Genomic DNA, 71,564 nt, shown 5'->3' on the forward strand with positions numbered 1-71,564 from the left:
CACATGGTCGCTTTGGGCCCGTGCACGTGCTGGGGAGGTGCCAGGGACAGTTTGGCGAGCCGCTGGGACCTCACCTGAAGTCGATGGAGCCCGTACGCGTGCTTGGGACGTGCCAGGGACCAATTGTGACCAATTGCTGTGCCCTGTGCGCGCGTTGCTTAGGAGCCAGGGGCAATTTGGCGAGCCGCTGGGACCCCGCACTTGGTCGCTGGGGCACGTGCGCGTGCTGGTGTGGTGCCGGGGACCAATTGTTGAACAGCTGGGTCCCCGTGCGGGTTCGCTGGGGCCCGTGCGCGCGCTGGGGAGGCATCAAGGATGGTTTGGCGAGCAGCTGGGACCCCGCATTGGGTCGCTGGTGCCTGTGCGCGCGCTGCGGAGTTGCCAGGGACCATTTGGCAAGCTGCTGGGACCCCGCGCAAGGTCGCTGGGTTCAGTGCGCGCGCTGGGGAGGTGCCAGGGACCAATTGTCGAGCAGCTGGGTCCCCGTGCGGGATCGCTGGGGCTCGTGTGTGCGCTGGGGAGGCGCCATGGATGGTTTGGCGAGCCGCTGGGACCCCGCATTGGGTCGCTGGTGCATGTGCGTGCGCTGGGGAGTTGCCAGGGACCATTTGGCGAGCCGCTGGGACCCCGCGCGGGGTCTCTGGGGCCCGTGCGTGTGCTGGGACGGTGGCAGGGGTTGTTTGGCGAGCCACTGGGACCCCGCGAGTGGTAGCTCTGGACAGTGTGCTTGCTGGGAAGGTGCTAGGTGTCGTTTGGCGAGCCACTTTGACCTTGCGCGGCATCGCTGGGGCTCGTGAGCGTGCTGGGAAGGTGCCAGCTGTCATTTGCCGAGCTGCTGGGACCCCACGCGGGGTAACTGGGGCCCGTGCTCGTGCTGGGAAGGTGCCAGGTGTCGTTTGTGACGTTAAATTGAGTGACACATTTTAATTAAACATATTTAAAGAATTATTTAAGGCTACTACTTCTCCACACATCTATGCAAATATTTAAATACACTTGTTTACAACCAAGCTTTAAAAACTATGAAAATATATATTTTTTACACTAGAAAAATGTCATAACACCTCTGCTCATAATATGACGGGCCAAATTTCATGCTCTCACTGATTTTGAAATGTAAAATAAAATTCAACTTTTGCTGCTAAAAGAGTAGAAAATAATGTGAATATTCATAATTAAACTAAGTATTTTGGTATTATGTGATTATTTGCCATTTTAATCTGAATTTAATTACTATAAATAGCCAGCATTTGCCACCGCATTGTAGAATGACCCTCACGTGACCCTGCCCACACTCTTGCAGCCCCGGGGGGACGAGCAAATATTTTTCCCCAGCTCATGGAACCCTCGCCCGGCCGTCTGACACTCGTGCAGCCCTGGGCAATGTTAGTGGTCGTCCCCCGCTGCTGAGGCACTAATTTATCCGACTGCCTGGAACGCTAAGCCGTCTTGGATCGGTCAGTGGGGATCGCGGGGAGTTAGCCGTTAATGGAGCCTCGTAGTGCCGTCCCGCCCACCTTGAAAATAGCCGAGCATTAAGCTCCTACCGACTGAGATCCCTGTAGCCTTCCGCAACTTAAAGATAAACGTGACTCTGGTCCGTTTACATGACCAGAGTCACGTTCGTTTTTAAGTTGCGGAAGGCTACAGGGATCTCGCTCGGTCAGAGTTTAATACTCGGCTGTTTTCGCCGAACTCCAGAGCTGTTTCTAATGGGTCTCTGCAGCCGGGGGACGAGCATATATTTCCCCCCAGCTCATGGAACCCTCGCCCGGCCGTCTGACACTCGTGCACTACGGGGGAACGAACATGTATTTTCCCCGAGCTCATGGATCATTCTACAAATGCGGTGGCTTTTGGATCTGAAAATTTATTGGAAATGAAACTCACCATTCATTAAGAAAAAGTTGTGTTAATGCATTTGTGAACATCTTCTCTTTCTTATATGACTAATTTCAGAGCTTAATGAATTTCAGTTATTTTAATACTTTTAATCAAATTGTGGTTAAGCAGCTCTTTTGTCAGTGGTGTTACTCATACCTAAAATGCAAATATTGGTTAACCACAATTGTATTTGTTTTTTTTTTTTTTGCTCAACATGTTTAGGAAAGGAATGTCTTCTAAGAATTCTAAAATAAGATTTTTATAATTATTTCTTTGTAAAAAAAAGTAAGTGTAAAATTGCATTGCATGGTAATTATCGATTTAAACTGGCCCATTTTTCCTCAAAATTAAACAATAATTGAATATGTGTCATCAAACCTGCATAACTATGTCCTTTACATGTTGTCTTTCAATTCATGTTACAAGCAGGCATGTTGAAATGATGAATATTTAGGTTGTGGGATTCTTCTTACCAGAACATCAATCCACCGTGCAGTAACACCACTGACACAAAGTAACACCAGTGACATTGACACATTGTTATATCGACAAACTTTATTAATTTATGAACTGTTAAGAAATGTATCGCATTTTGAAAGCTGACATTAGTTTAAAATACATTGAAAATGATCAATTAAAATGTTTTATTGCTACAATTTAATCGTTTAAAATATTTTGAATACATTTTCTAAAGGAACAACTGTGCTAAAACGTGTAAACATTACTAATCTAACCCTTGTCTTAAAACTTGTAAATAATATACAATTGAACAATATAACTAACTGTATGTTCCTAAAACATGTACAGAAAACACATTTTCACAATATAAACACAACCTTATTTAACAAGTAAAATCCTACAGTCCAGTAACTAATACTTCAATTCATCCCTTCAATTCACCCCAAAGCATTACAAAGCATAACAGTAGTGTAGTTAAAAATTGATGAAGCCTGAAATACAATATCAGTGATCGTCAAAAATATGTTTATTGGTGTAATACAAGAATAGAACTATTTGAAGAAAGCAGAGACAAATGCTCTGGGTCACAGCGGATGGAATCTGTGCCTCAGACAATGGCTGCAATCACTTTTTAATAACATAGAACACTCCCCTATAATTACATCATTTGAGACCCTCCCCATGTAAACCTGTGTACGTGGCCAGTCGCCAAGCCTCTGTTATCTCTGAGATTCTCCCATCTCCCATGCAACCAAAACAGAGCAGAGCTGTAAAACAGGGGACCTTTTTCAGAAATGCCCTTAAATGGTCATATTTGCTGACCCTGCAATGTATTGAGACACACTCTGCATTCCAAAATACCCCACCTAAACTCTGTGCTCAGTATCTCTCCATTGAATGTACCATACATCCCAAATATTAATATAGACTATCAAATTTCCTTACAATCCTCCCTTAGATTCTATAAATATAATATATGAGAGTATCTCACCATCATACACAGTACATAATAGTTCATATCCAATTACATAACAGTGATACAAAAGAATACAAACTTTATCAAAAGCAGTGATTTATAAGGAATTGATTTAAGATTGAATTTAATTCCAACGACAAGCTTCTGTCTTAGGTTGTCTAGATGCACTCTAGATCTTACCCATCTTCGAATACCTGTCATCGATATGGTTATTAAATCAAAAATTCCTATAATCAACAACTCCCTGAGATAAGTTTCTTTGTGCAAATTCAAATAGTAAAAACATGTCTTTGTAGTTGCAAAGTAAAGGTTAGGTACAGCCATTTCACATAAAGTCATATCTTTAGACAATTGCTGTATTTTGTCACAACCATTGCTCCAAGCATCACGTAACACTGACTCTGGCATTACATGTCTAGGAAATTTTGCTTCCAAGAGATCACTCACCACATTGGACACTGTACTTGCCATATGCTGTCCTATCATATCACATGCTTGCTTAGCTGAACTTTGTTCGATGTAATTCATCAGCGTTGTCACAATTAATTCACTAGCATTTATCATATGGATCTGTTGTTTAATCACATTTCTAATGAAACTATCTTGATCTTTCTTTCCTATTCCCAATCTCTCTTTTAATTACCAGGTATCTTTTAACTTCTTCAATCTGAAATGTTTATACAAAGAATTTCCCGACCCAAACATTCCCATAATGTCACTTAGTAGTTCTCTCTTCTTTCTTTGACCTTGATGTTGCTCCTTGACAAACATGCCTTGGGTTCAAGTATTATATTCTTTTAACTGTCTCTGAATCAAGTCATTGTATACACCTGTATCAACAAAAAACTTTCACACAGTTTCTGATATCCAATGTTCCATAAGTGAAGTCCAACACCACTGGAATTCGAATCCATAATACTTGATCAATCAGTGGTCTGGGATCATCTGAGCTGAAGACCAAACCATTCTCCGGTCCCAGAGATTCAATAGGACAACTTCCAATCGCATTTCCCAGGAAACAAAGTAGTATCCACATTCTCGTTTACCTGCGAAGAGAAATGCAGTATCAATTCTTTGTTAACATCTTTCACCCCTATACCTTTCCTCTGCACCTGATGTCTGCCCACATAATGCAGTCTGTGCGAGAGAAGAAATGTTTGCTTCTTTTTTCAATGATCTGTTCATCATAATAATTATGATTATTAATTTGCAAGATCTCTATTGAGACATACAAAGTGCAAATCATCCCTTTGTCTCAACACAAACAAATATCTTCTTGTAATTAGAACATCATCCATTGAAAAATTAAAACTACAATTGGCAATGCTTTTCCTAACTTATTTCATTGCAGTTCCAAGAATCACCAGCGAGTGTCAGTGTATAACATCACACAGTACTTTTATTTCACAGGCCTGTTCCAATTCAAATGTCTTATTTAAAAAAAATATTCAGCAAAAAAAGGCACTTTACAGAGCGTTTAAAAGGGACCAAAAACAAAGTACACAGAAAGAGTACTTGGAACTGCAAACACAAGTCAAAATGAAGTTAGAAAGGACAAGAGAGAGATAGAAATCAATTTATTTCTATATAATATTTATAATACTTTTAAAAGTCAAAACACATATTACTTGATAACTCTTTTTCTACTTATCGTATTGGCACCTCTGACATAAGAGTTTAAACAGAAAGCAAAGAGTAATTTTTCCACCACAGGCTATCTCTGCAAAACCCTCTATGAACTCCCTACAGAAGCCCACTAGCCCCAGAAATGATCTTAGTGGTAACTGATACTGGTACTGGTAACCTGCGTATTATCTCTATTTTATGAGGATCAGGTGTTCGACCCCCCTCACCAATCTTGATTCCCAGAAAAGTGACCTCCTTCTTCATAAACTGAGCTTTCTTAGGGTTTAACTTAAGTCCTGCTTTTTCCAACAACAACAACAACAACAGCAACTCCTCCAATAGTTGTGACTGTTCCTCCTCAGTTTCAGTTTGCAATAATAGATCATCTACATACTGCAACAAACACTGTGGTTTCGAAAATGCAGACAATATTGACACCAGAGCCTGATGAAAGTGTGTTGGTGAATTTGCATATCCCTGAGGCATAAATGCCCAACAATATTGCTGACCGCCAACCATGAAAGCAAATTTGTACTGGCCATCAGGATGCACAGGTATGGACCCAAATCCATTAGATATGTCCAATGCTGTGTAAACCTTCGCCATGGAAGATAATGCAGCCATTACATCAGGTGCTGAGGCAACTATCAGTACACAGATGGTACTGTATTTGTTCAATACCCTGTAATCAATAGTTAATCTCCATGAACCATCTGGTTTCCAGACTGGCCATATAGGAGCATTAACAGGAGATGAACAAGGTTTGATCACACCTTGATGGAGAAGTAAGTCAATGGTAGTTTGTATGTGTGAGATCGCCTTTCTTGGGTAATTATGCTGGCGCTGTGGAGGTGGATCCTTGCCCTGCACTAAATCTGTATGTTGCAAGAGCCCATGTTTCCACAATCGTGTTTGTGTGTTGCAAAAACTGCTTTTCTTTGCTGCAGTATAATGGAAAGATTTAAATTGTCACTCTGTAACAATGTGTCTAAGTCATATCCCTCCACCTGCTTAATTGCGAACACTGTGTGTGCATTTGATACATATGCTGTTTTCCCTGTGGTCCCATTAGTATCCTGCCATATATACCTGTTACAATAATCAATTATATAATTACGTTTCCCAATTATGTCAGAACTCAATATGTTCCTGCCATCCCCTGTGGGACTCATCCCTATTTTCTCTTTAAATTTATCATTGCCAATTTGAAACGATAACAACTAGGTTTTTGTTGCCAAAGATACTTTGCCATTGAACCTCTCAAGTGTAGTATCTCTCACGTGTTATGCTGAATAGTGAGGGAGGCTCCAGTGTCTACTAACCATGTGTTACAGTGGCCTCCTACTGTAACTTTGACAACTGGACGGCCCCAGTCATCCCTACTCAATGGCACCACTGGCTTGATTGAGGCCAAACATCCCTATGCAGAGGCAACCCCTTTGGGTGTCCCTTTTGTTTCCAACTTCAACATCTGCTTACGTTAACTTCCCCACCATTATGCCAATTCCACTCCTCCTCTACGAGGCTGGGCTCATCCCCATTCTCCTCGCCCTGATCTGAGTCGTGATCTGTGTCATCATCCATCATACCCTGTGGTAGAGGAACACCCACAGCTGCAATGTGTCCCTCAATCAAACACATTTGTTGTTTAAGTTTATCAATCACGGTACTATTCGATCTGCTCTGAGAAGAAGGTGTATTAACACACTTTCTCACTAAACAATCATAAGCACTTTCTGCAACTGCTCTTTCAAATCCCTATTTTCCATCTTAATCACTTGCAATTGCTCTCCAATAACTCCTTTCTCCTTACGCATTTGAAGCTGAAAGTCAGCGGCCAGCGCCCCTTGCGACTCCAGACGCGCAACACTACTCGCCATACTTTTCATTTGCTCTTTCTCAAACTCATTTCAATTTTTTAACCTACGTGCATTGTCCTGACATAGTCATTTTTTCTGTAGTACTTTCACCATACCTCGTTGTCCTGATAAAACAGTAGCCAATCTGCCTTTTCACTAGTTTCAAACTGTTCTTTGCCCTATGTAATAGGGTCTTCCTGCTTTTCTATACCTTCAAACGGGTCTTCTCTCAGCCCATGCTTTGCAATGAACTGCTCCACAAGTTCATCCATTTTACACACTCTTACTACAGCATTCACCCAGTAGTTCACAGTAGTGCTTGTGTTACTGCGATTCCCTAGACTAATAGCTGCTTAAAAAAATAGAGAAACAAGAGCCCTACCTTACCCAATTATGTTAGGGATTTACAGGAAATAAACAAGTTCTAAAAGAAAAACAATACTGCCAGAATACCCAACTTCGTCTGGGGTTACAGTACATAAGAAGAACATAAGAGTTTACAAACGAGAGGAGGCCATTCAGCCCATCTTGCTCGTTTGGTTGTTAGTAGCTTATTGATCCAAGAATCTCATCAAGCAGTTTCTTGAAGGATCCCAGGGTGTCAGCTTCAACAACATTACTGGGGAGTTGGTTCCAGACCCTCACAATTCTCTGTGTAAAAAAGTGCCTCCTATTTTCTGTTCTGAATGCCCCTTTATCTAATCTCCATTTGTGACCCCTGGTCCTTGTTTCTTTTTTCACGTCAAAAAGTCCCCTGGGTCGACATTGTCTATACCTTTTAGGATTTTGAATGTTTGAATCAGATTGCCGCATAGTCTTCTTTGTTCAAGACTGAATAGATTCCATTCTTTTAGCCTGTCTGCATACAACATGCCTTTTAAACCCGGGATAATTCTGGTTGCTCTTCTTTGCACTCTTTCTAGAGCAGCAATATCCTTTTTGTAACAAGGTGACCAGAACTGTAAATTAAACCAACAGCATTTACATAGTCTAGTTACATCAAAAAGAAAAACATACCGCCAGAATACTCAACATACGTCTTGAGGTTACAGCAAATTAAAAATCATGTTTCCAGACGGTACTTCTCGATTAAAAAATAAGAGGAAAATAAAATAAAATGCGAGATCCGTAACAGATAACTACAATCCATCCCACTCAATGTATACTGCAAGTCAAGAGTATTATCAATTTCCAATAATCTACTCAATTAGGCATAAATGAAGTGATCACTTTCAAAATATCCTGGTCAGTTTTTATCAATTTTTACCTATTTTTGTTTATGTTCTTTTAGACGAGAAGAATCTGTCTAACTTTCCCTTGTATTACGTCTTACGATCGACGTAAACATGTGCACTTGTTTGCTTAATACGGGACCATCCCGATTTCTCTCCCTTTGTAAGCCAGTTCCATCAAAACATTACACACAAAAGACAACATTCCTCCGCCCAGGAGAGCAACCACCAAGAAAAGGTGTTAAAACCAATCCTCGCCCAGGACAACTGGAAGCTGCTAGAGACTGTAATATGCTGGCAGATGTTGGTCAACGGCCTATTTTTCCACCTGAGATTGCCACCACTAACCTTCGACCAGATATTGTCTTTTGGTCTGGATCAGCACGCCTTGTTCACCTGGTAGAGTTAACAGTGCCATGGGAGGATGCTGTAGATGAGGCGTATGAGAGGAAGAAACTGCGGTATGCTCAACTAGCCACTGAAGCGGAACAGCGAGGATGGAGAGTTCGGGTTTACCCAGTGGAAGTGGGTTGTCGAGGATTTGTGGCACACTCTACAACCCGGTTTCTCAGAGACGTCGGATTCAGTGGCCAAGAGTTGCGTCGCACAGTGAAGAACTTATCTGAAGCAGCAGAGAGGAGCAGCAACTGGCTGTGGTTGAGACGGAAAGATTCTGGCTGGGGACAGGTAAGTAAGCTGGGCTGAGTTGAGTGGGGGACGGAGGGGGATGATGCTGGGACGCCAGAATCACCGTCGAGCCCTCTTGAGGTGTCGTGGGCTAGTCGACGAAACACTGAGGATGGAAGGTGCCCACTTGAAAACCCCAGAGATGTACCCTACTTAGCTCAGTCCAGACGGTTGTCATGCTGATGCGCTGGGGAGGCCGCACTTTGGTTGATCCCCGGAGCCAGCATCGCAGCCGTTGTGTGTGCTGATGCGCCAGGGAGGCAAAATAAGCTGATCCCTGGAGCCAGCATTACACTTCAGCCATTAACACTAGACAGAAGGATATCTACATCATCATATGGAAGGAAACGTAAATGGATGGAGACGCATATGGATCACATTAGTTTACTGTAAAGCTACGTCTTAGTTGGTGCTTATCTTGGCGAGAGCCGAGTTCAAATCAGCATGAAGTTTTAACATCTACTCTCGTGTAATGGAAATCAGAAAAACACTCTTAAACACTCACCATTAATAGTATTTTTCACAAGTAGAAAACAATTGGACCTGATAGAATCTCTCCCGACCATGTGACACTCCACAACACCCCCTCTCTCATCAGATAAGGAATCTCGAGTCTGCAAGCAGATTTCTGTTTCGTTCTCGATATCCCGGACGAGCCCCCAATTGTAAGGAAAAATTGATGAAACCTGAAAAATAATATCAGTGCAGCCAAAAATATATTTATTGGTGTAATGCTCTGCGTCACAACGGATGGAATCTGTGCCACAGTCAATGGCTGCAATCACTTTTTAATAACACTCCCCTATAATGGCATCATTTGAGACCCTCCCCACCTAAACCTGTGTACGTGGCCAGTCCCCAAGCCTCACAAACATTCCTCTGTCTCTGTTATCTCTGAGATTCTCCCATCACCCTATGCAACCAAAACAGAGCAGAACAGAGACCCTTTCCACAAATGCCCATAAATGGTCATATTTGCTGAACCTGCATTCCAAAATACCCCACCTAAACTCTGTGCTCAATATCTCTCCATTGAATGTACCATACATCCCAAATATTAATATGGACTATCAAATTGCCTTACAGAGGTATATTTGGTGGCAAACTGTCACAGTGGCACTCATCGATGCATGGAACCTCTATAGGAGACAGCAGAAGAAATTAGTGCCCCAGAAGAAACCCATGGCCCTGTGAAGGTTTCCGGCTTTTGTTGCTGCCTCTCTGACAAGTGCTGGTAAAGGCAAAAAGAATCATGTCAGACCAGCAGCCTGCCCAGAAGCACCACCACCCCGCTACAAGGGCTACACCTAACATGCCTCCGGATGTGAGAAATTACGGCTGTGCCAACATGGGGAAGCAGACAGATACTTTCTAGGTTCCTCTATGTGTTTCTTTTTGCTCCTCAGCATGTTCCTTTGTTGCAGGCTTTTTAAGCTGTGCCAGTGTGGCCAATTTGTATTAGTTTCAAGTTGGGGATAATCAGTTGCAGGGCATTAAAAAACAAAAATCCAAACTATCAAAATGTTATCACACAAAAAATCTAATAAAGTAGAAGGTGAATAAATAAAAAAAGGCTTTACATCATGCACATAATAATAAACACAATTATAAAAAAAAACCTTAATGCAAATAAATAGGGCATTTTCTTATAAGCTATATTTACTTGGTATTATTTGCTATGAGAAATTAAGTTCTGCAAAACACATATGTTATTAAAAGGAAGTGTGCTGGATGTGGTGACTTCACAAAGATGTATTGTAATTGAGAAACCACCAAGTCTATTTTGATGTATGGCAAAGTCCAAGGGAAATGGTGTGCTGAGCAAGTGTAGTTTGTGAGGGGCCAGTAAAAAGTGTTGAAAATGTAGCACAAAGAATTTCTAATAGGGTTTGAAGGGTATACAGCAGGTGGTGGCGGGACTCTCTTCACTCCCAGCTGGTGTAAAACACCAATATTCCAGAATGGTACTCGGGATACTGTGCTGCTGGAAACATTTCCTTTTGTATGAGACGTTAAAATGGATACTGGGATACTGATAACTGCTCATTAAAGATCCATTCATTATCTGTAACCACTTAATCCCATAGAGTGTTGAGGTGAGCCGGAGCCTTACCCTGTAGACATAGGGCGCAAGATAAGGACTACACCCTGGACGGGATGCCAGTCCATCGCAGGGCAACTAAGGGGCAATATAAAAAGGCCAATCCACTTAGCCAGCATGTCTTTGGATTGTGGGAGGAAACCAGAGTACCTGACAAATACTCACACGAACATCATTAAAGATTTCTTGGTGCTAATTAAATGATTAGGCAGTAGGAATGCTAACCCTGGTATCCTGACTAAATTCAAATTTAGCCACTTTGGCCTTTTTAAATGACCCACAGAGTTGAATTGGCTAAGCGAGTCTTCACTTCTCATCTGAACTGCTGTGTCAGTGTGCTGGGCATAATAGCTGCAGTGTGGATGAAGGGAGTCCCTTTCTTCCTGTAAAGAGATTTGGGGTCCGATGGCATGAAAGAAACTATATACATCTGGCAATTGTGAGTTCAAAGTGTAGGGACCCGGGTCAGTCACCCTCAAAAGGGTGAGAAATGTTACCCTGTCTGGTCTGGTAGAAGGGATTCCGCCCAGGCTCTTCAAATTCTATACGACAGCATGCGCAGAGCTAAATAGCATGTTTTTCTCCAACTCAGCTGTGGGTGAACACAAAAAGCAAGACAGTATGTTTGTAATGTCAGACCTCCCACCTATGGACTAATACAAGTGTGTACTGCAATAAAGTAACAGCCTAGGCAGTTATTAAATGGCAGGTTGAAACACTGTAGCATTCTATCAATACCAAGACTGCATATGACTGAATTATCAACTGTACCAAACTATCAATCTAGGCATTAAGGAAGTCACACAGGTTGGTAAAATTAGTTTCATTCTATCCATCCCACTTGCAGTTAACCCTATAGCCAGTGTAAATGTTTTTAAGTAGGGCAGCAGTGTGGAGTAGTGGTTAGGGCTCTGGACTCTTGACCAGAGGGTTGTGGGTTCAATCCCAGGTGGGGGACACTGCTACTTTACCTAGATTGCTCCAGTAAAAACCCAACTGTACAAATGGGTAATTGTATGTAATAATATTATTATTATTTATTTCTTAGCAGACGCACTTATCTAGGGCGACTTATAATCATAAACAAAAATAAATTTCAAGAATCACAGTACAAGTATTAATACAATTAAGAGCAAGATAAAATACAATGACTTCTGTTCTAGCAAGTACAAGTATATGACAAAATACGATTCAATAACGGAGCAAATGGATCCATGCAGACTGACTACATATTATTATTATTTTCTCTATTTTCTAAAACCACGTGCAGGAATGAAGGTCAAAGTTTGCACATGTGCAGTACGCTATCAGAATAAGTTTTCAGAAAAGTGCGTTTACATGATATACATTTGGTTCGTTTTCGGAATTGAATCGGAAATTTCTAGGTGCTGTTTTCCGAAAACTGATCTAAGGAATATACATGGCTTGATATCAGAATTAGTTTTCCGAAAAATATCGGAATTCTTATGCTCATGTAAACGCACTGTATGATACCCCTTGATTTTAAATCCCTGAGGTTGAGGGCTGAATAGTGCATTTTCAATGACAATAGGGCAGAAGAGCACAGCATACAAGACAGGATTACAAGTCCATCTGAAAAGACAGAGTTCTGTGAATCAAGAGTACCGTGGTTTTCATTTTCTTTGGATCGCAGTGCTGTTATTGTCGGTAAGATTAAGAAATAAAGATTTCACTCCCCAGCTTTGTTTTTGTGCTGATCTCCCTTGCCTCTAAATACTTTCAATTTTTTATTGGTATTTAGTAGGGTGAACAGTAAGGAGAGAAAGTCGGTAGTCTGGTTCACCCAAGGTAGTGTATGGTTTGTTTTCTTTTGTTGTTAAATTATTTAGACAGTTTACTTGGTTTTAATAAATAAACGAGTGTACAATAGTTAGTGCATTGCTTTATTAGCAACCTATCAGAATTTTGTCCGGTTTGAGATCATGCGTATGTTTGTTTCTCTTTTTATAGGAGACGTGTTGGCCACTGTTTTGTTTCTGTTGAATTGTTTCAATTTGATTTTGCTTTCGTTGAGTTTTGTTATTCTGTTTTCATTATCGCTCCTGTGCTTTGTTATTTATTTGTTTGGTTTGCTTTCATACATGCACTTACCTTGCATGTTGGCATTAAAACTGAAGACTCAAATAAACACTACAGTGCATAGGTTCAATATATTGCAAGCCAACAAACCTGAGTGTAACCCTTTGGGGTAGAAACAAGAACTTTAACTACTTAAAGAATTGTGTTTCTAAAGAAAATCTGAGCAAAAGCGTTGGGAGTCTGTCTTCAGCCTCCCCCAGATCACAATGCCCATAAATATTGCCCTGCCTATTTTGGGTAAGGTTTTTAAGATATGCATGTTTAATTGTATTATTATTCTTTCATTTAATTGGAAGGAACTCAAGTGGGGATCACAATATAAGAGAGACCTTGTAATTCATAGCTCCCCTTACTCCTGGAATAATTAAGGGGTGGCGTAGTCAAGTCAATAGCCCTGTAGAGAGGGCGCTACAGTACGAAGGACTATAAATGGTTATGGAACATTTTTACTTTTATTGTATTTTTCTAATGTCTGTGATTTCTTCCTAAATGTAATCATTATTAATTTACAATGTATTTAACAATTTGATCTGTAGCTGCAGATTATTATATGTTCTTAAAGAGCAGTGGTCTAAACCCATGTCAGGTTCCTAAAGTGATGGCACTGTGTGCGGCACCTCAAACATTTAAAAAATTATATATAAAAACACTGAATGATGGGGTGTACATGCATTCGAAAATTGCCTCCACATTAAGGATTTAGCACATGCATATCACTTGCATTCCTCTTGCTAAAGTAGAAGCATGGTGTTTAGATAGTGTGATTTAAATTCACATGCTTAAAATAGCTTAAAAATACCTATGTGGCAGGATGGCTTGCAGTGGTGAGGTGTGGTGACGTCACGGACCAGGAAGTAACAGAACCAAAACAGTGGATGGGCGGGTGAAAGCTGAAACGCTACGACGTTCAGCTGCTTTTATTAAATCATAATACAAAAAGGATTTAAACAAATAACAAAACACAAAACAAAAAGGCACGTTGGCCAAACAAATAGAAACAAATAAGCGTTCTGCTTTTAACCCAGCACGATACGTAGCAGTTGTTTTATTTTCTCCTCGCTCTCTCCGCTCCCCGTACTCTCCTCTGTAAACTCCACCCCGCAGCACGGACAGCTGCAGGTTCTTATACTCTGACCGAGGGGTTAACTAGCTGTTCATTATCTTATTACCCCTCGGCCACAGTCTGCACGAGTTTAGTAAGGATGCGTGACTGTCAGCTAGTTAAATAATCAGTAGCTGATCAGCCACGTATCCTCACGGGGAAAATACAAATAATAATAAATAAATATATAGGGGCGGGACACTCCGCCACAACCATGTAAGGGCTCCCGAATGGCGCATCCAGTAAAGGCGCTCCGTGTGGAGTGCAGGATGTGCCCTATCTGGACATCGCGAGTTCGAGTTCAGGCTATTCCTTTGCCGACCGAGGATTGGAGCTTCTTGGGTGGCTGCATGGTGAGTCCGCAGTGTGAAAAAATGCGGTTGGCTGACGGCACACGCTTTGGAGGACAGCGTGTGTTCGTCTTCGCCCTCCCGAGTCAGCGCAGGGGTGGTCGTGGTGAGCTGAGCCTAAAAATAACTGGCCATTCTAAATTGGGGAGAAAATAATAAAAAAATAATTAGCAACGACTAAATTATTTATAAAAAAAAATACCATGTAAACAGAAGTCATGCTTTAGATTCCAGCATTCAAGATCCTGTTTACCTGTCATAACTTCATGCTGCTTCCCAGTATAAGCCATACATAAGAAATAATAATATTATAACAAAAACGCAAAAAGATGCCGTCCCGGTTGAAAGAGAACATTGAAACCTCATCATTTATTATTAGTACCATACGTTTGTTTTTAATTAATGTTGTTAAGTTTTGGTGAACTCTTTTTCTTATTTAAATGAAGACTATAAATTGTAACGATGGATATCTACTCTGAATTTGTGTAAGTTTTTATAGCTTGAGCCATTGTATAATAGGAATAATGCACTTCAAGTTGAGCGTCGTGTTGGGATAACATCACTTCCTGGGTGTTGGATGCACTTGGTCTGTAGTTTGTGGAGAAAGTGTGGTTTGTAGGGTTAAGACTAATATTTAAACTTATAATCATACTGTATATTCTAGATTTTTTTTAGTTAGTATTTATTTGTTAAAAAAAAGTATAAAATGAAGTTCTGCAAACCACAGATGTTATTAAAAGGAAGTGTGCTGAGGTGGTGATCTCAGAATGTAATGTTAAGATGTAATTGAGAAACCACAGAGGCTATTTTGATGGATGACAGTCAGAGAGAAATGGTATGCAGAGTAAATGCTTTTATGTGACAGAAGAAAGGTTCAAAAGAAGAGGTTTGAAAAAGAAGGATCACATGAATTATTGCATGAGCAGACTGAATTATAACTAAATAATATACCAACACAATGTACAACATAATCAATTCTAGCATAGAAAGAGTGGAATGGCCATGTTAAAGTAACCAATCATAAAGGGATGACAATCTAAACCTTTCCATCTTAGGGAACTAAGTTAAGATATAAGAAAGTAACACTTGAAGTTCAGCAAGACATCAGGACCTGAATCTGCTGCAGTCCAGAAAAGCCTGGTAGAAGATACTCCATCCTGACCTGAAAGAGGACTCAACCTGCAGAATGTAAGCTGGCCTTTCCTTGTTCTCATATTTCTAATGTTATTATGTTTTAATGCAGGGACATGTTTTAGCAGCCGCTAAAGTCGCAGTATCTTAAGAGCAAGTTTAAACAAAACCTTTTTTATTTATTTTTTTTACAGGATGCTCATCTTCCTAACCTTCAGTTTTCTCTGTGCAAATTCTGTCATAGGAGTTCAAAGTAAGTACCATTTTTTTTCCACAATGATGTAATCTCACAAGAAATGTGAAATTGTATTAGGTAGTGATAATTTAGCAAAGGCTTCTCTTAAAGAAATTAGTTGTAAAATGAGAAACTCATCTCCACTTGCTGGTGTTTACTGTATTCTGGAAAGAGAAAAGCAGCACCAAAATGGCTGCAATTTGGAGGTCTGCTCGGTCCTGAATTTTAAGCCAGACTCAAAACCGACCCGATCCTGAGCAAGCACACCTTTTTTTGGACTCGACCCGACTCAACAGTTAAGCTCTTGCAACTAAAGCATGTGTCAGAACACACAAAAAAAATGTATCAGAAATTTCACTTTTGAACGCACCCTAAAAACTATAGCGTACTATAGTTGGAAAGAAAGCGTAGGTAGCCTACATCACATGTGAACTGATCGCATGCATTCCCCTTCAGTTCGTGTCATTAGGTTTTGTTACTGCAACATTTGAATAGTGAAAAAAGTATTGCATATATGGTACCAAGGTGGGATTTTTTTTGTTTTTTGGATTTTCACTGCTCCTTAATTTAAGGAAGTTTTGTTGGGCGTTTTCTCAGTAAATCATGCATGGTCAATTTATTACTGATGTAAGTAGTCTCAAATAATTTGTAGTGCCTGCATTTTATTTATTTAAAATGGACTCGCAGAAATGGAAATTCGTTTTTGAATTACATGTCATTACTCTGATGGTGACGGCACAAGTGACACATTTCGAAGTGCTCCGGCACAATAAAATTTAGGCTTTAAAACTGATAATACTATGTTTGGATAGACTTCCCTCAAACAGCAAAGTAAACAGCCTCCATACTTCATAATGTAGAGAATCTCTTTTGGCTGTATCGACAATACATATGAGATGCAGCATAAACGAACAGCCTGGATCCTCCAGCCATGAAGTCATGCGTGCGCAGCTTTTAATTGACGTCATCATTATACTGCCGAAGGCAAGCTCATTCATCTGAACACCCCAATCACATGATCACAGCGTACCTTATCGGAATACAGCCGATGGAAACTTCATAAGACCCCCATCAAACAATTACTATTAACAATAACAATAAACGTAACAAAGCAAAAATGTCAATTTGACATAACCTATGTATTTTTGTTTTATAAATTCAAATTTGAAAGAAAAGCAAAACAGTAATCTCCCTAATACCAACACACTCTTTGTATGCTGGACATTTTGAAAGAGTGTTGATGAAGATTTATTATTTAAATACAGATGACTGTAGTACGCGATTGCAATAGGAATGTCAGATGATATGGTAATATGCATATCACTGTGTGCATTATTACATATTATTATAGTTATCCATATCACACTGTATGACATTTCCCCAATAATAATGCATCTCAGTAGCTGATAAAAGAAGCATATGAGGAATATTTCTATGTAACTGGGTTCAGAAAATAATGATGAAGATTATTTAAATCAATGTGTGGGAGCTCCCCAGGAGCAGATCTTGAAATGTATTTATTTGAAAAAAACACTAATTATGCCTTGATTTGATTAAACCATCATTATTTAATAGATTGTTTAAAAACATTATAACAGACATTTACCAGATGAATAATGACGTCTATTACAACCTGCGCACGCATTACATGGCTGGAGCTGCATGACGAGAGCTGCATGGCTATATTTATAAGGTGGGGAGAATTGTGGGTTAACCCAGATGAGTGAAGTACAAGTGATCCAGGGAATGGGAAAGTACAGGAACCCTCTGCTTTCCCAGGACAAGACAAACACTCCTGGAAGAAGGAAACTTTTCACAATCCGTGTCATTGTTTATAACATGATTATGGTAATTAATGAGAAACTTTACTAATGTTTGGGACGTCGTGCATCATGGAACTCGATATAATTGGCCATTCTTAATTGAGAAGAAATGGGGTAAAATAATTTGTCACTGAAAAAAAGGATTCTTACTAACTGACTGAATTTTTGAGTGTGTCAATCTTCTTTTATGAAATGAAAAGAGGGATCTTTGAACTGTGCTTCTGATGCAGCTGAATACCGGTTTCCAAAGGCTCTGCTAACCGATGCCAAGATCACCATTGATAACATCCATCTGCAGAATAATGACCAACAATGCAAAGCACAAGATGCAGGAAACTGGGTGGTGGTGAGGGTACTATTCAGCGCGTGTGGAACTGCGTCTCGGGTAAGGCTGTTCCTTCATATTATAATGGGAAATTAAATAAATAGTTTTAGTATGTATTTCACTTGTACAGTACCATAGGTTATATGTATGTCAATAGAAAACAGGTTTGCTTTCAAGTGACACCAAATACTGGTTAGTTGTATAATGAATTTGCATTGCAGTAAGGTTTTGGTCATTACAAATTTAGCAATTTGTACAATTGTAAACTGATAATTACTAAAATACTTAGAATACTTAAATACCTAGCTCATGTTGGGTAAATGTTTTATGCAAATGCAATGCAATTGACATTAGTAATATTCTGCACTCACAATGGTATCCTGCAGAACACACAGGATGGACTCTACAAGCATCTGCATCAATAAAATGGTCTCTGTACTGACCTGTACTTAGATCCAGGGCTCAAGCCTTTGAATTACTACTGTACTCTAATGTTGTGAAACCTTTGATCTGCAGCATATTATGAAGAGTGCAGTACTGTATATGGTACTATTGACTGTGTTGTGCTTTGCACCAGCATCAAAATGTGTTACTTAACCTTTTAATTGGGATAAATCATTTGTAATTTGTAAGACGTTTGTAACAATTTAATTTGTAAGAAGTTTCACATTTTCTCATCAGAGATTTAAAAAAAAAAAAAAAAAAAAAAATCCCTGTCATAGCATAGGCTTCTTCTCGTATGACACTGTGCAGTCAGTTATGTGCTTCTGCCCTAGTGGTACCATTGTTAAAGTTTGGTTTCAGGTAAATGTTTTTAACATATCATTAATAAAATGTATCTTGTAAAACTAAAATGGCCGTGGCTAGTGGGTGCTGAGCACATGCTAATTGTTTTCGGTGGGTGCTTGAGCCCCGGAGCACCCATGGAGCACCCAGTGCCTATTACCCCGTTTACACTACCACACCCGAGCCGAGCTGGGTCTGGAGCTGGAGCTGGCTTGCATGGTTCGCATTTACATTAAAGAAAGGCGAGCCGAGCGACTGACGTACACATAATGAACGTACTGAGTAGCAAGTTGATGATGCAATATGTATGCAATCCATACACATAAGCAAAACATTTGATTTGTCAGTTTCTAGCGAGTAAATATTTTTGCCAAATGTGTAAAACAGGGATGTATGCGGAAATATATTTATAATTTAAAAAATAAACCAAAAAGGTGTGGAGCCCTCATGGTACGGGTGTGCTAGTGTAAACGGGGTATTTGTGTCATAGCATTCAGCATATCTAAAAGAATCTAGAACACCATCAAACCCTTCTTTTAACGTTATCACATTGCTTTTTCAGGTGGAAGGAAACAAGATAGTTTATTCCAACACGGTTTATGGCACTGTTACAGACACCCCAATACCTGTACGTCGTCTTGAGATCCCTTTAACATGCGAGATGACGGCTAATGAGACCTTCAGTTTTCAGTTCAACCCTATGGTTGAGGGTATGGCTGAATCAGGGTAAATACAAGGTCTCTCTACACTTATTCAAAACTAAAGCCTTTAATGATCCAGTCACGGAATTTCCCTATGAAGTGGATCTGAGTGGGAGGCTCTACATTGAATTTGTTGTGGATTCTAAGGATACAAGCCTCCAGGTATCTGCAGATTCCTGCTACTCCTCACCCACAGACACCAAGGGAAAGGACACCTACACCATCATTAAAAACAGGTACGTCTGGTGCTAAACACAAACTTCTTTTACCCAGACCTCATTGAATTTCTAAAATCTGGGGATCCCCGAGTGTCTCTTCTGGTAAAAGCACAGGGTGAGACAGCACAGGTTTGTCTCTTGGCAGTGTTAGGAAGGCTAAGATGGAAGGCATTGCTTTTCCTCATCACTTTTATAATGGATCCTGACAGCCAGGCACATGATTTATTAACAGAGACTGTTATCCAGGGCAACTTACAATACATATATATACAGTACTGTGCAAAAGTTTTAGGCAGGTGTGACAAAATGCTGTAAAGTAAGAATGCTTTCAAAAATAGACATGTTAATAGTTTATATTTAACAATTAACAAAATGCAAAGTGAGTGAACAAAAGAAAAATCTACATCTAATCAATATTTGGTGTGACCACCCTTTGCCTTCAAAACAGCATCAATTCTTCTAGGTACACTTGCACACAGTTTTTGAAGGAAATCGGCAGGAAGGTTGGCCCAAAAATCTTGGAGAACTAACCACAGTTCTTCTGTGGATTTAGGCAGCCTCAGTTGCTTCTCTCTCTTCATGTAATCCCAGACAGACTCGATGATGTTGAGATCAGGGCTCTGTGGGGGCCATACCATCACTTCCAGGACTCCTTGTTCTTCTTTACGCTGAAGATAGTTCTTAATGACTTTCGCTGTATGTTTGGGGTCGTTGTCATGCTGCAGAATAAATTTGGGGCCAATCAGATGCATCCCTGATGGTATTGCATGATGGATAAGTATCTGCCTGTACTTCTCAGCATTGAGGAGACCATTAATTCTGACCAAATCCCCAACTCCATTTGCAGAAATGCAGCCCCAAACTTGCAAGGAACCTCCGGCATGCTTCACTGTTGCCTGCAGACACTCATTCGTGTACCACTCTCCAGCCCTTCGCGAACAAACTGCCTTCTGCTATAGCCAAATATTTCAAATTTTGACTCATCAGTCCAGAGCACCTGCTGCCATTTTTCTGCACCCCAGTTCCTGTGTTTTCGTGCATAGTTGAGTCACTTGGCCTTGTTTCCACACCGGACAGTAGATGGGTGTACCAGGGTCCCACTGTTTTCTGCCAATTCTGAGCTGATGGCACTGCTGGACATCTTCCGATTGCGAAGGGAAGTAAGCATGATGTGTCTTTCATCTGCTGCAGTAAGATTCCTTGGCTGACCACTGCGTCTACGGTCCTCAACGTTGCCTGTTTCTTTGTGCTTCTTCAAAAGAGCTTGGACAGCACATCTGGAAACCCCTGTCTGCCTTGAAATTTCTGCCTGGGAGAGACCTTGCTGATGCAGTATAACTACCTTGTGTCTTGTTACTGTGCTCAGTCTTGCCATGGTGTATGACTTTTGACAGTAAACTGTCTTCAGCAACCTCACCTTGTTAGCTGAGTTTGGCTGTTCCTCACCCAGTTTTATTCCTCCTACACAGCTGTTTCTGTTTCAGTTAATGATTGTGTTTCAACCTACATATTGAATTGATGATCATTAGCACCTGTTTGGTATAATTGTTTAATCATACACCTGACTATATGCCTACAAAATCCCTGACTTTGTGCAAGTGTACCTAGAAGAATTGATGCTGTTTTGAAGGCAAAGGGTGGTCACACCAAATATGGATTTGATTTAGATTTTTCTTCTGTTCACTCACTTTGCATTTAGTTAATTGATAAATATAATCTATTAACATGTCTATTTTTGAAAGCATTCTTACTTTACAGCATTTTTTCACACCTGCCTAAAACTTTTGCACAGTACTGTATATATATTTAAAATACATATATATATATATATATATATATATATATATATATATATATATATATATATATATATATATATATATATACACAGTGGCTCTCAAAAGTATTCACCTTCCTTGGACTTTTCCACATTTTATTGTGTTACAACATGGAATCAAAATGGATTTATTTAGGAGTTTTTGCCACTGATCAACACAAAAAAAGTCGATAATGTCAAAGTGAAAAATAAAATCTACAAATTGTTCTAAATGAATTACAAATATAAAACAGAAAATAATTGATTGCATAAGTATTCACCCCCTTGAGTCAATATTTGGTAGAGGCACCTTTGGCAGCAATTACAGCCATGTCTATTTGGATAAATCTCTACCAGCTTTGCACATCTGGACACTCCAATTTTTGCCCATTCTTCTTTGCAAAATTGCTCAAGTTCCATCAAGTTGGATGGGGATCCAAATAGACTCATGGTTCACCTTTTTATTAAAAAAAGGCCACAAAATACAAATACAAATATAGCTATGTCTGTTTCTTAAATCCTGTTATGCAAAAGTGTACAGAATATACTGTATATATATGTAGCAAGTGGGGGGTGAGGGGGTCTTTAGAGAGAGTGACAATTGGAAACCATGTATACCAATTAACCCTAAAGCCAGACTACACCACTGAAGGTATTACGCCTTCAGAATTTAGTTTTAATTTACCAGATCACTCAAAATACACAGGTTCGTTATATAGGGCATTAAAACATTATACTGGGCAAAGACAAGGAGTGACAAACAAGAGATCAAAGTATAACACTTTATTTATGAAACACAGCTTCTGTTAAAAGATCACATGCATGATTAAAATACAGGACTCACAATAGCAGGCAAGTAACAAGAGTATATTACAATTAACATCAATGAAATAATCCACAATCAGGTTTCAAAACAGGTAGGCTACAATTACTAGCAGTGGGATAATTAGAAATTGAATTCAGTGCAAATACAATTACCATCAATGAAGTAGTTAAAGATTACATTTCATACAGATAATTGTACAGTTAAACAGACAGCTCATAGAATCAGGACAATTGTGGTAAAACAAGTAATTAGTACCCTAAACAGTTAAACATAATACTAGAACCAAATAACTGGTGCACTCCAAACCAAATGAATATCACACAAAATAATAATAATCCACCACACAAAAATAACCCACAATACAGCAAATCACTCTCCAATAACATTGCTACCAGTGTTACTCTCATTCAGTGAGGATACAGATTAACATGGGGTACTATAGTAAGCACTGAATTACTCGAGTTCACTCTAACCCAATAGAACACCAATCAATCCCCTTTAAATAACCTAAGCTAAGAAAGTACACATTTTCCTTCTAACGGGCAGCGTGCAAGGCTCCGGGAATACAGACGCACACAACTAATTTCAAAACGTTTATAAGCTTAACGCCTATAAGGACTCTCAAATACTACATCAGCCCAAACTTTTCCCAACGCAGGTACAGGTTGATTACAACCACAGACTGCTTAACAGCCATATACACAGCTTTAACTGAAACAGTTTAGACCAAAAGTGAGCTCAAAACGATTATACTACCTCCATTCACAGGGCATACTCGCAAAGAAACGTGTGGAGCCGACATTCCCGCAGCCTTGCAACTCCCGTGACTCCGTTTACACGGCCCTTTAAATGGTAATGAGGTGAAACGATTTATCCAATTGAATGCAGTTAATCAATTACACCTGCCACATTCTCTCAGTGATGAAACTCACTTAACAGGTAGCACCCACTACATATAATCTAAATAAATGTACGTTATCGTTCTTTATTGCCTTTGTATTCCTGTAACTGAGAGAACTCAACTTTCTGCCACGTGAACACTCTGAATGGGCACACTCAGTGGCCTTGATTCTTTATAATGAGGGTCATAACATCTTATGTATTTTATTATTATTATTCATTTAAGTAATTTTAAATTTAGCGTAGTCACATAACAGAGCACGGGACCAGATATAAGCAGTCCATTGAAATTGCTAGTCTTTTAAGTGGGCACAGGAGATTCTGCTTCTTTCTCATGGCTAATGTAGCCTGTCCAAAAAACATAATGTACAGGTAGTGGACAAAAAAGTGGAAACACCAATGTAAAGTCACTTAATAGGGCGTTGGGCCACTATGGTATCCTGCTCTGTGGAGTTCTCGATGGACCATTTTTGATGAAACTGGTTGCTCGCGCCCCAGGTTGAAATTTACAGTCAATTGAGCTGCAGTTGCTTGCCTGTTTTGCCTTGCACTTCGAATTAATGCACAGATATTACGATCCTGGAGTATGCGCTTCCACCTGCTGTTGCCCTTTGCTGATGATGTCTTTCCCTCGGAGTTCCATGCCGACATCACCTTAGACACCGTTGCTCGTGAAACATCAACAAGTTGAGCTGTCTTGGTCACTGAAGCTTCTGAAAAACACACCCCAACAATCACCCCTCTTTCAAACTCACTGAGGTCTCCTCTTGCATAATTATAGGCAACCAGGCCTGTCTAGCATTTTTATACATGATCCTAAGCATGCTGGGATGTTATTTGCTTATTTAACGCATGAGCCACACCTGTGTGGAAGCCCTTGCTTTCAATATACTTGGTGTCCCTCATTTACCCAGGTGTTTCCATTTTTTTTTTGTCCACTACCTGTAGGTTATGTGATAGAGTGCATCACAAGTTTTGGGTTAGGTGAAATGATCTGTCAGTGTCTGAAGCATTAGGATAACTCTAAAGGAAGTGTCCCGTGGCTCATCAGATGTGATTTACTGTAACAGTAAAACTTCTCTTATTTAGGAAAGAGGTCATCGAGAGGATGAAGCTAGTGTCTTGCTGGTGCCCTCTGCATATTGTGCCAGCTACCATTCTTATCCTGGTGATACACCAGAAATACTAATCAAGACAAAGGACCAGTATACCAGACAAGGGGTGAAAATGCAAGTGTAAATATCTTCATGTATTTGAACATTTGAATTTGCTCAATGCAAATATGATGCATTTACTACCAAACTAAATACAAATGCAAATATGTGATGAATACCAAATGCATTTCAAATACACTTCCATACAACAGATATTAATTGATTGAGCTCTGAATTACTTCATTGAACCCTCAGTTGAACTAATTCAATTTACTATGTCTAATATTGTATTAAGTAACTTGAAATCTTCAATTGTTTACATGTATAAGTGAAACCATTTAAAAGTCAAATTATTTGTTGGATTGAGGGTTCATTTTAATAACTGAGAGCTCAGTTTATTCCTTTTACTTGTTTTGATTGCTACATTTAATCAACATTAACTTCTCAAAAGTGGAGTCCTTTAGTTTGCATCTTTCAGGTCGATAAACTTTACCACCAAAAATGAGAAATCTGTATTTTATTATTTGTAGTAGTATTGAACAGAATTTAAATGCATTTGAAATGTTTTTCAAGCTTTCCCATGAATTTAAATACAAATGCTAATACTTGTATTTCAGAATATGCAACTACCAAGTCAAACGCAAATACTTCAGCAGTTTGCATTTAAATGCATTTGACTCCAAGTCTGCAGTATATATTATTTCACAATAATTTAAAATGGAAGAATACTACCTGTGCTGGGCTGACTGTGGCTTCTAAATGTTCAATGTTGTGTACCCAAGGTGTAAGTTTGATGATTTGCAGTATATGACATGTGTTAACCATTACACATATGAACCTGTAGATTGGATTAAATGACTTTTCAGATAGCCACTCTTTCGACTGGTTCACAGACCCCGATTAGCACTAGTCTTGGTCTGCTCATTGGTAATTTAAGTAACGTTCACATTTTTAGGAGAATTGGCTCTCCAGGGGAATATGGAAATCGAATCACGTATGCTCCATCGATTCTCAAGTCAGGATTCACATTTATTCTCTGTTCGCAAAGCGGCATGAGAATCTCTTTTTACTCAGATTTATTCAAACCGTGCATTAGCTCTTCTCAATTAACATAAATTACCACAGGGGACTGGTGTCTCAGCGCTTGCTTATATCCAAATCTGTGGGCCAAAGATCCCAAAGGGAGAAAGAAGCTACCACATTTTAACACTACGATCGCGTTCATACTAATACCTAGAACAACCAGTAGGGCTATGCTATTAAACATGACATAAATAAAAGAACATAGGTTGTAGTTTTATTCAGGCAAGGCACATAAAGCATCTCCACACCGAAACTCACACAGAAATTTCTGTAGCATACAGATCTATTGCATAAAGCGCAACCACAAAAAACGAAATATAGCCTATAAATAAATGAACATTTGAAAATAAATTAGTGTATATAGCCTACATGTTTATTAAGACTATATACATAACTGCACAAGTGTAACTATGTAAATAGCTGACCAAAAATGTAAAATAAATGGGGTTGTATCTCCTATGTGTACAGTACAAAAGGCTACATAACAACACGCACAGGCTAGCTAACGAAACTGCCTGTAAAAAAAAAAATAGCATGCGTTTATACACACATAACAAATAAACAGTTAAATACATAGAATGGGGTTTATAAATCACAACAGCAGATACCTGAATATAAGTTCCACAGTTTACTCAGTTGAGTCTTGTGCACTTGGCAGATTTGCATTGCGGTCGCTTGTATCAGGGACGATTACTTCAACTGCAGGTTTCTTCTGTTCAAAATGTTTATGAAATTCTACGGCTACAATATATAATTTCTTCAAGTTATTTTCTTGCTCATTGTATTTATGCATTTATGTTCTAATTCACGGGGTGGAGCTCGGCCACTTGCTGTAATGTTTAGGACATAACGTTAGTAACAAATAGAACATATAAAGAGAGAGGCTCCGTCCTTCGAAGGCTCTACGCATATAAAGGGGGGTTCCGTCATTGAGGAGTGTAGCAGGGGAGATCTGGACTGACTGTCTGGCACATCCGTATTACTGCAGGTAGAGGTCAGCAGTCTCGTGGGATCCACCTGTCGGTCATGGCGATGACACGGAGAGGTGGGGAAGAGGGTGTGTGTGCGTTCCCTCTCTCTGAGTGGCTGAGGGGCGGGCCTTGGGAGACTGCTCGGCCCATAAGATCTGGTTTGGTTGGACGCTCGGGTGGCCGTGTTTGGGGAATACCCAGTGACACTGACGAAAGACGTCAGTTTTAAAATAAAACGAGGCAAAACTGGCTGGGAAAAACAGCCGGCCTTAAAAGAATTGATCGGGAAAAGAAATAACAGAAATCACCACGTACCCGAGGGGACGTGCTTAGTTGTACGGGGAACTCCGGCCATCCCAGTGTATAGAGGGTAATTGAGCGTAGGACGGAGGCCCGTTCTGACCGGCTTAGCGGCAGTGGGGGCACTGCGTAAGCAGAACTTTTTGTTTGTAGTTTTATTACTGTGTTTTATTTTCCCTTTTTCTTTTGCCTTTGGTTTTTCCTTATTATTTGCGAGCACTTGTTGTGCCTATACCTGTATTGGTAAACGCCGTGATTCTGGTTACTGTTGTCAGTATCCAGAACACGGACAACAGCGCCATCTACTGCGACAAATAAATCAGTACGCCTGAGCGGCGTTACAAATAAAGTACTGTCTCCTTGTGTCAGTGAATTGCCCACCACCCTTCCACACGTGGTGTCAGAGTGGGATTCACTGGCACTGCCCACATAAAGCAGTGCAAAACCAGGGAGCAGAATGGATCCCCAGCAGTTCACCACCTTAATGGATCTCCTGCGGGAAACCCTTACTGCGGTGGTGCAGGGGAGTGCAAGAGCTGCGGGGCCAGACCCATGGCTACAGCAGCCCACGAAAATGACGGCAGAGGACCGGCCAGAAGCATACCTGGAGGTATTTGAGGCGATGGCGATCTCTGCCGGGTGGGCCCGCGAGCAGTGGGCTAGCTATCTCCTGCCCCAGCTGACAGGGGAGGCGCAGGCGGCGGCGAGGACCCTGGATCCGGCGGCAATGATGGAGTACCCCACGCTGAAAGCTGCCATCCTCAACCGCGTGGGTGCGACTCCGGAGGGCTACCGCCGCAAGTTCAGGGAGGAGAACTTCTCGGCAGAGGAAGTAATTGGCGAGATCTTTCCCTTTCGTGACCCGGATTGCTATTGCCACAGATTTAGGCCCCGCAAAACTAAACGGGAACGCCGGGCCGCTAAGAATGAGGGCTGGCAATGGAGGGAGTCCGAGAAGTTTCAGGTGGGGGCGATTGGTGAAGAGACTGGCGGGGAGGCCGCGGAGTCAGCGCAGGGGGCTGGCTCTGCTGCCTCCGCTCAGGACCGACCTGATCCCGAGCTGGAAGCCATGGGAGCTGATTTTCTAGCTCGTTCCCGTGACTTCTGACTCGAGCAAGGGCGTGACGACGTGCTGGGCAGGCTCTTTGACCAAGCAGCGGTGGTTAATGGTCGTGTGGTCGAGCCCAGACGCGCCGCCACGTACCCTCACTTTGAAATTGATCAAGACCTGTTGTACCGTGTTGAAAAATTACCCCAGACGGGGGAAGTGCGTCACCAGTTGCTCATTCCTCAGCCCTTTAAGGATGATTTGTTGCAGCTGGCTCACGCTATTCCCCTGTCTGGTCATTTGGGAAGGGACAAGACTAAAGCGAGGCTTGTGACACGGTTCTATTGGCTGGGGCTGGATGGTGACGTCAGATGTTTTTGCGAACGCTGTGGGGAGTGTCAGAAAGCTAGCCCTAGAGCCGTCCCACGAGCTCCACTGGTGCCATTGCCCCTAGTGGAAGCTCTGTTTGAGCGTATTGGAGTAGATATAGTGGGACCGTTAGAAAGGAGTGCGGCGGGATACACACACCTATTGGTCATTTTGGATTATGCTACGCGTTATCCAGAGGCCATTCCCCTCCGATCTGCGTCTGCTAAATCTGTTGCCAACGAGCTAGTGAAGGTTTTCTCCCGGGTGGGGATCCCCAAGGAAATACTGACCGACCAAGGCACCAACTTTATGTCCCGGCTAGTCCGCGGAACATGTAAACTTTTGGGGATTAAGACCATTAGGACCTCGGTTTTTCACCCCCAGACTGATGGTCTTGTGGAGCGCTTTAATAAGACCCTCAAAAAAACATGTTGCGCAGATTTATTAGTAGTGACGTGCGTTACTGGGACCAGCTGATTCCTCCCCTTCTCTTTGCTATCAGAGAGGTACCCCAGGCTTCCACGGGTTTTTCGCCATTCGAGTTGCTGTATGGTCGGAGACCCCGGGGTGTGCTCGATCTGGTCAGAGAGATGTGGGAGGAACAGCAGGACAATTCGACCAATACTGTCCGGTATGTGTTGGACCTGCGCAAACGTCTTGAGTCTATGGGAAAATGGGCGCATGACAATTTGCAGCAGGCTCAGCACAGACAGGGGACCCAATATAACAGGGGGGCCCGGTTGTGCACGTTTCAGCCAGGGGATAAGGTGCTTCTATTGTTACCCAGCTCTGAGTCCAAACTTCTGGCGAAGTGGCAAGGACCGTTTGAGGTTACACGCCGGGTTGGGATGGTGGATTATGAGATCTGCCAGCCGGAGCGACGGAGAGAAAAGCACATTTACCATGTAAACCTGCTGAAGCCTTGGTTACAGCAGGAGGCTTTGTTAGCGGCGCCAGCAGATGACGTCACCGACCTGGGACCTGATCTTTCTGTGTTGGCGAAACAAGGGTCGGTACAGATTGCAGATAATCTGACACCAACACAGAAATGTCAGGCGCGGGCGCTGGTGGCGGAATTTCCTGATGTGTTTTCTCCCGTCCCGGGGCAGACTCGAGTAGCCCATCATCACATTGAGACTGAGCCGGGGGCGCTAGTTCGCCAGAGGCCGTACCGCATACCTGAGCGCAAAAGGCAGGTAGTAAAGACGGAGATTGACGAGATGCTTAGACTGGGTGTAATAGAGGAGTCCCAAAGTGACTGGAACAGTTCAATTGTTTTAGTGGATAAGCCGGACGGGTCAACTCGATTTTGCATTGACTTCAGGCGGGTTAATGAAAAATCGAAGTTTGACGCTTATCCCATGCCCCGGGTAGATGAATTGCTGGAGCGTCTGGGCACGGCTCATTTTATGACGACACTGGATTTAACGAAGGGGTACTGGCAGATACCCCTGACCCCAGAATCCAGAGAGAGGACAGCGTTTTCGACTCCCTTCGGGTTGTACCAATTTAGGACCATGCCCTTTGGGTTGCACGGAGCACCAGCCACTTTCCAGCGGATGATGGATCGCATTTTGCGGCCCCATCAGCAGTATGCCGCTGCTTACATAGATGACGTGGTTATCCACAGCGAGGACTGGCCGAGTCATCTGCGTAAGGTAGCGGCGGTGCTGCAATCCTTGCGGGAGGCTGGGCTCACTGCTAACCCAAAGAAATGTGCCATTGGGAAGAGTGAGTCGGAGTATTTGGGGTATCGAGTAGGGAGCGGCCAGATCAGACCGCTGATTGCTAAGGTGAAAGCCTTGGCTGACTGGCCGGTCCCTACGACCAAAACCCAGGTGCGCTCTTTCTTGGGACTAGCGGGCTATTACAGGAAGTTCATCCCGAGCTTCGCCACGCTCGCTGCTCCCTTGACAGACCTCACCCGGAAGGCTGCCCCAAATACGGTTCAGTGGACGGAGCCGTGCCAGAGAGCCTTTCTCGCTTTGAAGCGAAGGCTGTGTAGCAAGCCAGTGCTATGCAGTCCTGATTTTAGTAGGAGGTTCACCCTGCAGACGGATGCGTCAGAGACAGGTCTCGGGGCAGTGTTGTCTCAGGAGGTGCGGGGAAGCGAGCACCCGGTCCTGTACATCAGCAGGAAGCTCCTTCCCCGCGAGAAAAACTACAGTACCATCGAGAAGGAGTGTCTCGCAGTAAAATGGGCAGTCGAGTCACTCCGGTACTACCTCCTGGGGCGACACTTCACCCTGATTACGGATCATGCCCCCTTAGCATGGCTTCACCGGATGAAGGATAACAACGCCAGAATCATGCGGTGGTACTTGGCCCTGCAGCCCTATGCCTTCAGGGTAATCCACCGAGCAGGGAAACTGCATCAAAACGCAGATTTTTTCTCTCGGGAAGGCATGGGGTTGTAGGATTTTCGAATGGACCGGTGGTGCCATTCTGAGGGGGAGGATGTGTAGCAGGGGAGATCTGGACTGACTGTCTGGCACATCCGTATTACTGCAGGTAGAGGTCAGCAGTCTCGTGGGATCCGCCTGTCGGTCATGGCGATGACACGGAGAGGTGGGGAAGAGGGTGTGTGTGCTTTCCCTCTCTCTGAGTGGCTGAGGGGCGGGCCTTGGGAGACTGCTCGGCCCATAAGATCTGGTTTGGTTGGACGCTCGGGTGGCCGTGTTTGGGGAATACCCAGTGACACTGACGAAAGACGTCAGTTTTAAAATAAAACGAGGCAAAACTGGCTGAGAAAAACAGCCGGCCTTAAAAGAATTTGCTGAGAAAAGAAATAACAGAAATCACCACGTACCCGAGGGGACGTGCTTAGTTGTACGGGGAACTTCGGCCATCCCAGTGTATAGAGGGTAATTGAGCGTAGGACGGAGGCCCGTTCTGACCGGCTTAGCGGCAGTGGGGGCACTGCGTAAGCAGAACTTTTTGTTTGTAGTTTTATTACTGTGTTTTATTTTCCCTTTTTCTTTCGCCTTTGGTTTTTCCTTATTATTTGCGAGCACTTGTTGTGCCTATACCTGTATTGGTAAACGCCGTGATTCTGGTTACTGTTGTCAGTATCCAGGACACGGACAACAGCGCCATCTACTGCGACAAATAAATCAGTACGCCTGAGCGGCGTTACAAATAAAGTACTGTCTCCTTGTGTCAGTGAATTGCCCACCACCCTTCCACAAGGAGACACAACAAACAGGAGGGGGATCACTGTCTCTGAGATGACCCGACATATGAAGAAGCTCGCGAACCAGAAAGAAAACACATTGATGAGTAATATTAACACGTAAAAGCAGTTCTGGCTCTTCAATGACCCAACATATGCAGTAGGGGGGCCACCCTCACTGAGGAGACCCAACAGACAGGAGGGGAGCCACCATCTTTGAGGAGACCCAACAAACAAGAGGGGTTCCACCGCTTGGGGCCCTCACATAAATAGAGGCATCAAAACCTGAAAGAGAAGACAAGGGATCATGCATGCTAAAGGAGGGGTTTGGCCGGGGGTCCCCTCTGACTCACAGAGAACCCTCCTCTATGAGGTAAATGAAGCAGCGCTTAACAAAGGGATGGAGAAAGTGGAATCACTAACCCCCGAGAGGAGACCGATGCAAAGGCGATTGAGATTCTAGAGGAGGAGGAGGAAACGAAAAAATGCAGGACAACTACGTGTAGGTGGCTATGCATTAAATAGAGTAGATGAATTTGATAGAAGAAGATGATAGGGCGCAGGGGGCCTAGCTACACCCCCTGAACTACACTTAATAGGTTAACATTGATTCACTGGGCATTTCTATGCCACCTGATTTAAAATATCAACTCATACTTGTGGTACGGTATTAAAATTTAAAACTTTTGACTCTTTTAAAACAGAATACTGAATGCATCAGGTGTTCAAAAGCGCTTTTATAAAAATAATCAATTTCCACTAGATACAAAAAGCACTGTTCAGAATCCTTTATATAATTCAGGAGAATTAAGAACATAAGAACATAAGAAAGTTTACAAACGAGAGGAGGCCATTCAGCCCATCTTGCTCGTTTGGTTGTTAGTAGCTTATTGATTCCAGAATCTCATCAAGCAGCTTCTTGAAGGATCCCAGGGTGTCAGCTTCAACAACATTACTGGGGACTTGGTTCCAGACCCTCACAATTCTCTGTGTATTTATTCTCTGTGTAATTTGAACAACTCCTGACCTGGTGTCAATTCTCTGTGTAATTATTTGAACAACTCCTGACCTGGTGAATACATTCGACTAGAGGAGAAAAAACTCACATTTTTGCGATGAGAATCACATGTAGGAATACACAAATTCACCGCCTTGAGAATCGCAAATAGGAGAATACATTTGAAAATCACATCATTTATCCTCGAATGTCCCTCTCAAACGTTTGAGAATAGTGCTCTGAGTTTTGTCCTGCTTTAATTGTAAAATGTTAATGTTCTGTCACGTTGTAAAGGCAAGATTATATATATATATAAACACACGGGTAATATATAAGAGAATTGTGAGGGTCTGGAACCAACTCCCCAGTAATGTTGTTGAAGCTGACACCCTGGGATCCTTCAAGAAGCTGCTTGATGAGATTCTGGGATCAATAAGCTACTAACAACCAAACGAGCAAGATGGGCTGAATGGCCTCCTCTCGTTTGTAAACTTTCTTATGTTCTTATGTTCTTATAACCCGGTAGGTTATATATTAATACATTAACAACATTTCAAAGTGAAAGTTTAAGGTCAACAACATTTTCTGTTAAGTTTTATAACCTACTGGAAATCACAATATTACTGAAAACCATGTACTATATAATCTTGTTCTAGCCGTGCAAACCCTGTTGATTGTATGAAGATATTTTTGTTAATGTTAGCAATGTATTACTGCATCTAACATAATTTCTAGTCTGTAACATTTGTAATAATGAATTTATGACTAAGTATCCTAATTATTATTTATTTTACAAATAAATAATCCAACAAGTAATCAATAAATCCTCTGATGCATCATTAAATTAGCTGCAATAATAACATTCATTTGTATTTGCACTTAATGGTTTTGTACTTCAATATTCACATTATTTGTATTTGCTCTTCATTGTAACTATTTATTTACTATATTTTGTACTTGTTTTTAAACTACACCACATATTGTGATATTTTGTAACCACTGTAAATCCCCCTGGATAGGGGTATCTGCTAATAAATAAATCCAAAAAATAAATAAATAACAAGATCTGTCAGTGAAGCAGGGTTAAACATTAGAAATTACTTCATGCGTGTGTCACGGGTAGGGTGACCTGAGGTAACCTAGCTAGTGTACCTACAGACGTGCTCAAATTTGTTGGTACCCCTCTACAAAAAACGAAGAATGCACAATTTTCTCTGAAATAACTTGAAACTGACAAAAGTAATTGGCATTCTTGGGTGCTTTAAGCTGTGTGTTTTGGGTCATTATCCTGTTGGAGGACCCATAGTGCGACTGAGACAGAGCTTTCTGACACTGGACAGTACGTTTCGCTCCAGAATGCCTTGATAGTCTTGAGATTTCATTGTGCCCTGCACAGATTCAAGGCACCCTGTGCCTGGCGCAGCAAAGCAGCCCCAAAACATAACCGAGCCTCCCCCATGTTTCACTGTAGGTATGGTGTTCTTTTCTTTGAAAGCTTCATTTTTTTGTCTGTGAACATAGAGCTGATGTGACTTGCCAAAAAGTTCCAGTTTTGACTCATCTGTCCAAAGGACATTCTCCCAGAAGGATTGTGGCTTGTCAATATGCATTTTAGCAAATTCCAGTCTGGCTTTTTTATGTTTTTCTTTCAAAAGTGGAGTCCTCCTGGGTCTTCTTCCATGGGGCCCACTTTCGCTCAAAAAGCGACAGATGGTGCGATCACAAACTGACGTACCTTCACCTTGGTATATCCTTCACCTTGACGTATCTCTTTGGCAGTTATCCTTGGTTCTTTTTCTACCATTCGCACTATCCTTCTGTTCACTCTAGGGTCGATTTTCCTCTTGCGGCCGCGCCCAGGGAGGTTGGCTACAGTTCCATGGACCTTAAACTTCTTAATAATATTTGCAACTGTTGTCACAGGAACATCAAGCTGCTTGGAGATGGTCTTGTAGCCTTTACCATTACCATGCTTGTCTATTATTTTCTTTCTGATCTCCTCTCTCCTTTGCTTTCTCTGGTCCATGTTCAGTGTGGTGCACACAATGATACCAAACAGCACAGTGACTACTTTTCTCCATTTAAATAGGCTGAATGACTGATTACAAGATTGGAGACATGTGTGATACAGATTAAAGAAACTAATTAGTTTGAAATATCACTATAATCCAATTATTTATTACCTTTTCTAAGGGGTACCAACAAATGTGTCCAGGCCATTTTAGAATATCTTTGTAGAATAAGCAATAATTCATCTCTTTTCACAGCTTCTTTGCTTTATTCTATGACATACCAAAGGCATGCAAGTATACATGATAAAATAGCTTTTAATTTCATCACTTTTCAGGAGGAATTAAGCATTTTTTCAATGAGCTGTAAGGGTACCAACAAATTTGAGCACGTCTGTATGTAGCTGATGACTACGCCACCTTGTTTTTGGTAAGGCAAGGACCTTAGTAACCGAATAGTTATTTAGTTCCCCGTGTAGGTTTTTTGTTCCCCCCCACACACAATGGAACGGCATCTGGTAAAACAAATTTTATTGTTCTCAAAAGGGTAAAAAATTGTTAAAACCAAACCACACAATACAAAAAAATAAGTTAAAATTTCAAAAGGGAGATCCCAAAAAAAAGAACAAAAAAAACACTGCACACTAGGCAGTCCCCTCCTGTTGGTCACGGTCTCCGAAAAAAGAAAAAAAGTTCATGCGCATGGATAATTACTGTTTGACAAAACAAACAAGGAAAAATAAATAGTCTGGGGGGAGTAGACCCCACGCTCCCGGGGCTTCCACCCGACTCGCTTGGTCCATTGCTGTTTCCTCCTACCGATGTGGTAACCACCACCCCTGCTGGATCTCTCCACTGCCGAACGGCTTCCGCCTCCAAAGGACCCGAGACAGGAGAGCGGGGCAAAGAAAAGGGCCGTCAGGAACTGACACACAGGTAAGTAAACTACACCCTCCACCCAGAGGTTCTGGTCACTTCCCTTCGACCGATCTCTAACCCTGCGTTTCTCTCCTCTCTTTCTCTCGCCACGCTCCCTGGACCTCGCCCCGATTCCGTCTGCTGCCACCGGACCCGACCTGGAAGCTGGACTCCAGAACTAAAGGCAAGGTAGGTAAACCACTGGAGGCCTCAAGCACACTCTGACGGGGGTGCAGGGTGCCAACCAGTACAGGTAAGTAGTGTAGATAAAACAGTTAACACGGAACTTGACAATTGATTGTCTTTTCCACTCTTCCAGAGATCAATGAAAACGATTTGCCCCCTATCAAAGATCCATGGGGGGCCCAAATGTCCTGGACTAGCACCGGGACCCCGAGCAGTTACACCCGTCCCTTGCTCTACAAACGAAACAAAAAAAGAAACAAGTGTCCCAAAAATAAATAGCTATTTGTGTAGATCCAAAAAAAAAGTGTTTGTAAAATCCTTAAATGGAGGAATTATTGCCACCCAACTCACAGAGAAAGGAAAAAACACAACAAAAACAAGTAAAAGAAAATACAACCAACCGCTATACGGAAACGAAAAAAACTCCAAGAAAAACAGTACACAAAAAACCCACTTGTGACACATGTTCACTTATTTTTTACAAGTGTTTTTACAGTGAAATAAAATACCATATATTTATTACCCATTAGAATATAGATAGGAGATTTCGGGTAACCTGATTGGTCAATCAGGTGGTCTTAAACCACGGTCATGCCCGCCCGAATGTTAGTATTCAAAGTATGTTTAATCACCATTCCAAATCAATCCGATAAATCCTTGATAAAATCACGAAAAATACTATAGGCCTACATTTTTTTTGTGACGTATCCATATTCTAATAGCATTTGAGCCTGTTAATGCATTTTTATTATTATTATTATTTGTTTATTTAGCAGACGCCTCTATCCAAGGCAACTTACAGAGACTAGGGTGTGTGAACTATGCATCAGCTGCAGAGTCACTTACAACTACGTCTCACCCGAAAGACGGAGCACAAGGAGGTTAAGTGACTTGCTCAGGGTCACACAATGAGTCAGTGGCTGAGGTGGGATTTGAACTGAGGACCTTCTGGTTACAAGCCCTTTTCTTTAACCACTGGACCACACAGCCTCCTATTTTGAGTTACGTTAATGCTCTCGCCTTCGGCTCGGCCATGTAACTGCATGAGGAGGGCATTACCCCACGATTAAGCCCACTCCTTCGGGCTCAGATGCTTAAATATTATTCTTGTGAAATCGTCTTTAATGTACAAGAGTAAGCTGCTTTGCAAGCCAGTCACACAGGCCACACATTCATTTCTGCAGCTTTTATATTTAATATCCTAATTGTTATATTGCCTCTTTTGATGATCATGCCATAAGTGTAGTCCAAAGTGCAGTCATGTGATATTAAAACATGACAGCTTATCTGTTGGGGGGAAAGTACCGTGCTTCCCTGTTTTCAGAATTCTGCTTACACTGACTATTGACTGTATAATCGCTACTGGCTGAGACACGTTTCTGTAGCATTATTCTCCACCTAAAGAAATCCAATGATCACAAACAATACCATTGAAGGTAGTTGTTTTCCTGCAAGTATCTGGATTTGATTTCTTACTTGATTCATTTTCGAGGTGAGCAGCAGAAATGGTTGTTTCTCTACTGGGATATCAGACTCAATATCAGACCCTGCCTGTACTTCTGCTACTAGTTCTCCTGAAGTCAGCTTCTGCCGGTAAGTTTTCTATTTATGCTACACTTCGGTCAATCACCGACTTAAAAACAAATAAGCATTTCACAATTTGAACATTTACAGCTGGTTTCACTGATCTGGAATAACCCTTGTCTAGAATTACTTTACCTAAATAAACATTGAGTAGTCCAAGATTAGCTCTAATCTGAGTCTGTGAAACCATCATATTGCTATTCTCGTGAAAAAGACAAGAGACAGTTGATGCTTTTTTAACACATACTGAATTATTTCGTCCCTGAAAACTTTAGCTTTTTGTCATGGAAAAAAAATCAAGTTTTATATTTGCAGGCATTATAACTTTCAATTTAACAGTACTGAATTGATCTTGTTAAAAACATTTTTTTTTTTTTAAATAACCAAACTATAACATTGACTGCTTTGAAAAGAGTAGAAGAGCAAAACTCTTTTTTTCAGCATGATGGAAACACGGGAAGGCAGCTGGAAGGTTAAGTGCTACTAGGGGAACAATGATTTTAGCGTAAAGTAACATACTGTACTAAATGAACTCTCTGTTACCTTAACCAACTCCCCAGTAATGTTGTTGAATCTGACACACTGGGATCCTTCAAGAAGCTGCTTGATGAGATTCTGGGGGCAATCAGTTACTACAACCAAATAAGCAAGATGGGCCGAATGGCCTCCTCTCGTTTTGTAAACTTTCTTATGTTCTTAACACACGTGCAACAGCTCTCACAGTTCAGCAGTTTACCCTGTGTTAGATGTTGTTTCTGTCCTATTCCAGGAACAAACACAATGATATGGAGTTTCACAAAGACCACCGGAGAAACGTGGCATCCAGAGTTTTTTGCAGTGGGGATGTTCAACGATGTGATATTGGCAAGCTTTAACAGCAATAACTTGCAGCCAGTCTCGCACTACAACTGGTTAGAGAAGGCTGTTAGCCAGAAAGACTGGGAAGAAAGTAGTTTACATGCTTTCAACAATGAGCAACTTTACAAAGAGAAATTAGAAACCCTAATGAAATGCTTTAACCATTCAAGAGGTGAGTACAGACACACACACACACACACACACCTATTCTATCAGACACACAGAGTAGGATATGGAACACATCATCCATAGATCACCCCTATTTTATATTGAAAGCTAATTATTTCTCTGAACAAACCCTTATATTTAGTTTTAAAGACCTCAAGTAATGCTAGTCTTGGACAATAACATTTAATTAATCCCAATGTCAAATTGAACCCATAATGTAACTAATAATTGGCCAAATCAAAGTGTTTTAATTATTTTAAACAGTTGGAGGATTCAAGTTACATAATTATAAAAGGAACATGAATTCTCCAACTTTATAAGCTAAAATTTTTTAAAAAGTCTAATTAAGCAAATAGTAAGTAACTGGAGATCAGATGGAACAAAAATGAGCAGACACAAGTCTTGAGGACCGTCGTTGAGTACCACTTAAACAAGAAATGAAAATGATTCCAAACTGCTCGCTACAGTAGTGAAAACCCAACTCAGTTTCCAAAACTGTAACCAAAAGTGTCTGGTTAGAGATGGGGAAGACGTTGGGGGCTCCCAAGTGGCGCATCCAGCTAAGGTGCTTGCTGAAGTGCAGGATGTGTCCTAAAGCTCAGAGATCGCAGGTTCAAATCCGGGGCTATGCCATTGCCGACTATGGCCGAGAGTTCCCAGGGAGTGGTACACAATTGGGAGGGTTCAAGTTGGCTGGGTAATTCCAGTCTCACTGAGTTACTGCAGGGATTGCAGCGTTGAGAAAGGGTCTTAAAAATAATTGGCCATTCTGAATTGAGGAAAGAACGGGGTAAAATAATTGGCAATTCCAAATTAAAAAAAATAATAATACTTTATACGGTATGAGAAAAGGTTGCAGGTCTGAAATAACACTTTGTGAAGGTGGCCCACCTTGAAAGATGCTATATAAAATAAAATTTGATTGATTGAAACTGTATTAATTAATAAGCGTTTGCTACTGAAGCATCCTAGTAGAGCTTTTCATTTGTGTTTGTACTCCAGGAGTTCACACGTTCCAGAGGGTGGTGGGCTGCGAGCTGGATGATGATGGGACGTCACGGGTAATATATGAGGATGCGTACGATGGAAACAATCTTCCTAGTGTGAATTCACAGAGCGATACTTGTATTGCGAATGCACAGGATCCATTCTTCAAACAGATATCAGAAGTCATAAAAGCTTACTTTGTCAACAAGCATACAGCAGAGTGTATCTTGTACTTGGAAAGGTTCTTGAAGCATGGGAAAAACACATTGAAAAGGAGAGGTAAGAATCTCATAACACTGAGCTATATTACTATTGTAAGTTTGCTGCTGTTCTACAGGGAAGGCGACAGCACCCTGTTCTTCTCATTGGTTTTCTCCTATGGTTTTAAAGGCTGAGCTTACCTCCTTCCATCTCTTGTAAAGTTCCTTCCTTTCAGGATCATGTGTCCCATCAACCAGATTTGGGTTCAAATGCAAACTGCTGAATTATTTGCATCTGACTTGGTATTTGCATATTCTGAAATACAAATATTTGCATTTGTATTTAAAAACACAGGGAAGCTTAAAAAACATTTCAAATGCATTTGAAAACTGTTCAATACTACGACTACTAATAATAAAGTAGAGAGATGTTTCAGTTTTGCTGGTAAAGTTTATCGACCTGAAAGATGCAAACTGAAGGACTCCACTTTTGAGAAGTTAATGTTTATTAAATGTAACAATCAAAACAAGTAAAAATAATAAACTGAGCTCTCAATTATTATATTGAACTAATAATTTGCTTAATTAGACTTTTTGAATGGTTCCATTCAGGTGTTTGTAATGTGTTGGTATTAGCTGTTAATTACCTGTTAATTCAAAATAGCAACTTTAGTCAGTGCAATTTCAATGAAGTAATATACTCGAAGAGGGGACCGAAAAGCTATAAATAATATATGCTTAACCTACTGTGTCATTGCATACAGCATAAGTGTAATGTAGGCTAAATTAAATGTAGTAGGCCATCCATATTTATTTAAATTAACACAATTTTATTTTGACACATAAGCTGTTTTAAGCTACTGTATTTTGTGACATAGTTTGCTGAAAGGGTTTAATGAAGTAATTCAGAGCTTAGTCAATTAATACCTGTTGTATGGAAGTGTATTTGAAATGCATTTGGTATTCGTCCCATATTTGCATTTGTATTTAGTTTCATAGTAAATGCATCACATTTTCATTTGCATTGAGCAAATTCAGAATTCCAAATACATGAATACATTTGCATTTGCATTTAAATGCATTCAACCCCATATCTGCCATTAACCATCTCTGATTGCCCTGTGACAGCTGTCAGAGGTCTCATAGGAGGGCAGCTTCACGCCTATCCAGTTCCTGTCAAATTAAATCCAGTGCTTAATCATAACTGTTTAATTGAATCATTAATAGGACATCCTAACAACACTTTTGAAACTCTCTGTACTGTGTGACCTGATGTTGTTCCCATTTTTATGTTCTTCATTGGCAGTCCGTCCCAAAGTGAGGCTGTTTGTGAAGAAAGCTACTGAATCTGTAGGTTCAGAGGTCACGTGTCATGTGACAGGGTTCTACCCTCGAGATGTGGATGTGACCTGGGTAAGAGACAGGCAGGACACCCTGGAGGAGGGAGTGTGGGTTGGGGAGGTGTTACCCAATAATGACGGAACCTACCAGGTTAGAAAGACCCTAACAGTGAGCCCAGAGGAGCAGAAGAAACACCGATACACCTGCCAAGTGGACCACGCCAGCCTGAAGGAGAAGATAGAGAAGGAATGGGGTAAGAGGGAGATAGAGAGAACTGATATAAACCAGCTGAGCCTCACCAGTCAGGCTCCGCTAGGTTCCAGCTTGCCTAGGTTATGCTAGTGGAAAGGGGGTATTTAATACACAGAACCTGCAAAACTAATATTGCAAATGTCAAAACTGTAAAACCAAGAGCCTAAGAATTAAACAAATTAAATGCCTACGGCCAACAGACAGTGAACATGTTTGATGTTTATTTTCTAAACACAAGTTAAACTGCAGTGAGTATAATTTAAACACGATCAGCTGATTTCACAGCCCCTGATTAGCACTGGACTCAGACTATCCAATGTTAACTTAGGTAAGGTAATCCAATAATAGTGTTAATTAGCATCTGCAATGTTTTTTTTAAGGTTAAACAAGTGGATCAATTATTTTTTAAATAACCCCTTTGAAAACCATAATCTTTTGACCCAAATCATGTTTTATAAATCACTTTGTGACCTCATTCTTTTTTGTCCCATTTCAAAATCAAGTGATTGCGTTTAACAATGTGTTTTAAATTAAAATTACAGAAGTCTAAACACCAGCGTTTACAGGATCATTTACAGCTGTGCATCAATAAACACATGACTTAAATTTATAAATGCATCACCTGTTTTTTGGTTTTACAGTGTTAAGATTGATTTCAAAACCTTGGTAAGCACTGTCAATAAAACAGAACTCCGTGCTGCACAGACACAGGCTGGTCCTCTCTGATTCAGTTCCCTGAAAGCCTGAATTGCCCTGAGTGTTTGTGTTTCAGAGGCTGGCTTACACACAGGCGGTATTGCCGGAGCGGTTGTGTCTGTACTGCTCCTGATCACTGTGACAATCACTGGAGTTGTGATCTGGAATAAGAAACGAGCTGGTGAGTGCGATGGGCGGCAGACCTGGTACTACTTTATTAAAGTTACTTTTAAATTACTACACATGTACTTTAACCTTCCAGCTGCCTCTTATTTGGACAATTTCCATGTCAAAAATGCCATTTTTTTCTTCCAATTTTTCATTCTTAGCCCCCATGTAAACATTTTGGACAGTTTTCAAACCAATTTTTGCTTTATTTTTAACATTACAGACGTAATTTGACATATTGTAATATTGTACATAATGATATGGTTCTGAAAATGCTACTTACCAAAACGATGCTTTCTCAATGCAAGATGTATTGTAGGAATATACAGTGCTGTTTAAAATCTCATGTACTGTATATACAGTATATATTTTTTCCATTAGATCTTTATGCTAGTGAAAAGGACAAGAAAAAAAGCTTTTTTCTCATGGAAAAGACAAATGATATCAAGTTTTTATTGCAGGCGTTATAACTTTCACAGACAGTACTGAATTTAACTTGTTAAAAAGAAAATCAGTGGGCATGATGGATAACCAAAATATAACATTGGCTTATTTTTAAACAGTAGAAGGTCAACATTCTTGGAAATAGGGAAAATAAATTTTGCACATGCAGAGAAATTACTGCCCACTAATCTGACGTGAATGGCAAATTCTGACAATTTTTTCTCCACAACGAAAATGCATGATAGGCAGCTGGAAGGTTAAATAGAATGCATTATAGGCAACAGAGCAACAGTGATTTTAACTGTAGGCTTTTAAAATCAGCCAGAACTGAACATTAATCCTGTGTTTTATTCACCCCCAGGTGGAAAGGACCCTGAATACTCAGGAGTTCAAAGTGAGTATCTAAAATGGATTTGAAATTGAACAATTATGGACTTTTGGATTTCAAAAGACTAGAATTCTAAACATGCATTGTATTTTTTTTGCAATGGTTAATCATGTCTAAAGCAATAGCACTTTTTCCACTGTTAAAAATGTGTGTTTTACTTATTACCGTCGTCCATCCTTTCCTGATATCTGATTCTTTATTTGCAGTAACCGAACTAACCAGCTCGGGCAATGATTCTGCAGGTACCGACTCAACTTTATTCATTGTGATACAACACAGATCTCCAACACTGCCTGTAAATACAGCGCACACATAACATAGTCAGTTCTAAATGAATATCTACAATGTGCTGTGCTTGGGCAGATTGTGAATGCTGAGGATGACCTCATCCAAACAGTATTCTAACTAATGACAGGTAATAAGACCAAACCCTGGGTAAGGGCATCTGCTAATAAATAATGATAAAAAAGTGAGACTGGTTTATGTGAATTACTCTCTCAAGCCACTCTTTTCTTTGATGGTCTGCCTTACTGCACTGGGTGGAGTAGACTGGACTCTGGATTCCATGCTCATAGTGCTTGATGACAGTAACCGTCTCCTTGTCTCCTATCTGCTGTTTCAGGAGCTGCTATGGGGCTGACTGCAGAGGAAATGGAAACCCAACACATCTGAGCTTCAGCTTTTACATGAGCCCTTCACCGGTTACTGGAAACACGACTTTATCATACCATCATATTACAGAACTTGTGAAAACATTTCAACGAGCTTAAAGGGTTCCTATAAACATATCAATGTTATATTAAATATCTTTACTTACTTGTCAGGATCCCCAAATGATTTAATATGATCCGATCGTTTTCCAAAAGTGTGCGTTCTGGAGGGCAATCTTAAATGATCTATAAATGTAAACATTTACCTTTCATAGGCAAGGCAATGGAGACTGGCTCTTCCTTGCAGTACCGAACACGTCATAATAAGTGACCTTGTGACCTCTTGTGCAGACGCAACCATTCTAATTATACGCCCTTCTGGAAAATATACATTCTCAATAAAGAAAACAAGCAAAAACAACAGTACCGTGTGTGTGTGTGAAGTTGAAAATATACATTCTCAATACAGAAAACAAGCAAAAACAACAGTACCGTGTGTGTGTGTGAAGTTGAAGGGCATTTTAAAAAAGAAAAAAGATACTGTAATCTAAACATGTTGCGTGTCTATTAGACTGAATGCTAGATTTAAAAGCTATGAGCACCGTTCCAAATCAATCTTCCTGAATTTACAGTATGTATTCATTGTATAATTTACCTTTTATTGTTGGATGAAAGTACACACTTCACAAAAAAATACAATTGTTTCTTCTAACTTGGCTTCTTGTAAAGGCTTTTGTAAATTGACCAAAAAATGAAGCCAAGTTAAAAGAAACAATTGTGACAATCTTGGGCCCCACCACCTTTCCAATTGGGCCTATTTCTTTGATGCTTGACAAGGCTGCCTAATTCAAGGCTACTTGAGATCCATTCCAGTCCTGGTCTTTATTCCAATCAGGTCCTACATTAGTTAATAGCCTCTCAACAGGTTCTATTAACTATTTTCGAACCTGCTTGGAGTTGAGTTGAAAAAAGCGGTCGGCTGTTGGCAGACGCATCCGAGGACAGTGTGTGTTTGTCTTTGCCGCTCCCGAGTCAGCGCCGGGGTGATAGCAGTGAGCTAAAAATAATTGGAATGCCAAATTGGGAGAAAATAATAAAATAATTGATGGTTATTAAATCCAGCGTTAGTAGTTTTTTTTTTCTTTTCCTTGGGATAAGGGGGATTAGTGTAGATGTAATGTCCTTTTTTTTTTGTTAATTAGCGTGTGCTTCGCCTGGGGTCGCTGCCAGTCCCGCTTTGCCTGGGGTCGCTGCTGGCTCTGCTTTGCCTGGGGTCGCTGCCGGTACCGCTTCGCCTGGGGTCAATGCCGGCTCTGCTTTGCCTGGGGTCAATGCCGGCTCTGCTTTGCCTGGGGTCAATGCCGGCTCTGCTTTGCCTGGGGTCAATGCCGGCTCTGCTTTGCCTGGGGTCGCTGCCGGCTCTGCTTTGCCTGGGGTCGCTGCCGGTACCGCTTCGCCTGGGGTCAATGCCGGCTCTGCTTTGCCTGGGGTCAATGCCGGCTCTGCTTTGCCTGGGGTCAATGCCGGCTCTGCTTTGCCTGGGGTCAATGCCGGCTCTGCTTTGCCTGGGGTCGCTGCCGGCTCTGCTTTGCCTGGGGTCGGTGCTGCTTCTGCTTCGCCTGGGGTCACTTTGAACAGCATTTTCGTCAGTTTAGTAGCCAGTTGGAGGAGCCCATAACTTGGCTTTCATTAAAGGGAGCTAATGGTTTAGCCATCCCATATACAATATATCCTCTGTATGGAACAGCAAATGTTCATGGGCTGCCCCCATCTCCTTACAAAGAGCACCGTACAATATGGTTTGCATTGGACGTCTCTTAATCAAGCTTACTATTTAGACAACTGAATCTAACACTTCTTCAAGATTTAATTGCAATGACTTGGATGCGAGGGCCTCTCTGTGCAAAATGCCATGGGTCACTGTTACATCAGGTGCAAGTTTTCTAACATGAGCAATGAAGCCTGATTTATAACCCACCATACTCTTGGCACCATCTGTGCAGATCCCAACGCAGTCACTCCATTCCAAGTGCAAGTTCTTCAAGTTTGAATCCACTAACCTGAAAAATGTCCTCACCCTTAGTGGTCTTATATAAGTGATCACAAAATACAAATTCCTCTTGAATATCTCCATCACTCACAAACCTTACAAATACAATTACCTGAGGCAGTCCAGATACATCAGTTGATTCGTCCAACTGTAGAGCAAAACTTTTGTAGTGCTGTATTTTCTCTACAAGAGCTTTCTGAATATCACAGGACATATCCTGAATCCTTTTTTGCTACTGTATCATTTGAGAGGGGGATTGAATCCACTTTCCTGGCTGCTTCTTCACCTAACAGACTTTTACAGAAGTCTAACAGAAGAGCAACCAGAATTATCCCAGGTTTAAAAGGCATGTCGTATGCAGACAGGCTAAAAGAATTGAATCTATTCAGTCTTGAACAAAGAAGACTACGCGGAGATCTGATTCAAACATTCAAAATCCTAAAAGGTATAGACAATGTCAACCCGGGGGACTTCTTTGACTTGAAAAAAGAAAAAAAGGACCAGGGGTCATAAATGGAGATTAGATAAAGGGGCATTCAGAACACAAAATAGGAGGCACTTTTTTACACAGAGAATTGTGAGGGTCTGGAACCAACTCCCCAGTAATGTTGTTGAAGCTGACACCCTGGGATCCTTCAAGAAGCTGCTTGATGAGATTCTGGGATCAATAAGCTACTAACAACCAAACGAGCAAGATGGGCTGAATGGCCTCCTCTCGTTTGTAAACTTTCTTATGTTCTTATGTTCTTATGTTCTCACAAGGTTTTTAAATATAAAAACAATAACAAATACGCGGCGCGTTTAACTGCGCTGCAAACAAAAATACAAATAATAATAAATAAATATATAGGGGCGGGACACTCCGCCACAATTTCCCATCTGTGTCTGCAGGAGGAAACCTTTTCATGCTCGGCTAAAAAAGCCATAAACATTCGTTTGCAATTCGGAACCACTTACCTGTGTGAATCTGGATTTCAATATTGTCATACTTGAAGAACAAGTATATTTTAATTATTTACCCCCACCCCCGTTTCCATTTCCAAATTTGAGATGGGTCTTGAGAAGGCAGTGAATCGTTGTTTTGGGTCCTCAAGCAGAAAAGTTTAAGAACCTATGGTCTAGATGAAGACATTTCTGAGTCAACATAAACTCCTAGGTCTTTTTCATAGATTCCTTCTTCAATTTCAGTATCTCGGGTCCCAACGAGTTCGCGCAGGGTCCCAGCGGTTGCGAAATGGTCCGTGGCCCCTCCCCAGCGCACGCACGGGCCCCAGAGATCCAAGGCGGGGTCCCAGCAGCTCGCCAAACGGTCCCTGACACCTCCCCAGTACATGCACAGGCCCCAGTGACTTTGCGTGGGGTCCCAGAGGCTCGCCAAATGTTCCCTGGCACATCCCGAGCGAGTGCGCACGGGCCCCAGCGACTTCGCACGGGGTCCCAGCGGCTCTCCAAATGATACCTGGCCTCTCCCCAGCGCGCGCACGGATTCCAGCGACCCCGTGTGGGGTCCCAGCAGCACGCCAAACGGTCCCTGGCACTTCCCCAGCACGCACACATGCACCAGATACCCCATGCGGGTCCCTGAGGCTCGCCAAAAGGTCCATGGCACCTCCCCAGCACAGGCACGGGCCACAGCGACCCCGCGTCGGGTCCCAGCAGCTCGCCAAATAGTCCCTGGGACCTCCCCAGCACACGCACTGGGACCAGCAACCCCGCATGGGGCCCCAGCGGCTCGCCAATGGGTCCCTGGCACCTCCCCAACACACGCACTGAACCCAGCGACTTCGTGTGGGGTCCCAGCGGCTCACCAAATGTTCCCTGGCACATCCCCAGCGCGCGCACCGGCCCCAGCGACTTCGTACGGGGTCCCAGTTGCTCGCCAAACGGTCCCTGGCACCTCACCAGCATGCGCACTGGGCCCAGCAACCCTGTGCGGGGTCCAAGCGGCACGCAAAACGGTCCCAGGCACCTCCCCATCACGCGCATGGGCCCCAGCGACCCCGTACGGGGTCCCAGCGGCTAGCCAGATGGTCCCTGGAACCTCCCCAGCACGCGCACGGGCCACAGCAACCCAGTGCGGGGTCCCTGCGTCTTGCCAAATGGTCCCTGGTACCTCCCCAGCGCACGCACTGGGCCCAGCGACCTCTCCCAGGGTCCCAGAGGCTCACCAAATGGTCCGTGGCCCCTCCCCAGCGCATGCACGGGCCCCAGAGACACTTCGCAGGGTTCGAACGGCTTGCCAAACGGTCCCTGGCATCTCCCCAGCACATGCACGAGCCCCAGCTACTTCGCGCGGGTTCCCAGCGGATCACAAATGGTCCCTGGCACTTCGTGCGTGGTCTAAGCGCCTCACCAACCCGTCCCTGGCACTTCCCCAGGGCGCACGGGCCCCAGCTACTTCATGTTGGGTCCCAGCGGCTCGCAAAATGTTCTGTGACACATCCCCAGCGCGCGCACGGGCCCCAGCGACTTCGCACAGGGTCCCAGCGGCTCGCCAAATGATGTGCCCGTGCCCATGCTGGGGAGGTCCCAGGGACCGTTTGGCGAGTCACTGGGACCCCACGCGGGGTTGTTGGATCGCGTGCGTGTGCTGGTGAGGTGCCATGTACCATTTGACGAGCAACTGGGACCCCGTGCGGGGTCGCTGGGGCCCGAGAGTGCACTGTGGAGGCGCCAGGACCCATTTGGCGAACCGCTGGGACCCCACGTGGGGTCGCTGGGTCCAGTGCGTGCTCTGGGGAGGTACCAGAGACCGTTTGGCGAGCCGCTGGGACCACGTGCAGGGTCACTGGGGCCCGTGCCCGTGCTGTAGATGTGTAAGGGACCGTTTGGCGAGCCACTGTGACACCGCGTGGGGTCGCTGGTGCCCATGCGCGTGCTGGTGAGGTGCCAGGGTCCGTTTGGCGTGCAGCTGGGACCCCGCGCTGGGTCACTGGGGCCCGTGCCCGTGCTGGGGATGTGCAAGGGACTGTTTGGCAAGCTGCTGTGACACCGCGCGAGGTCACTGGTGCAAGTGCGCATGCTGGGGAGGTGCCAGGGACTGTTTGGCGAGCAGCTGGGACCCCGTGCGGGGTCATTGGAGCCTGTGTGCATGCTGGGGAGGCGCCAGGGACAGTTAGGTGAGCCATTGGGACCCTGCGTGAGATAGCTGGTACACATGCACGCGCTGGGGAGGTGCCAGAGACCATTTGGTGATCCGCTGGGACACCGCACAAAGTCGCTGGGACCCGTGCGCCTGCTAGGGAGGTGCCAGGGACTTTTTGGCGAGCTGCTGGGACCCGGCGCGGGGTCGCTGGGGCCAGTGCCTGTGCTGGGGAGGTGCCAAGGACCGTTTGGCGAGCGGCTGGGACAACGCGCGGGCTCGCTGGTGCCCGTGCGCGTGCTGGTGAGGTGTAAGGGATCATTTGGCGAGCAGCTGGGACCCCGTGCCGGGTCACTGGGGCCTGTGCGCATGCTGGGGAGGTGCCAGGGACGGTTAGGTGAGCCGTTGGGACCCCACGTTGGGTAGCTGGTACACGGGGGCACGCTGGGGAGGTGCCAAGGACCATTCAGCTAGCTGCTGGGACGCCGCGCGAGGTTGCTGGGACCCGTGAGCGTGCTGGGGAGGTGCCAGGGACCGTTTGGCGAGCCGCTGGGACCACGCACAGGGTCACTGGGGCCCGTGACCGTTCTGGGGATGTGCCAGGGACCGTTTCAAGTGCCGCTGGGACCCCACGCGGGGTGGCATGGCCCAGTGTGTGTGCTGGGGAGGTGCCAGGGACCATTTGGCGAGCCGCTGGGACAACTCGCGGGCTCGCTGGTTCCCGTGCGCGTGCTGGTGAGGTGCCAGGGACCATTTGGCGAGCAGCTGGGACCTCGTGCGGGGTCACTGGGGCCCGTGCGCGTGCTGGGGAGGTGCCAGGGACTGTTTGGCGTGCAGTTGGGACCCCACACGGGGTCGCTGGAATCCGTGAGCGCGCTGGGGACGGGCCAGGTATCATTTGGCGAGCCGCTTGGACCCCGTGTGAAGTCGCTGGGGCCCGTGCACTCTAGGGATGTGCCAGGGACCGTTTGGCGTGCCGCTGGGACCCTGCACGGCGTCGTTGGGGTCTGTGCCCGTGCTGGGGAGGTCCCATTGACCGTTTGGCGAGCCGCTGGGACACCACGCGGGGTCGTTGGGGCCCGTGCGTGTGCTGGGGAGGCGCCAGGGACGGTTACGCGAGCCGTCGGGACCCCGCGTTGGGTAGCTGGTACACGTGCGTGCGCTGGGGAGGTGCCAGGGACCATTTGGCGAGACGCTGGGATCCCGCACGGGGTCACTGGGCCCCATGCGCGTGCTGGGGATGTGCCAGGGACCGTTTGAAGTGCCGCTGGGACCCCGCGCGGGGTCGCTTGGCCCAGTGTGCGTGCTGGGGAGGTGCCAGGGACCATTTGGCATGCTGCTGGGACCCCACGCGGGGTCGTTGGGTCCCATGCGTGTGCTGGTGAGGTGTCATGTACAATTTGACGAGCAGCTGGGACACCGTGCGAAGTCGCTGGGTCCCGTGCGCGTGCTGGGGAGGGGCCAGGTATCATTTGGCGAGCCGCTGGGACACCGTGCGAAGTCGCTGGGTCCCGTGCGCGTGCTGGGGAGGTGCCACGGACCGTTTGGTGTGCCGCTATGTACCCGCGCGGGGTCGCTTGGCCCAGTGTGCGTGCTGGTTAGGTGCCAGGGACCATTTGGCAACCTGTTGGGACCCTGCGTGGTGTACCTGGGGCCCGTGCGCATGCTGGGGACTTGCCAAGGACCACGCGCGGGTTCGCTGGCCCCAGTGTGCATGCTGGTTAGTTGCCAGGGACCATTTGGCGACCTGTTGGGACCCTGTGTGGTGTACCTGGGGCCCATGCGCGTGCTGGGGTGGTGCCAGGGACTGTTTGGCGAGGCCCTAGGACCCTGTGCGGGGTCGTTGGTTCCCGTACCCGTGCTGGGGAGGTCCCAGGGACCGTTTGGCGAGCCGCTGGGACCCCACGCAGGGTCGTTGGGTCCAGTGCGTGTGCTGGTGAGGTGCCATGTACCATTTGACGAGCTGCTGGGACCCCGTGCGGGTCGCTGGGGCCCGAGCGCGCACTGGGGAGGCGCCAGGACCCATTTGGCGAGCCGCTGGGACCCCGTGTGAGGTCGCTGTGCCCCATGCGCTCACTGGGGAGGTGCCAGGGACCATTTTGTGAGCCACTGGGACCCCGCGTGGTGTCGCTGGGCCCCCGTGTGCGCGCTGGGGAGGTGCCAGGGAGCATTCGGCGAGGAGCTGGGACGTCGTACGGGTTCGCTGGGTCCCGTGCGCGTGCTGGGGAGGTGCCAGGGACCGTTTGGCATGCTGCTGGGAAACCGCACGGGGTCGCTGGAATCCGTGCGCACGCTGGGGAGGGGCCAGGTATCGTTTGGCTATCCGCTGGGACAACGCCCGGGCTTACTGGTGCCCTTTGCGGGTGCTGGTGAGGTGCCAGGGACCATTTGGCGAGCTGCTGGGACGCCGCGCGAAGTCGCTGGGCCCCATGAGCGTGCTGGGGAGGTGCCAGAGACCATTTGGCGAGCTGCTGGGACCGGGCGTGGGGTCGCTGGGGCCCATGCCTGTGCTTGGGAGGTGCCAGGGACCGTTTGGCGAGCCGCTGGGACACCGCGCGGGCTCGCTGGTGCCCATGCGCGTGCTGGTGAGGTGCCAGGTACCATTTGGCGAGCAGCTGGGACCACGTGCGGTGTCACTGGGGCCTGTGCACGTGCTGGGGAGGCGCCAGGGATGGTTATGCGAGCCGTTGGGACCCCACGTGGGGTAGCTGGTACATGTGCGCCCGCTGGGAAGGTGCCAGGGACCATTTGGCGAGCCGCAGGGTCCCGTGAGCGTGCTGGTGAGGTGCCAGGGATCATTTGAAGTGCCACTGGGACCCCGCGCGGGGTTGCTGAGCCTATGCGCGTGCTGGGGAGGTGCCAGTGAACATTTAGCGAGCTGCTGGGACCCCGCACGGGGTCGCTGGAATCTGTGCGCGCGCTGGGGAGGTGCCAGGGATCCTTTGGCGAGCCGCTGGGACCCTGCGCTTACTTGCTGGGACCTGTGCGCGTGCTGGGGAGGTGCCAGGGACCATTTTGCGAGCTGCTGGGACCGGGCGTGGGGTCGCTGGGGCCCATGCCTGTGCTGGGGAGGTGCCAGGGACCGTTTGGCGAGCCGCTGGGACACCGCGCGGGCTCGCTGGTGCCCATGCGCGTGCTGGTGAGGTGCCAGGTACCATTTGGCGAGCAGCTGGGACCGGGCGTGGGGTCGCTGGGGCCCGTGCCTGTGCTGGGGAGTTGCCAGGGACCGTTTGGCGAGCCTCTGGGACACCGCGCGGGCTCACTGGTGCCCATGCGCGTGCTGGTGAGGTGCCAGGTACCATTTGGCGAGCAGCTGGGACCACGTGCGGTGTCACTGGGGCCTGTGCACGTGCTGGGGAGGCGCCAGGCATGGTTATGCGAGCCGTTGGGACCCCGCGTGGAGTAGCTGTTACACGTGCGCCCGCTGGGACGGTGCCAGGGACCATTTGGCGAGCCGCAGGGATCGCTTGGTCCCGTGAGCGTGCTGGTGAGGTGCCAGGGATCATTTGAAGTGCCACTGGGACCCCGCGTGGGGTTGCTGAGCCCGTGCGCGTGCTGGGGGTGTGCCAGGGAACATTTAGCGAGCTGCTGGGACCCCGCACGGGGTCGCTAGAATCTGTCCGCGCGCTGGGGAGGTGCCAGGGATCCTCTTGCGAGCCGCTGGGACCCTGCGCTTACTTGCTGGGACCTGTGCGCGTGCTGGGGAGTTGCCAGGCACCGTTTGGCGTGCCGCTGGTTCCCCGCGAGGGTTCTCTGGGGCCCGTGCCGGTGCTGGGGAGATGCCAGGGACCATTTGGCATGCCGCTGGGAACCCGCGCGGGGTCACTGGGTCCTGTGCGCTCGCTGGGGAGGTGCCAGGAACGGTTTTGCAAGCCGTTGGGACCCCACGTCGGGTCGCTGGTGCATGTGCGCGCGCTAGGGAGGTGCCAGGGACCATTTGGTGAGCCGCTGGGACCCAGGGCGAGGTTGTTGGAATCTGTGTGCGCGCAGGGGAGGGGCCAAGTATCATTTGTCCCTGGGCCCTGTGCGCGTCCTGGGGAGGTGCCAGGGACCGTTTGGCATGCTGCTGGGACCCCGCCCCGTGTCGCTGGATTCCGTGCGAAGTCGCTGGGACTGGTGCGCATGCTGGGGAGGTGCCAGGGACCGTTTAGCGAGACGCTGGGCCCCGTACGGGCTCGCTGGGCCCTGTGCGCATGCATTTGAAGTGCCCCTAGGACCCCGTATGGGGTTGCTTGGCCCAGTGCGCGTGCAAGGGAATTTCCAGGGACAGTTTAGCGAGCCCCTGGGACCCTGCGCAGTGTCCCTGGGCCCCGTGCGCGTGCTGGGGAGTTGCCAGGCACCGTTTGGGGTGCCGCTGGGACACCGCCTTGGGTCTCTAGGGCCCGTGCGTGCGCTGGGGAGTTGCCAGACCATTTGTCGAGCCGCTGGGACCCTGTGCGAACTCGCTGGTACCCGTGCACGTGCTGGGGAGGTGGCAGGGACCGTTTAGCGAGCGGCTGGGAACCCACGCGGAGTCGCTAGGCCCATGTGCGCGCTGGGGATGTGCCAGGGAACACTTGGCAAGCCACTGGGACCCCATGCAAAGTCCCTATGCCCCGTGCGCATGCTGGGGAGTTGTCAGGCACTGTTTGGCATGCCGCTGGGTCCCCGCGAGGGTTCACTGGGTCCCGTGCACGTGCTAGGGAGTTGCCAGGGACTGTTTGGCATGCCGCTGGGAACCCACGCGGAGTCGCTAGGCCCATGTGCGCGCTGGGGATGTGCCAGGGAACACTTGGCAAGCCACTGGGACCCCATGCAAAGTCGCTGGGGCCCGTGCGTGTGCTGGGGAGGTGCCAGGGACCTTTTAGTGATTTGCTGGGACTCGGCGCGGGGTCTCTGGGGCCCGAGCCAGTGCTGGGGAGTTACCAGGGACCTTTTGGCAAGCCACTGGGACACCACGCGGTTTCTCTGGTGCCAGTGCGTGTGCTGGTGAGGTGCCAGGGACCATTTGGCGAGCAGCTGGGACCCCGTGTGGGGTCACTGGGGCCTGTGCGTCTGCTGGGGATGCGCCAGGGACGGTTTGGCGAGCCATTGGGTCCCAATGCGAAGTCGCTGGGTCCCGTACGTGTGCTGGGGCGGTGCCAGGGACCATTTGGCTAGCAGCTCAAACCCCGCACATGGTCTCTGGGGTCCGTGCGCGTGCTGGGGAGGGGCCCCGGACAATTTGGCTAGCCGCTGGGACCCCACGCGTGGTCACTGGGCCACGTGCGCTTGCTGGGGAGGTGCCAGGGACCGTTTAGCGTGCTGCTGGGACCCCGCGTGGGGTTGCTAGGTCCAGTGTACGCGTTGGGGAGGTACCAGGGACCGTTTGGCGTGCAGCTGGGATCCCGCGCTGGGTCGCTGGTCCCAGTGCGCGTGCTACGGAGGTGCCAGGGACCATTTAGTGAGCTGCTGTGATCCGGCGCGGGGTCGCTGGGGCCCGTGCCTGTGCTGGGGAGGTGCCAGGGACCGTTTGGCGAGCCGCTGGGACCCAGCGCAGGGTCGCTTGGCCCCGTGAGCACCCTGTGGAGGTGCAAGGGACAATTTGGCGAGCCGCTTGGAACCCGCACGGGGTCGCTGGGGCCTGTGCGCGTGCTTGGGATCTGCCTGGGACTGTTTGGCGAGCCGCTGGAACACCGCGCGGGGTCCCTGGGCTCTATGCACGTGCTGGGGAGATGCCACGGATGGTTTGGGGAGCCGTTGGGACCCCACGTGGGGTAGCTGGTGGACGTGCGCGCGCTAGGATGTTCTAGGGAACATTTTTCAAGCCACTGCGACCACACATAAGAACATAAGAACATAAGAAAGTTTACAAACGAGAGGAGGCCATTCAGCCCATCTTGCTTGTTTGGTTGTTAGTAGCTTATTGATCCCAGAATCTCATCAAGCAGCTTCTTGAAGGATCCCAGGGTGTCAGCTTCAACAACATTACTGGGGAGTTGGTTCCAGACCCTCACAATTCTCTGTGTAAAAAAGTGCCTCCTATTTTCTGTTCTGAATGCCCCTTTATCTAATCTCCATTTATGACCCCTAGTCCTTTTTTCTTTTTTCAAGTCAAAGAAGTCCCCCGGGTTGACATTGTCTATACCTTTTAGGATTTTGAATGTTTGAATCAGATCACCGCGTAGTCTTCTTTGTTCAAGACTGAATAGATTCGATTCTTTAAGCCTGTCTGCATACGACATTCCTTTTAAACCCGGGATAATTCTGGTTGCTCTTCTTTGCACTCTTTCTAGAGCAGCAATATCCTTTTTGTAACGAGGTGACCAGAACTGAACACAATATTCTAGGTGAGGTCTTCCTAATGCATTGTAGAGTTTTAACATTACTTCCCTTGATTTAAATTCAGCACTTCTCACAATATATCCGAGCATCTTGTTGGCCTTTTTTATAGCTTCCCCACATTGTCTAGATGAAGACATTACTGAGTCAAAATAAACTCCTAGGTCTTTTTCATAGTTCCCTTCTTCAATTTCACTATCTTCCATATGATATTTATAATGCACATTTTTATTGCCTGCAGCAGTACTTTACACTTATCTCTATTAAATGTCATTTGCCATGTGTCTGCCCAATTCTGAATGCTGTCTAGATCATTTTGAATGACCTTTGCTGCTTCAACAGTGTTTGCCACTCCTCCTATTTTTGTGTCGTCTGCAAATTTAACGAGTTTGCTTACCTATACCAGAATCTAAGTCATTAATGTAGATTAGGAATAGCAGAGGACCTAATACTGATCCCTGTGGTACACCACTGGTTACCTCACTCCATTTCGAGGTTTCTCCTCTAATCAGTACTTTCTGTTTTCTAGATGTTAACCACTCCCTAATCCATGTGCATGCATTTCCTTGAATCCCTACTGCGTTCAGTTTGAGAATTAATCTTTTATGCGGGACATTGTTAAAAAGCTTTCTGGAAATCTAAATAACCATGTTGTATGCTTTGCATTTATCCATTTATCCAAAAACAAAAACAAAAAAATTTAATTGTATGTAAAAAATAATGTGATATCTTGTAACAATTGTAAGTCGCCGTGGATAAGGGCGTCTGCTAAGAAATAAATAAATTGTCGATGTTGCATCCTCAAAAAAATCAAGCAGGTTAGTTAGACACAATCTCCCTTTCCTAAAACCATGCTGACTGTCTCCCAGGATATTGTTACCATATAGGTAATTTTCCATTTTGGATCTTATTATAGTTTCCATAAGTTGACATATAATAGAAGTCAGGCTTATTGGTCTGTAGTTACCTGGTTCGGTTTTGTCTCCCTTTTTGTGGATCGGTATTACGTTTGCAATTCTCCAGTCTGTCGGTACAACCCCTGTGTCAAGTGACTTTTGCATGATCTTGGTTAGCGGTTTGTAAATAACTTTTCATTTCTTTGAGTACTATTGGGAGGATCTCATCCGGCCCAGGGGATTTGTTTATTTTAAGAGCTCCTAGTCCCTTTAACACTTCTGCCTCTGTTATGCTAAAGTTATTTAAAATTGGATAGGAACAGGTCGACATGTGGGTCCCGTGCGTGCGCTGTGGAGGGGCCACGGAACATTTGGCGAGCCGCTGGGGCCCTGCGCGAAGTCGCTGGGACCCGTGCGCATGCTGGGCAGGTGCAAGGGACCGTTTGGTGAGCTGCTGGGACCCTGCCCGTGGTCCCTGGGCCCTGTGCATGTGCTGGGGAGGTGCCAGGGATCATTTGGCGAGTCGCTGGGACCCCGCGCGTGATCGCTGGGCTCCGTGCGCGCACTGGGAAGGAGCCAGGTACCATCTTGGGCGAGCCGCTGGGAACCCTCGCAGGTTCGTTGGGCCCCATACGCACGCTGGGGAGGTGACAGGGACCATTTGGCTAGCTGCTGGGACCCCAAAGGAGTCAATGGGCCACGTGCGCACGCTGGGGAGGGGCCAGGGACCATTTGGCGAGCCTCTGGGTCCCAGCGGGGGTCGTTGGACATTGTGCGCGCGCTGGGGAGGGGCCAGGGAACATTTGTGAGTCACTGGGACCCAGAGCGGGGTCGCTGGGCCCTGTTCACGCTCTGGGGATGGGCCAGGGACTATTTGCAAACAGGTGGGACCCCGTGCGAAGACGCTGGGGTCCGTGCGGCACTGGGGAGGTGCCAGGGACCATTTGGCGAGCCTCTGGGACCCCGCGCGGGGTCGCTGAGCCTCGTGCGCGCACTGGGGAGGAGCCAGCTACCATTTGGCAAGCCTCTGGGACTCTGCGCAAGGTCGCTGGGCTCTGTGCGCGCGCTGGGTAGGAGCCAGGGACCATTTGGCAAGCCGTTGGGACCCCGTGCGAATTCGCTGGGGCTAGTGCGTGCGCTGGTGAGGTGCCAGGGAACATTTGGCAAGTCGCTGGGACTCTGCGCAAGGTCGCTGGGCCCTGTGCACGCGCAGGGGAGGGGCCAGGTACCATTTGGCGAGCTGCTGGGACATCGCGCAGGATCGTTGGGCCCCGTGCGCCCCCTGGGGATGGGCACGGGACCATTTGGCGAGCTGCTGGACCCCCCCACGAAGTCGCAGGGCCCCGTGCGCACACTAGGGAGGGACCAGGGACCATTTTGCAAGTCGCTGGGACCCCACGCGAAGTCGCTGGGCCCTGTGCGCGCACTGGGGATGGGCCAGGGACCATTTGGCGAACCGCTGGGACCCCGCGCGTGGTTGCTGGGCCCTGTGCGCGCGCTGGGTAGGAGTCAGGGACCGTTTGGCGAGCCGCTGGGACCCCGCACGGGGTCGCTGGGGAAAGTGTGCGTGCTGGTGAGGCGCCAGGGACCATTTGACGAGCAACTGGGACCCTGTGCGGGGTCACTGCGGCCCGAGCGCGCACTAGGGAGGCGCCAGGGACCATTTGGCGTGCCGCTGGGACCAGTTGACGAGCAGCTGGGACTCCGTGCGGGGTCACTGGGGCCCGTGTGCGTGCTGGGGTGGAGCCAGGTACCATTTAGCGAGCCACTAGTACTCCGTGCGGGGTCGCTGGGCCCCGTGCGCGCTAGGGAGGTGCCAGGGACCATTTGGCGAGCTGCTGGGTCCCTGCGCGAAGTCGCTGGGACCCGTGCGTGCGCTAGGGAGGTGCCAAGGACAATTTGGCGAGCCACTGGGACCCAGAGCGGGGTCGTTGGGCCACGTACTCGTGCTGGGGAGGGTCCAGGAACCATATTTCGAGCTGCTGGGTCCCCGCGCGAAGGCTCTGAGCCCCGTGCGCGCTAGGGAGGTGCCAGGGACCATTTGGCGAGCGCTGGGTCCCCGCGCGAAGTCGCTGGGCCCCGTGCATGCGCTAGGGAGGTGCCAAGGACCATTTGGCGAGCCACTGGGACCCAGAGCGGGGTCGTTGGGCCACGTGCTCGCGCTGGGGAGGGTCCAGGAACCATATGGCGAGCTGCTGGGTCCCCGCGCGAAGGCTCTGGGCCCCGTGCATGCTCTTTGAGGGGGCCAGGGACCCTTTGGCAAGCCGCTGGGACCCCGCGCGAAGTCACTGGGCCCCGTGCGTGCTAGGGAGGGGCCAGCAACCATTTGGCAAGCCGCTGGGACCCAGCGCGAGGTCGCTGGGGTCCGTGCATACACTAGGGATGTGCCAGGGTTTATTTGCGAGCCGCTGGGACACCGCGCAAAGTCACTGGGGCCCGTGCGAGTGCTGGGGATGTGCAAGGGACCATTTGCGAGCTGCTGGGACCCCGCACGCGGTTGCTGGGCCCTGTGTGCGTGCTGGGGAGGTGCCAGGGACCATTTGGCGAGCCGCTGATACTCCACGCGGGGTCGCTGGGCCCCGTAAGTGCACTATGGAGGGGCCAGGGACCATTTGGCGAGCAACTGGGACCCTGTGCGGGGTCACTGGGGCCCGAGCACACACTGGGGAGGCGCCAGGGACCATTTGGCGTGCCGCTGGGACCAGTTGACGAGCAGCTGGGACTCCGTGCGGGGTCACTGGGGCCCGTGTGCACGCTGGGGAGGAGCCAGGTACCATTTGGTGAGCCGCTAGTACTCCGTGCGGGGTCGCTGGCTCCCGTGCGCGCTAGGGAGGTGCCAGGGACCATTTGGTGAGCTGCTGGGTCCCTGCGCGGGGTCGTTGGGCCACGTGCGTGCGCTGGGGAGGGGCCAGGGACCATATGGCGAGCCGCTGGGTCCCCACGCGAAGTCGCTGGGCCCCATGCGTGCGCTAGGGAGGTGCCAAGGACCATTTGGCGAGCCACTGGGACCCAGAGCGGGGTCGCTGGGCCCTGTGCGCGCACTGGGGATGGGCCAGGGACCATTGCCGAACCGCTGGGACCCCGCGCGTGGTTGCTGGGCCCTGTGCGCGCGCTGGGTAGGAGCCAGGGACCATATGGCGAGCTGCTGGGTTCCCGCGTGAAAGCTCTGGGCCCCGTGCGTGCTCTATGGAGGGGCCAGGGACCATTTGGCAAGCCGCTGGGACCCCGTGCGAAGTCACTGGGACCCGTGTGCGTGCTAGGGAGGGGCCAGGAACCATTTGGCAAGCCGCTGGGACTCCGCGCGAGGTCGCTGGGGCCCGTGCATACACTAGGGATGTGCCAGGGTTTATTTGCAAGCCGCTGGAACACCGCGCAAAGTCGATGGGGCCCGTGCGAGTGCTGGGGATGTGCAAGGGACCATTTGCGAGCTGCTGGTACTCCACGCGGGGTCGCTGGGCCCCGTACGTGCGCTATGGAGGGGCCAGGGACCATTTGGCAAGGCGCTGGGACACCGCGCGAAGTTGGTCACTGGGACCCGTGCACATCCTGGTGAGGTGCCAGGGATCATTTGGCGAGTTGCTGGGACCCAGCGCGGGATCGCTGGGCCCCGTGCGCGCACTGGGGAGCAGCCAGGTACAATTTGGCGAGCCGCTTTGACCCCACACAAAGTCGCTGGGGCCCGTGCGCGCTCTGGGCACGTGCCAGGGACTATTTGGTGAGTCGCCCGGACCCCGCGCAAGGTCGCTGGGACCCGTGCATGCACTGGGGAGGTGCCAGGGGCCATTTGGGGAGCAGCTGGGCCACGTGTGCGTGCTGGGGAGGGGCCTGGGACAGTTTGGCAAGCCGCTTGGAGCACGCGTGAAGTCGCTGGGGCCCGTGCGCGCTTTAGAGTGGCCAGGGACCATTTGGCGAGCCACTTGGACCCCGTGCGGGGACGCTGGGCCCAGTGCCCGCACTGGGGAGGCGCCAGGATCCGTTTGACAAGCTGCTGGGTCCCCGCCCGTGGTTGCTGTATCCAGCGCGCTCGCTGGGGAGGAGGTAGGGACCATTTTGTGAGCCGCTGGGACCCCGCGCGAAGTCGCTGGGGCTCGTGCGCGTGCTGGGGAGGTGACAGGGACCATTTGGCGAGCTGCTGGGACCCCGTGCGAAGTCGCTGGGGCCCGTGCACGCGCTAGGAAAGTGCTAGGGACCGTTTGTTGAGTCACATGGACCCCGCGCAAACAGGTTGGGGCCCGTGTACACACTGGGGATGTGCCTGGGACCATTTGGCGAGCCGCTGGGACCACGCACAGGGTTGCTGGGGCCTGAGCTCATTTTCCAGAGGTGCCAGGGACCATTTGACGAGCCGCTGGCACCCCGTCCGGGGTCGCTGGGGTCAGTGCACGTGCTTGGGAGGTGCCAGGGACCGTTTGGCGAGACGCTGGGACCCCGCGAGGTGTTGCTGGGCCCCGTGCGTGCACTGGGGAGGTGCCAGGGACAGTGTGGCGAGCTGCTTGGAGCCCACGCGGGGTCGCTGTGCCACGTGCGTGCACTGGGGAGGTGCCAGGGACAGTTTGGCGAGCTGCTTGCACCACGCACGAATTCACTGAGGCCCGTGTGCGTGCTGGGGATGTGCCCGGGACCATTTACGAGCCGCTGGGACCCTGCGCAGGGTTGCTGGGCCCCGTGTACGCATTGCGGAGGTGCAAGGGACCATTTGGCGAGCCGCTGGGACCACGCGCGGTGTCGCTGAGGCCTGTGCTCGTTTTGCGGAGGTGCTAGGGACCATTTGACGAGCCGCTGGGACCCCGTGCTGGGTCGCTGGGGTCAGTGCACGTCCTGGGAGGCGCCAGGGACTGTTTGGCGAGACGCTGGGAACCCGCGCGGTGTTGCTGAGCCCCGTGCGTGCACTGGGGAGGTGCCAGGGACAGTTTGGCGAGCTGCTTGGACCCCGCGCGAAGTCACTGAGGCCCGTGCACGCGCTGGGGATGTGCAAGGGACCATTTGCGAGCTGCTGGGACCCCGCATGCGGTTGCTGGGCCCTGTGTGCGTGCTGGGGAGGTGCCAGGGACCATTTGGCGAGCCGCTGATACTCCACGCGGGGTCGCTGGGCCCCGTAAGTGCACTATGGAGGGGCCAGGGACCATTTGGCGAGCAACTGGGACCCTGTGCGGGGTCACTGGGGCCCGAGCACACACTGGGGAGGCGCCAGGGACCATTTGGCGTGCCGCTGGGACCAGTTGACGAGCAGCTGGGACTCCGTGCGGGGTCACTGGGGCCCGTGTGCACGCTGGGGAGGAGCCAGGTACCATTTGGTGAGCCGCTAGTACTCCGTGCGGGGTCGCTGGCTCCCGTGCGCGCTAGGGAGGTGCCAGGGACCATTTGGCGAGCTGCTGGGTCCCTGCGCGGGGTCATTGGGCCACGTGCGTGCGCTGGGGAGGGGCCAGGGACCATATGGCGAGCCGCTGGGTCCCCACGCGAAGTCACTGGGCCCCATGCGTGCGCTAGGGAGGTGCCAAGGACCATTTGGCGAGCCACTGGGACCCAGAGCGGGGTCGCTGGGCCCTGTGCGCGCACTGGGGATGGGCCAGGGACCATTGCCGAACCGCTGGGACCCCGCGCGTGGTTGCTGGGCCCTGTGCGCGCGCTGGGTAGGAGCCAGGGACCATATGGCGAGCTGCTGGGTTCCCGCGTGAAGGCTCTGGGCCCCGTGCGTGCTCTATGGAGGGGCCAGGGACCATTTGGCAAGCCGCTGGGACCCCGTGCGAAGTCACTGGGACCCGTGTGCGTGCTAGGGAGGGGCCAGGAACCATTTGGCAAGCCGCTGGGACTCCGCGCGAGGTCGCTGGGGCCCGTGCATACACTAGGGATGTGCCAGGGTTTATTTGCAAGCCGCTGGAACACCGCGCAAAGTCGATGGGGCCCGTGCGAGTGCTGGGGATGTGCAAGGGACCATTTGCGAGCTGCTTGGACCACGCGTGAAGTCGCTGGGGCCCGTGCGCGCTATGGAGGGGCCAGGGACCATTTGGCAAGGCGCTGGGACCCTGCACGAAGTCCCTGGGGACCGAGCGCGCTGGGGATGTGCCAAGGACCATTTGCGAGCCGCTGGGACCCCGCGCGTGGTTGCTGGGCCCTGTGAGTGCGCTGGGTAGGTGCCAGGGACTATTTGGCGAGGTGCTGGGACCCCGCACGGGGTCGCTGGGGCCTATGCTCGTTTTGCGGAGGTGCCAGGGACAATTTGGCGAGCTGCTGGGACCCCGTGCGGGCCACTGGGGCCCGTGCACAAGCTGAGGAGGTGCCATGGACCGTTTATTGAGCCGCTGGGGCACGTGAGCACGCTGGGGAGGTGCCAGGGACCATTTGGCGAGCGGCTGGGAACTCGTGCGGGGTCGCTGGTGTCAGTGCGCGTGCTGGGGAGGCGCCAGGGACCGTTTGGCGAGCCACTGGGACCCCGTGCGGGGACGCTGGGCCCAGTGCCAGCACTGGGGAGGTGCCAGGAACCATTTAGCGAGCCGCTGGGGCCCCGCGAAGTCCCAGGGGCCTGTGCGTATGCTGGGGATGTGCCAGGGATCATTTGCGAGCCACTCGGACCCCGCACGAAGTCACTGGGGCCTGTGAACGTCCTGGGGAGGTGCCAGGGACCGTCTGTTTAGCCGCTGGGGATCCGCGAAGTGGCTGGGGCACGTGAGCGCGCTGGGGAGGTGCCAGGGGTCATTTGGTGAGCCGCTCGGACCACGCTCGGGGTCACTGGGGCCCGTGCATGCCCTGGGGAGGTGCCAGGGACCATCTGTTGAGCCGCTTGGACCCCGCGTGAAGTGGCAGGGGCACGTGAGCACGCTGGGGAGGTGCCAGGGACCATTTGGCGAGCCACTGGGACCACGCACGGGGTCGCTGGGGCCTGTGCTCATTTTGCAGAGGTGCCAGGGACCATTTGGCGAGCAGCTGGGAACTCGTGCGGGGTCGCTGGTGTCAGTGCGCGTGCTGGGGATGCGCCAGGGACCGTTTGGCGAGCCACTGGGGCCCCCTGTGCGCATGCTGGGGATGTGCCAGGGACCATTTGCGAGCCACTCGGACCCCGCACGAAGTCACTGGGGCCTGTGAACGTCCTGGGGAGGTGCCAGGGACCGTCTGTTTAGCCGCTGGGCATCCGCACAAAGTGGCTGGGGCACGTGAGCGCGCTGGGGAGGTGCCAGGGACCATTTGGCGAGCAGCTGGGAACTCGTGCGGGGTCGCTGGTGTCAGTGCGCGTGCTGGGGAGGCGCCATGGACTGTTTGGCGAGCCACTGGGACCCCGTGCGGGGACGCTGGCCCAGTGCCAGCACTGGGGAGGTGCCAGGGACCATTTGGCGAGCCGCTGGGACCACGCATGGGGTTGATGGGGCCTGTGCTAATTTTGCAGAGGCGCCAGGGACCGTTTGGCGAGCCGCTGGGACCACGCACGGGGTCGCTGGGGCCTGTGCTAATTTTGCAGAGGCGCCAGGGACCATTTGGCGAGCCACTGGGACCACGCACGGGGTCACTGGGGCCCGTGCACGCCCTGGGGAGGTGCCAGGGACCATCTGTTGAGCAGCTTGGACCCCGCGTGAAGTGGCAGGGGCACGTGAGCGCGCTGGGGAGGTGCCAGGGACCATTTGGCGAGCCGCTGGGACCGCGCACGGGGTCGATGGGGCCTGTGCTAATTTTGCAGAGGCGCCAGGGACCGTTTGGCGAGGCGCTGGGACCCCACGCGGGGTTGCTGGGCCCCGTGCGTGCACTGGGGAGGTGCAAGGGACAGTTTGGCGAGCTTCTTGGACCCCGCGCGAAGTCACTGAGGCCCGTGTGCATGCTGGGGATGTGCCAGGGACCATTTACGAGCCGCTGGGACCCTGTGCGTGTTTGCTGTGCCCTGTGTACGCGCTGGGTAGGTGCCAGGGACCATTTGGTGAGCCGCTGGGACCCTGCCCGTGGTCGCTGGGTTACGTGAGTGTGCTGGGGAGGTGCCAGGGACCATTTGGCAAGCAACTGGAACCCCATGCGGGGTCGCTGGGGACAGTGCACGCGCTTGGGAGGCGCCAGGGACGGTTTGGCAAGCCGCTGGGATCCCACGTGGGGTCGCTAGTGTCCGTGCAAGCGCTGGGGTGGTGCCAAGGACCGTTTGGCGAGCCACTGGGACCCCGGGCGGGGACGCTGGGCCCAGTGCCCGAACTGGGGAGGCGCCAGGATCCGTTTGGCAAGCTGCTGGGTCCCCGCCCGTGGTCGCTGTATCCAGCGCGCGCGCTGGGGAGGAGGTAGGGACCATTTGGTGAGCCGCTGGGACCCCGCTCGTGGTTGCTGTGCCCTATGCGCGCACTGGGTATGTGACAGGGACCATTTGGCAAACCCCTGGGACCCTGTGCGAATTCGCTGGGGCCCGTGCGCACGCTGGGTAGGTGCCAGGGACAATTTGGCGAACTGCTGGGACCCCGCGCGGGGTCACTGGAGCCCGTGCACACGCTAGGGAAGTGCTAGGGACTGTTTGTTGAGTCACTTGGACCCCACGCGAACTGGTTGGGGCCCGTGTACGCACTGGGGATGTGTCAGAGACCATTTGGCGAGCCGCTGGGACCACGCACAGGGTTGCTGGGGCCTGAGCTCATTTTCCAGAGGTGCAAGGGACCATTTGACGAGCCGCTGGCACCCCATCCGTGGTCGCTGGGGTCAGTGCGCGTGCTTGGGAGGTGCCAGGGACTGTTTGGCGAGACGCTGGGACCCCACGCGGTGTCGCTGGGCCCTGTGCGCGCACTGGGGAGGTGCCAGGGACCATTGGCGAGCCGCTGGGACCCCGCGAGGTGTTGCTGGGCCCCGTGCGTGCACTGGGGAGGTGCCAGGGACAGTTTGGCGAGCTGCGTGGACCACGCACGAATTCACTGAGGCCCGTGTGGGTGCTGGGGATGTGCCAGGGACCATTTACGAGCCGCAGAGACCCTGCGCAGGGTTGGTGGGCCCGGTGTACGCGTTGCGGAGTTGCAAGGGACCATTTGGCGAGCCGCTGGAACCACGCGCGGTGTCGCTGAGGCCTGTGCTAGTTTTGCGGAGGTGCTAGGGACCATTTGACGAGCCGCTGGGACCCCGTGCTGGGTCGCTGGGGTCAGTGCGCGTCCTGGGATGCGCCAGGGACTGTTTGGCGAGACGCTGGGAACCCGCGCGGTGTTGCTGAGCCCCATGCGTGCACGTTGGGTAGGTGCCAGGGACCGTTTGGCGAGATGCTGGGACCCCACGCGGGTCGCTGGGCCACGTGCGCGCACTGGCGAGGTGCCAGGGACAGTTTGGCAAGCTGCTTGGACCCCGCACGAAATCACTGAGGCCCGTGCGCGCGCTGGGACACTGCACATGTTTGCTGGGCCCTGTGTGCGTGCTGGGTAGGTGCCAGGGACCATTTGGCGAGCTGCTGGGACCCCGCCCGTGGTCGCTGTATCCAGCGAGCGCACTGGGGAGGCAGCAGGGACCATTTGGCCAGCCGCTGGGACCCCGCGCGAAGTCGCTGGGGCACGTGCGCATGCTGGGGAGGTGCCAGGGACAATTTGGCGAGCCGCTGGGACCCCGCTCGTGGTTGCTGTGCCCTATGCGCGCACTGGGTAGGTGACAGGGACCATTTGGCGAACCCCTGGGATCCCGTGCGAAGTCGCTGGGGCCCGTGCGCGCGCTGGGGAGGTGCCAGGGACAATTTGGCGAGCTGCTGGGACCCCGCGCGGGGTCACTGGGGCCCGTGCGTGTGCTGGAGAGGTGCCAGGGACTATTTGGCGAGCCACTGGGACTCTTCGTTGGGTTGCTGGGTCCATTGCGCCCGCTGGGGAGATGCCAGGGACAGTTTGGCAAGCCACTGGGACCCCGCGCAGGGTCCCTGGGTCCAGTGTGCGTGCTGCGGAGGTGCCAGAGACAGTTGGGTAAGCCGCTTGGACCACTCGCGAAGTCGCTGGGGCCCGTCTGCGCACTGGGAAGGCGCCAGGGACCGTTTGGCGAGCTGATGGGACCCCGCGCGTGGTCGCTTGTGCCTCTGCGCGCGCTGGGAAGGTGCCAGGGACCATTTGGCGAGCCGCTGGGACCACGCGCGGTGTTGCTGAGGCCTGTGCTCGTTTTGCGGAGGTGCTAGGGACCATTTGACGAGCCGCTGGGACCCCGTGCTGGATCGCTGGGGTCAGTGCACGTCCTGGGAGGTGCCAGGGACTGTTTGGCGAGACACTGGGAACCCGCGCGGGGTCGCTGGGCCCCGTGCGCGCACTGGGGAGGTGCCAGGGACAGTTTAGCGAGCTGCTTGGACCCCGCGCGAAGTCACTGAGGCCCGTGCGCGCGCTGGGGATGTGCCAGGGACAGTTTAGCGAGCTGCTTGGACCCCGCGCGAAGTCACTGAGGCCCGTGCGCGCGCTGGGGATGTGCCAGGGACCATTTATGAGCCACTGGGAAACTGCACATGTTTGCTGGGCCCTGTGTGCACGTTGGGTAGGTGCCAGGGACCATTTGGCAAACTCCTGGGAACCCAGGCGCGGTGTTGCTGAGCCTCGTGCGTGCACTGGGGAGGTGCCAGGGACAGTTTGGCGAGCTGCTTGGACCCCGCGCGAAGTCACTGAGGCCCGTGCGCGCGCTGGGGATGTGCCAGGGACCATTTATGAGCCCCTGGGATACTGCACATGTTTGCTGGGCCCTGTGTGCGCGCTGGGTAGGTGCCAGGGACCATTTGGCGAAACCCTGGGATCACGTGCGAAGTCGCTGGGGCCCGTGCGCGCGCTGGGGAGGTGCCAGGGACAATTTGGCGAACTGCTGGGACCCCGCGCGGTGTCGCTGGGCCCTGTGCGCACACTGGGGAGGTGCCAGGGACCATTGGTGAGACGCTGGGACCCCGCGAGGTGTTGCTGGGCCCCGTGCGTGCACTGTGGAGGTGCCAGGGACAGTTTGGCAAGCTGCTTGGAGCCCACGCGTGGTCGCTGTGCCACGTGCGTGCACTAGGGAGGTACCAGGGACAGTTTGGCGAGCTGAGTGGTCCCCGTGCAAAGTCACTGAGGCCCGTGCACGCGCAGGGGATGTGCCAGGGACCATTTCTGAGCCACTGGGACACTGCACATGTTTGCTGGGCCCTGTACGCGCATTGGGGAGGGGCCAGGGACCATTTGACGAGCTGCTCGGACCCCGAGCAAAGTCGATGGGGCCCGTGCGTGCGATGGGGAGGTGCCAGGGACAATTTGGCGATCTGCTGGGACCACACGCGGGGTCACTGGGACTCGTGCACGCGCTGGGGAGGTGCTAGGGACCGTTTGTTGAGCCACTTGGACCCCGCGCGAACAGGTTGGGGCCCGTGAGCACACTGAGGAGGTGCCAGGGACCATTTGGCGAGCTGCTGGGTCCCTGCGCAGCGTTGCTGGGCCCGTGAGTACACTGAGGAGGTGCCAGGGACCATTTGGCGAGCCGCTGGGAACCGTGCGCAGGGTTGCTGGGGTCCGTGCGCGCTTGGAAGGTGCCAGGGACCATTTGGCGAGCCGCAGGGACCACGCGCGGTGTCCCTGGGGCCTGTGCTAGTTTTGTGGAGGTGCCAGGGACCATTTGGCAAGCCAGTCGGACCCCGCGCAAAGTTGCTGAGGTCCGTGCGCGCGCTGGGGATGTGCCAGGGACCATTTCTGAGCCACTGGGACACTGCGCGTGTTTGCTGGGACCTGTGTGCGCACTGGGGAGGTGCCAGGGATACTTGGACCCCGTGCGGGGTCGCTGGGCCCCGTGCGCGCACTGGGGAGGTGTCATTGACCATTTGGCGAGGCCCTGGGACCACACGCGGGGTCGCTGGGCCACGTGCGCGCACTGGGGAGGTGCCAGGTACAGTTTGGCAAGCTGCTTGGACCCCGCACGAAATTACTGAGGCCCGTGCGCGCGCTGGGACACTGCGCGTGTTTGCTGGGCCCTGTGTGCGCGCACTGGGTAGGTGCCAGGGAACATTTGGCGAGCTGCTGGGACCACGCGCGGGGTCACTGTGGCCCGTGCACGCGCTGCGGAGGTGCTAGGGACCATTTGTTTAGACACTGGGACCCCGCGCGTGGTTGTCGGGACCTGTGCGCGCACTGGGCAAGTGCCAGGGACCATTTGGCGAGCCGCTGGGACTCCACACGGGGTTGCTGGTGTCCGTGCGTGTGCTGGGGAGGTGCCAGAGACTATTTGGAGAGCCACTGGGACTCTTCGTTGGGTTGCTGGGTCCATTGCGCCCGCTGGGGAGATGCCAGGGACAGTTTGGCAAGCCACTGGGACCCCGCGCAGGGTCCCTGGGTCCAGTGTGCGTGCTGCGGAGGTGCCAGAGACAGTTGGGTAAGCCGCTTGGACCACTCGCGAAGTCGCTGGGGCCCGTCTGCGCACTGGGAAGGCGCCAGGGACCGTTTGGCGAGCTGCTGGGATCCCGCGTGTGGTCGCTTGTGCCTCTGCGCGCGCTGGGAAGGTGCCAGGGACGCGCGGTGTTGCTGAGGCCTGTGCTCGTTTTGCGAAGGTGCTAGGGACCATTTGACGAGCCGCTGGGACCCCGTGCTGGGTCGCTGGGGTCAGTGCTTGTCCTGGGAGATGCCAGGGACTGTTTGGCGAGACGCTGGGAACCCGCGCGGTGTTGCTGTGCCCCGTGCGTGCACTGGGGAGGTGCCAGGTATAGTTTGGCGATCTGCCTGGAGCCCGCGCGTGGTCGCTGGGCCCCGTGCGCGCACTGGGGAGGTGCCAGGGACAGTTTGGCGAGCTGCTTGGACCCCGCGCGAAGTCACTGAGGCCCGTGCGCGCGCTGGGGATGAGCCTGGGACCATTTATGAGCCACTGGGACACTGCACATGTTTGCTGGGCCCTGTGTGCACGCTGGTTAGGTGCCAGGGACCATTTGGTGAGCGCTGGGACCCCACGCGGGGTCGCTGGGCCCCGTGCGCGCACTGGGGAGTTGCCAGAGACAGTTTGGCGAGCTGCTTGGACCCCGCGCGAAGTCACTGAGGCCCGTGCACGCGTAGGGGATGTGCCAGGGACCATTTATGAGCCACTGGGACAGTGCACATGTTTGCTGGGCCCTATGTGCGCGCTGGGTAGGTGCCAGGGACCATTTGGTGAGTCGTTGGGAACCCGCGCGGGGTCGCTGGGGCCTGTGCTCATTTTGCAGAGGTGCCAGGGACCATATGACGAGCCGCTGGGACCCCATGCAGGGTTGTTGGGGTCAGGACACGTGCTAAGGATGTGCCAGGGACCGTTTGGCGAGACGCTGGGACCCCACGCGGGGTCGCAGGGCCACGTGCGTGCACTGGGGAGGTGCCAGGGACAGTTTGGCAAGCTGCTTGGACCCCGCACGAAATCACTGAGGCCCGTGCGCGCGCTGGGACACTGCGCGTGTTTGCTGGGCCCTGTGTGCGTGCTGGGTAGGTGCCAGGGACCATTTGGCGAGCCGCTGGGATCCCGCCCGTGGTCGCTGTATCCAGCGAGCGCACTGGGGAGGCAGCAGGGACCATTTGGCCAGCCGCTGGGACCCTGCGCGAAGTCGCTGGGGCATGTGCGCGTGCTGGGGAGGTGCCAGGGACCATTTGCGAGCCGCTGGGACCCCGCTGGTGGTTGCTGTGCCCTATGCGCGCACTGGGTAGGTGACAGGGACCATTTGGCGAACCCCTGGGATCCCGTGTGAAGTCGCTGGGGCCCGTGCGCGCGCTGGGGATGTGCCAGGGACCATTTATGAGCCACTGGGACACTGCGTGTGTTTGCTGGGCCCTGTGTGCGTGCTGGGTAGGTGCCAGGGACCATTTGAGGAGCCGCTGGGACCACGCCCGTGGTCGCTGTATCCAGCGAGCGCACTGGGGAGACAGCAGGGACCATTTGGCCAGCCGCTGGGACCCCGCTCGTGGTTGCTGTGCCCTATGCGCGCACTGGGTAGGTGACAGGGACCATTTGGCGAACCCCTGGGAACCCGTGCGAAGTCGCTGGGGCCCGTGCGCGCGCTGGGGAGGTGCCAGGGACAATTTGGCGAGCTGCTGGGACCCCGCGCGGGGTCACTGGGGCCCGTGCACGCACTGGGGAGGTGCCAGGGACCGGTTGTTTAGCCACTGGGACTCTGCACGGGGTCGCTGGTGACCGTGCGTGCGATGGGGATGTGCCAGGGACCATTTGGGAACCACTGGGACCCCGCGTGAAGTCACTGAGTCCTGTGCGCGCGCTGGGGAGGTGCTAGGGAAAGTTTGTTGAGCCACTTGGACCCCGCGCGAACAGGTTGGGGCCCGTGAGCGCACTGAGGAGGTGCCAGGAACCATTTGGCGAGCCGCTGGGACCCTGCACAGGGTTGCTGGGCCCTCTGCACGCGTTGCAGAGGTGCCAGGGACCATTTGGCGAGCAGCTGTGACCACGCGCTGGGTTACTTGGTCCCATGTGCACTTTGGGTAGACGCCAAGTATCATTTCGCGAGCCGCTGGGACCTCGCGCAGGGTCGCTGGGTCCCGTGTGCGCGCTGGGGAGGTGTTAGGGACTAATTGGTGAGCCGCTGGGACCTCGCTCGGGTCGCTGAGGTCCCTGCACGTGCTAGGGAGGTGCTAAGGATCATTTGGCGAGCCGCTTGGACCTCGCGCTGGTTCGCTAGGCCCCGTGCGCCTTGCTGGGGAGATGCCAGACACCATTTGGCGAGCCGCTGGGACCATTTGGTTAGCTGCTGGGACCCCGCTCGTGGTCGCTGGGGCCCGTGCACGCGCTGTGGAGGCGCCAGGGATCGTTTGGCGAGCCGCTGGGACCCTGCACTTGGTCGCTGTGCCCCGTGTACGTGTTGGGCAGGTGCTAGGGACCATTTGGCAAGCCGCTGTGACAATGCGCGGGGTCGCTGGGGCACCAGCACGTGCTAGGGAGGTGCTAGAGACCATTTGGCGAGCCACTGGGACCTCGTGCGGGGTCGCTGGGTCCTGTGTGCACGTTAGGGAGGTGCCAGGGACCATTTGACGAGCCGCTGGGGCCTGTGCACGTGTTAGGGAGGTGCTAGGGACATTTTGGCGAATCGCTGGGACCCCACGCGGTGTTGCTGGGCCCCGTGCGTGCACTGGAGAGGTGCCAGGGACAGTTTGGCGAGCTGCTTGGACCCCGCGTGAAGACACTGAGGCCCGTGCGCGCGCTGGGAAGGTGCCAGGGACCATTTGACGAGTCGCTGGGACCCCGCACATGGTCGCTGGGCCCCGTGCACGTGCTGGGGAGGTGCTAGGGACCATTTGTCGAGCCGCTGGGACCCTGCGCGGGGTCATTGAGGCCCCTGCACATGCTAGGGAGGTGCTAAGGACCATTTGACGAGCCGCTGGGACCACATACGGGGTCGCTGGGGCCCGAGTGTGCGCTGGGGAGGCACCAGGGGCCATTCTACGAGCCACTGGGACCCCTGCGTGGGGTTACTTGGGACCATACGCACGTTGGGGAGGCACTAGGTACCATTTGGTGAGCCCCTGGGACCTCACGCGGGGTCGCTGGGTCCCGTGTGCGCGCTGGGGAGGTGCCAGGGACCATTTAGCGAGCCGCTGGGACCCCATGCGGGTTCGCTGGGGCCTGTGCACGTGTTAGGGAGGTGCCAGGGACCGTTTGGCGAGCCGCTGGGACCACGCAAATGGTCGATGTTGCCAGAGAGTGTGCTGGGGAGGCGCCAGGGACAAGTTTGGCGAGCGTCTGGCACCCCGCGCGGTGTTGCTGGGGGCCGTGTGCGCGCTGAGGAGATGCCAGGGATCGTTCGGCAAGCTGCTGGGATCCCACGCGGCGTGGTTGGGTCCCGTGCACGTGCTGGGGAGGTGCCAGGGACAGTTTGGCGAGCTGCTGGGACCCCGCACTTGATCGCTGGGCCTCGTGCGTGCGCTGGAGAGATTCCAGGGACCATTTGGTGAGCCACTGCTATCCCGCGCTGAGTCGCTGGGCCGCATGCGGGAGCTGGGGAGGTGTCAGGGACCGTTTGGCGAGCTGCTGTGAACCCGCGTGGGGTCGTTGGGGCTCGTGTGCATGCTGGGGAGGTGCCAGGGATAACTTGGAGAGCCGCTGGGACCCGTGCATGCACTGATGAGGAGCCAGGGATCGTTTGGCAACCTGCTGGGACCCCGCGCGGGGTTGATTTGGCCCGTGTGCGCATTGTAGAGGCGCCAGGGACCGTTTGGCGAGCCGCTGGGACCCCGCACGGGGTCGCTGGGTCATCTGCTCGCGGTGTGAAGGTGGCCGGTATCGTTTG

The 71,564-nt window shown here is 49.8% G+C and overlaps 1 protein-coding gene and 1 long non-coding RNA gene across 6 annotated transcripts; both read left to right on the top strand.

Annotated features, from left to right (window-relative positions):
• Window positions 1-11,941: 11,941 nt before the first annotated feature.
• LOC131698873 (uncharacterized) lies at window positions 11,942-19,870 on the top strand. 2 transcript variants are annotated; one of them, XR_009307881.1, is made up of 5 exons: window positions 11,942-12,492; window positions 15,432-15,564; window positions 15,702-15,760; window positions 17,766-17,950; window positions 19,239-19,870. It is a non-coding gene; the product is annotated as an uncharacterized LOC131698873 (long non-coding RNA). The 2 variants fall into 2 exon arrangements; XR_009307880.1 differs by having other exon boundaries at window positions 11,949-12,492; window positions 17,796-17,950.
• A 12,808-nt stretch (window positions 19,871-32,678) lies between these two features.
• Window positions 32,679-44,183, top strand: LOC117425365 (DLA class I histocompatibility antigen, A9/A9 alpha chain-like). 4 transcript variants are annotated; one of them, XM_058993495.1, is made up of 9 exons: window positions 32,679-35,347; window positions 36,837-36,937; window positions 37,698-37,958; window positions 38,957-39,220; window positions 40,448-40,735; window positions 41,507-41,611; window positions 42,404-42,436; window positions 42,637-42,672; window positions 43,053-44,183. In XM_058993495.1, the coding sequence occupies exons 2-9, from the start codon at window positions 36,850-36,852 to the stop codon at window positions 43,100-43,102; spliced, it is 1,125 nt and encodes a 374-aa protein (XP_058849478.1). In that variant the 5' UTR covers window positions 32,679-35,347; window positions 36,837-36,849; the 3' UTR covers window positions 43,103-44,183. The 4 variants fall into 4 exon arrangements, with proteins under 4 accessions (XP_058849478.1, XP_034760598.2, XP_034760596.2 ...); XM_034904707.2 differs by lacking the exon at window positions 32,679-35,347 and having other exon boundaries at window positions 36,229-36,937; XM_034904705.2 differs by lacking the exon at window positions 32,679-35,347 and having other exon boundaries at window positions 36,230-37,958.
• The last annotated feature ends 27,381 nt before the right edge of the window (window positions 44,184-71,564 follow it).

The sequence above is a fragment of the Acipenser ruthenus genome, chromosome 20, assembly GCF_902713425.1.
Source record: "Acipenser ruthenus chromosome 20, fAciRut3.2 maternal haplotype, whole genome shotgun sequence".
In the NCBI taxonomy this organism is placed as follows: domain Eukaryota; kingdom Metazoa; phylum Chordata; class Actinopteri; order Acipenseriformes; family Acipenseridae; genus Acipenser; species Acipenser ruthenus.

Coding starts and splice junctions, on each gene's coding strand:
- LOC117425365 (XM_034904705.2), top strand. CDS start 37,580: ATGGGCCGAATGGCCTCCTCTCGTTTTGTAAACTTTCTTATGTTCTTA. Junction 41,612..42,403: donor CTGGAATAAGAAACGAGCTG/GTGAGTGCGATG, acceptor ATTCACCCCCAG/GTGGAAAGGACCCTGAATAC. Junction 42,437..42,636: donor TGAATACTCAGGAGTTCAAA/GTGAGTATCTAA, acceptor CTTTATTTGCAG/TAACCGAACTAACCAGCTCG.